The sequence below is a fragment of the Urocampus carinirostris genome, chromosome 1, assembly GCF_059441175.1.
Source record: "Urocampus carinirostris isolate Australia breed hairy pipefish chromosome 1, RoL_Ucar_1.0, whole genome shotgun sequence".
NCBI classification, from domain to species: domain Eukaryota; kingdom Metazoa; phylum Chordata; class Actinopteri; order Syngnathiformes; family Syngnathidae; genus Urocampus; species Urocampus carinirostris.
In genome coordinates this window covers 64,318,384-64,388,326 of record NC_142349.1, presented here as the reverse complement: position 1 = coordinate 64,388,326, position 69,943 = coordinate 64,318,384, and the positions used below count along the sequence as shown (strand labels likewise).

General features: G+C 39.6%; 4 protein-coding genes and 1 non-coding gene across 5 annotated transcripts in view; 4 read left to right on the top strand and 1 right to left on the bottom strand.

The window, feature by feature from the left end:
* Positions 1-1,894: 1,894 nt before the first annotated feature.
* Positions 1,895-1,965, bottom strand: trnag-gcc (transfer RNA glycine (anticodon GCC)). Its single transcript has one exon. It is a non-coding gene; the product is annotated as a tRNA-Gly (tRNA).
* A 2,472-nt stretch (positions 1,966-4,437) lies between these two features.
* Positions 4,438-8,386, top strand: rbp2b (retinol binding protein 2b, cellular). Its single transcript, XM_088348418.1, has 4 exons — positions 4,438-4,715; positions 4,801-4,979; positions 8,137-8,238; positions 8,314-8,386. Exons 1-4 carry the CDS (start codon positions 4,643-4,645, stop codon positions 8,362-8,364), a joined length of 405 nt encoding a protein of 134 aa, XP_088204544.1. The 5' UTR covers positions 4,438-4,642; the 3' UTR covers positions 8,365-8,386.
* Positions 8,387-10,398: 2,012 nt separating this feature from the next.
* copb2 (COPI coat complex subunit beta 2) lies at positions 10,399-23,179 on the top strand. The gene is made up of 22 exons (XM_088348372.1): positions 10,399-10,549; positions 10,912-11,049; positions 11,140-11,226; positions 11,924-12,050; positions 13,589-13,737; positions 13,865-14,011; positions 14,488-14,587; positions 14,675-14,817; positions 15,604-15,803; positions 15,878-15,988; positions 16,098-16,186; positions 16,266-16,372; positions 16,476-16,619; positions 18,598-18,728; positions 18,835-19,042; positions 19,157-19,267; positions 20,704-20,918; positions 21,878-22,016; positions 22,115-22,252; positions 22,323-22,400; positions 22,477-22,617; positions 22,691-23,179. Exons 1-22 carry the CDS (start codon positions 10,547-10,549, stop codon positions 22,784-22,786), a joined length of 2,802 nt encoding a protein of 933 aa, XP_088204498.1. The 5' UTR covers positions 10,399-10,546; the 3' UTR covers positions 22,787-23,179.
* A 2,168-nt stretch (positions 23,180-25,347) lies between these two features.
* Positions 25,348-45,328, top strand: LOC148376544 (segment polarity protein dishevelled homolog DVL-3-like). The gene is made up of 15 exons (XM_088348469.1): positions 25,348-25,819; positions 29,119-29,188; positions 32,244-32,356; positions 33,814-33,926; positions 34,029-34,164; positions 34,338-34,428; positions 34,524-34,593; positions 34,718-34,857; positions 35,995-36,071; positions 36,169-36,236; positions 36,615-36,764; positions 39,453-39,584; positions 39,669-39,836; positions 40,730-40,918; positions 42,968-45,328. Exons 1-15 carry the CDS (start codon positions 25,659-25,661, stop codon positions 43,324-43,326), a joined length of 2,037 nt encoding a protein of 678 aa, XP_088204595.1. The 5' UTR covers positions 25,348-25,658; the 3' UTR covers positions 43,327-45,328.
* A 5,831-nt stretch (positions 45,329-51,159) lies between these two features.
* LOC148376543 (AP-2 complex subunit mu-A) overlaps positions 51,160-69,943 on the top strand; it is a 19,917-nt gene continuing 1,133 nt past the window's right edge. Inside the window, exons 1-12 of the mRNA XM_088348359.1 lie at positions 51,160-51,450; positions 53,817-53,936; positions 57,576-57,841; positions 59,358-59,440; positions 59,719-59,724; positions 59,853-59,988; positions 62,071-62,215; positions 62,399-62,416; positions 64,928-65,047; positions 67,520-67,655; positions 68,120-68,217; positions 68,285-68,396. Coding sequence (XP_088204485.1) covers positions 53,863-53,936; positions 57,576-57,841; positions 59,358-59,440; positions 59,719-59,724; positions 59,853-59,988; positions 62,071-62,215; positions 62,399-62,416; positions 64,928-65,047; positions 67,520-67,655; positions 68,120-68,217; positions 68,285-68,396 — 1,194 coding nt within the window. The 5' untranslated portion in view covers positions 51,160-51,450; positions 53,817-53,862. The remainder of the gene's footprint in view (positions 51,451-53,816; positions 53,937-57,575; positions 57,842-59,357; positions 59,441-59,718; positions 59,725-59,852; positions 59,989-62,070; positions 62,216-62,398; positions 62,417-64,927; positions 65,048-67,519; positions 67,656-68,119; positions 68,218-68,284; positions 68,397-69,943) is intronic.

Sequence of the window (69,943 nt, the reverse complement as noted above, 5' to 3'; positions counted from 1 at the left end):
ATGTCTTGGAACTACACTTGAGGAGAGTAATATGTTTATAATATTTAGAACTGAGGGTCCAAGGACCCCAAAAAGACCTTTAATCAGCAAACCCAGAAGCGGGTCAAACAGGCAAGTACTCGGTTTGGCCGTATTCACCACCTGTTTAAGATTGTCGAGTGACAGATCACTAAATCGGGAGAAATTCCCTGGACAGCCACAATGTCGCACATCTATATGTAACCGCGGTGTACCTGTCCCACCAAAGATCCACATTCACGCTGGACTGGATGATCAGGTTTTTATTGCAGTTTCTGCAAATAAAATGAGTCACAACATTAACTTCTCTGCTGGCTTTGATCTCTTTGATCTCGTTGGCAGCTCTCTCTGTAGACTGCCCAACAAAGCATATCAAAGAGCTTTCTTTTCAATTTACATAAAATACATTTCAGAATATCACAATACATTTTTACATCCATTTTAACAAGATACTTTTAACAAGATATGGTTTTTTAACGTTTACAATGAATTCAACATATTTTTCTTTAGTCTGATTTTTAACCAACATCATCCTTTTTATATGAGAAAATAGAAATGAAAACAATAATGAGTATAAAAACGGATACAATTTACCTGCAGATGAAATGAGTCACAATATTAGCTTCTCTGCTGGCTTTGATCTTTTTGATCTCTATAAGGGGAATTCACATTTTAGCACAACAGAAACAAAACGAAAATAAATCCAAACAGCTTGACAATATCAACCACATTACTGTGCATGTTGAGAGATCTGTCAGCTGTGGTTATAATGTTTAAAATTAACTTCTTTTGTGGAGCACCAAAAGATATGTCTTACCGTTGGCAGCTCTTTCTGTAGACTGGCAACAAACCCCGCCTCCCGGTCACATGTCAGAAGCCAAAACCAAACCCTGCACCATACTAGCAGGTGGCAGTGTTGGACTGATCATTGCAGGACACTTACCAATAACTATACACATATTTCAGCAGGAATTTCAATAAAACAAAAGTTATTATTACACCCGTTACATATAGATGTCAGCCCTTTAATATGTGATGTATTAACAGTGTCTTTTCAAATTTCTTCCCGTATGCTTTGAATCTTCTTATGAAGAAGACCATAAAGTCATGGGCTGAATGAGTAGAACTATCTGGGATAATCTGTTGCCTCGTTAGCGATGCTACAGTGTCAAAAAGGAATTTGGGGTTAATCTTTTCTGCCGCAATCACCTTCGAAAAATAGGCTGATTTTGCAGAGGCAAGGGCTGATTTACACTTTAACAAGTTGTCACACCAGGTTTAACGGAAAACCTCAAGCTTGGTAGCGCGCCATTTTCTTTAAGATTTCCTGCATTCTTGTTTAAGCGATTTAGTCGGGGATGAACAAAGTATCTATCTATCTATCTATCTATCTATTTAGTTTCATCAGTAAATCAAGGCGTGCGTCTTTTAAGTCGTGATTTAAGCCATATAGGAGCTACTGAATCTAGGACACTAGATTAAACTCATTTATGAGTGAGTCAATAGAGCCTTAATATAGAGGAAACGACTCAACTACTCCTGAAAGAGGATTAGAGAGCTCAAAAGCTATGCGAGTGCAAATATTGCGTCCGCTAAATCTTTCAGTTCTTTTAATACAACATTTAGCCAGCACCTCAAATGTAACAAAATGATGATTAGAAATAACGGTAGTACACTGTATCACGTCACGTTTGAGGTTGAAACTCCTCGATTCAGAACCAAGTCTAGAAAATAATATGTTAATTCCCTGTTTTTAAGCACTAAATTTGAGCACTTTTGTTGTATGTTGCAGGCACACTTTAGGACATGTAATAAGGTGCTTTGATGAAGAATAATAAAACAATACGAATGGTATCGTGCAAACGAAAAGGATATGTGCATTGGCCGGGAATCGAACCCGGGCCTCCCGCGTGGCAGGCGAGAATTCTACCACTGAACCACCAATGCTTCGTATAGATAATATCGTACAAAATAGATTAAAAAACTTTAAAACGTAAAACACGGGACTTATACTGTACTTGTATGAAACGAAGTTATTGCGATCTGCCATCAAACACATTGCGTGTAAAGAGCACGTATGACTGGTAGGACAATAGAGTGCTTCGAGGTCCTAAGATTTACCCACAATGCATTGCTGGCGGCCGTTTTGGAAGTCCACAAAGCTTTTCACTTCATTGTTATTGTTCAGCGAACCAGTTAGATTCTACATTGTAATGCCGAATACGTGCGTTATTGTTGGCTGTTTTAGCCGAGGGGAAAAGGGTGGGACGGGCTTCTTTAGACTTCCGAAGTGTTTTTACAATCAGGGGATTGAAGCTCAGGAGAAAAGTGAACGGCGAAGACGAATGTGGCTGGCAGCTATCAACCGGTCGAATTTGCCAAAGCTTGACTGTGTTCGTGTTTGTTCTGACCACTTTCTGACAGGTAAATTGAATTATTTATGATGTAGAAATAAATTTTAAAAAGGTTATGGGACATGTGTACTTCATGTACATCTGTCGACACCATTCAAGTATGGCTAGGTTAAATACTGTAGGTGTGTGCACAGACACATCCCGAACCCAACCAGACACAAATCTGTCGTAGGCTTCCATACTTTTGTAATTTTAAAAATCCTTCAGTTCACAAAAGGGACTTGGGTGGAAAATAAGATAGTTAACAAGTTCGATGTAAGTCACACATGGCAACAAATCGGGATCAGACTTCCAGTCCTTGTTTTTAATTTTGTAGGGATCCAATTTTCCAATAAAATGCAACTTCGCAGCGTACCGCTCGCGTGCTTGCTTGTCTAAACTCTCCACGTAGTTTTCCATAGTGTTGATGGACAAAATCCGTACACAAACGAAGCTAGTTGAGTAAATAAATAGACAAACTGAGTAAATATTTGCTCCTCTCGCTATCACCGCTTGTAATCGACAGACTTCCAAGATGGCGGCACGAAGCCGTGTTACTATTTTTAGCACAAAGCGCGGAGCCCTCTATAGACTTCAGGCTTCCCAGGAAATCACTATCTGTTTTGTGCGCATGCGTGCACAAGCGTACTGGGCATTAGTGCAACGTTTCACCGCGTAGGAAGGAAGTGCAGAACACCGGTCAAGAACACCGTTGATATCCCCTGCTTTAGTAGTATTGTTTTTTACATTCTATGTTATAGAAAACAATTTAAAATCTTATAAACTAATTGAAGGATGTTTGTGTTGTTGATTTACTGTATTTTTGATGATCATACTGCCTTTTAATGAAATGCCTACAATAGGAACGTTTCTCTTTCTATTTTTTTTTTTACAATAGTCATTCATGGGGAAGGTGTAGCGTCCTGATTAGAAATCATCCATTCTTTCTTCAGGCAATGCTCAGGGGACACCCTGAACTTGTTGCCAACCAGTCGCTGGGCACATAGAGACATACGGCCAAACACATGCTCACTCATACCTAGAGAACTGCCAATTAACCTGACATGCATGTTTTGAGGATGTGTAAAGCACCAGAGTGCCCATAGGGGAGAATATGCAAACTCCACACAGGGACGCCTGTAGCTGGAATTGAACCCTGGAATGTGGGAAGAGTTCCGGGAGGGGAGATCATGCAAACTCCTCACAGGAGGCGACAAGTTAGAATTGAACCCCGGACCTTTACACCATGTTAGTGCTGATGCACTAACCACTAAGCTGCAGTGGAACCTGAGCCAGTTTCAGTCAAGGTTAAATTCATGTTTATTTAGTTCTGTGTAAACATACCGTGGCGTGACTGCTATCAGAATAACAGATCAATGAAGGACGTTTTTGTAATCAAGCAATCATTGCAGGATGTTCACTGATTGTTGGTAAATAAAGGTTTCAAATATTAGGTCGGGCTAGTTTCATCCCATATTTTTCTTTAAGGGGGCCTGTGCATTGTTTAGCCCCTCCTAGTTAGCTCAGGAGGTAGAGCGCTTGTCTTGGGGTCAAGAGATCACAGGTTCGAATCCCGGCTCCTCCGTGTTACATGTCAAAGTGTCCTTGGGTAAGACACTGAACCCCTAATACCCCCAATAAGTAGGTTAGCGTCTTACATGGCTGCAATACAAGGCTGCTATTGGGAAATGTGAAGAACACTGTTAAGCGCTTTGGGAAGTCATTGACTTGAAAAGCGCATTTCATTTTCAAACATGCAATTTCAAAAAACATGCTGTGAGATTGAGAATTTTGCGTATATTTGGTACGGTACGGTTTGTTCACTTTGTATTATTCCTTGAGATTTTTACCACTCGTTCTCGGTTGCACTACACAATGGAGTGACACTAAGTGGTCAAATAATAAACACTGTCCCTTTAAGAACAATCCAAAGTGGTGGGACAGACATAGAAACATGGAATTTGATCTCTGATTAGACTGAGAGAAAGATCAAAACCTCCACATATAAATGTTTGTCCACCTTCACAAAGCACCGTATTGACATTGCAAACACCAACGGATTTAGCCCTGCCCCTCTAAAACAAGTGCCTTTCCCAATTCCACGATAACTAAAAGGGACTTTTCCATAGTTCAGCGTTTTTAGCAGCACCACCGTGCTCCACTGATATCATATTAGAGATACCACCTTCATCCTCTCATTCATAAGCCTACCAAAGACAACATCTGCCACCATGCCTGTGGACTTCAATGGGAAATGGATCTTGGAGGTCAATGAGAAATTTGATGATTATATGAAAGCGCTGGGTAAGATCTAGTTACCCTTATTGAGGGGTCACATGGTATCCAAAGACCGCTCGAGACAAATATCCTGAGAGTTCTTTCTTCGTAGACATCGATTTTGCCACCCGTAAAATTGCCGTCTGTCTTGCTCAGACCAAGATGATTGTTCAAGATGGAGACGTGTTTCAATTTAAAACAGTGAGCACCTTCAGAACCTACGAGGTGGCCTTCACTGTGGGAGTGGAGATTGATGAGTTCACCAAAGGACTCGACAACAGACATGTGAAGGTGAGTGAGTGCACATTTTTGAAATCGAACTATGTGGGGATAGGACGAGGCGATCGATAGAATCAGACTCGGGACCGATGTTGTGGATTTTAGAGAAAGAAAGAAAGAAAGAAAGAAAGAAAGAAAGAAAGAACAATAGAGAGACGGACAGACAATGTGTGTTAGAGAGAAATATAGGGTAGAATAACAGGAGCAAGAGAGAAAGAAAGAGATAGAGACTGAGGGGAAGGGAAATGAGAATGAGGGGAGAGAACTTTAGAGAAAATCTGCTCGTGTATCCAGTATCTGGTATCGATCCCGTCTGTCCCGTCCTGTCTGGTATCTTGCTCGTGTATCCAGTATTCAGTATCGATCCCCTCTGTCCCGTCCTGTCCGGTATATTGCTTGTGTATCCAGTATCAATCCCGTCAGTCCCGTTCTGTCCGGTATCCTGAATCGGGTATCGATCCCATATGTCCAGTATCTTGCTCGTGTATCCTGCATCCTGTACTGACCCCGTCTGTCCCGTCCTTTCCGGTATCTTGCTCGTGAATCCTGTATCAGGTATCAATTCATCAATCCTATCTGTCCAGTCCTGTCCGGTATCCTGCTCGTGTATCCTGCATCCTGTATTGATCCCGTCTGTCCCGTCCTTTCCAATATCTTGCTCGTGCATCCTAGAATAGAAGAAGAATAGAATAGAATTTACATTTATTGTCATTCTTTGTAACCATGCACACAGAACGAACAGGTTGACACCGAAGGCAGGCAGGAATCAAAACAGGAAAGGTCTTTGGTACTGGAATCTGGCAAAACACACAGGGAGACACAAGTACGGTCTGACACCCTCCTCTGGCCGCTGACAGCTTAAGAGGAGAGTGCCAGCCAATCAGAAAGCGTGCTCCTGCGCGCGAAACAATTGCCACAGGTGTCTTCATTTTGGCAGATTGAATCCAAGATTGAATACAAGAAGGTAAGAGAGAGAGAGAGAGGGACGAGAGAGAAAGGGGTCGGGAACGTTTTTTTTTCCTTATTTTGCTAGATAGAAAAAAAATGGTTAACAAATAATAAAATGTGTCTTAAAATATCAACTTTTCTGCCAAAGGTTTCATATCAGTACTATTTTATTACAAATATTTTCCCTTATTTTACTAGGAAAACAAGATGAAGTGATCAAATAAAATGCTTAAAATAAGAGAGTTTGTCATTTTAAGTATTTAGTAAATCTATTTATTTATGATTATTGTAAAAATCGTCTTAAAATAATAAAAAAAATATTTACAACCTGACAAATAAGAGCATGTTGCTTGTTCTAAGGTTTATTGTCTTATTTTATTACAGAATCAAGACAAAATATCTTAAAATTTAAACAAAACTCACTCAAAATGATATTTTTCTCCCAATGGGTTAAAAATTTCTTTCTGCAGTCAAATCATGTTTATTTGTATCACCATTTATCAGTGTGTTTTGTGCGACAAAAATTTTAGCAATGTATTCAATACATCTCAAAAAATAAAATCTTACATCGCGACAGAGCATTTTTCTGATTTTTAGTCTTTTTTTAACAACATTTTATCTTTTATCTCTTTTTTTTCAATTAAAAAAACGCGATCATGCTTAAAATTAGGAGGAGGACCCAGATGCGTGACGTGACTGAAAATGGGGCAGTCATGCACGTTAACCCAAACGCCAGTGATTCGGCGATCGTTGGGCGGAAGACGTAAGGCAGCAGTCTGGCGTGGAAGGACAGGAAGCCAGAGACAGACGATCGATACCGAGCAGATATCGGACAGATGGGGTCGATACCGGACAGGACGGGACAGACAGGATTGATATCAGGCACTGGAGACTGGAGTCCGATAACAAGCAGGACGAGATGGACGGAAACGCTACCAGACACTGGAGATCGATATCAAACAGAACAAAATAGCCGGGAACGAAACTGGAGATCGATATTAAACAGGACAAAACAGACGGGAACGATACTGGACAGGAATCACAAGCAGGAAACCGGACACAGTCAAAACCCATGTCTTGCGGGTGCAGAGGTTTGTTGATGGACTGACAAAGGGTGAGTGAGAGCAATGAGCTTAAATAGGAGGGAAGACAATCAGTCAACGAGCCGCAGCTGGCGACAAACGGGCGGGGACAATTGGGCGCCATGGGCAACCGTGACAGTTATATGGAAAAAAATGGTTGAAGATTGTTCTCATTTTGAGAATTACCTTCTTTCAAAATGAGGAAAAAATACTTTAAATAAGTAAGATTATCTACCTAATCTAGATAAAACTAATTTGTACGCCTTTTAATTGACCAGAAAACAAGATAAACTATCTTTGTCAGGACCCAATTGCGTAACGTTTCTCACAAGTTTTATTAAAGGAAAGATGAAGGGCTGCGCCCACAATCCGGTGTTCGCTAGGCGTGTCAAGCAAGTCACTCTCGTAATCGGATTGTGATCCGAACAGGGAAGTGGATCTTCCGTAGCAAGCGATGGCGGTGTCAAGGACGGAAAAACAGGTCGATAGCAGAGACAGAAGAGCAAAAACGTGGTCGGGGTCAGAAACGGGTCGTGAGCTGGGACGGGAGAGTAGACGTGGTCGGGATCAAAAACGGGTCGTAAGTCGCGACGGGAGAGCAGACGTGATCAGGATCAAAACGGGTCGTAGCTGGAGACAGACGGGAGCAAAAACAGGACAGGTGGGAGTCAGGGTCGAAAAAGGCCTGCCTAGTATACACTGAGGTTCGCAGGCGGACTGCCAACAGGGGATTGACAGGACTGAGTTCAAATAGTGTCAGGGAACCAATCAGATCGCGTGGAAGTTGGTGCCAAATGAGCAGGCACAGCTGAGTCACATCAGTAATTATGACAATCTTAAAATAGGAAACTTATACTTAAACTTAGGAAGGCTTTCTCCCAATGGCGTAACAATTTCATCTTTTGCAGTTGACTTTAGAATATTTGTGCTGTGTTTACAGTATTGTCTTTATATGTCATCTTAAATTTGATTAACACAGCAATTCCTTTGTCTTTTTCTTGTTTTCCTCTCAAAATGAGTAATTACACGGATTTGTGCTTATCCTATTATAGCCAGAGCAGCGGAGTAGATATGTCATCCATAATGTAGCTATATTTTTAGAAAATAAAATGATACAATTGTGATTGTGTTGACGACAGAGTTTGGTGACTTGGGAAGGGGATAAACTTGTTTGCACCCAGAAAGGTGAGAAACCCAATCGCGGATGGAAGCACTGGATAGAAGGGGATAAGATGTATCTGGTGGGTTGTATCAACGTATTCTTATACAGTGCATCAGTATTCAACATTGTTGCAATAAATCCTCTTTCTACACAGGAGCTGACGTGTCAAGATGTAGTTTGTCTACAAGTGTTCAAGAGAAAATAATAAAATACCTTTTTTTATCGTTTATTGTGTCGTTGTGGTTGTTGTGTATACATTTATTTTGCAATACAGATGCTTTACTATTATAAACAAACACACTGTCACGGTTGCCAGGGCGCCCAATGGGCCCCGCCCATGTGGCGCCAGCTGCTGCTCGTTAACACATTGGCTTTCTGTCTACTTCTAATATACAAATATATATATATATATATATATATATATATATATATATATATACTGGACTGTCTCAGAAAATTAGAATATTGTGATAAAGTTCTTTATTTTCTGTAATGCAATTAAAAAAACAAAAATGTCATACATTCTGGATTCATTACACATCAACTGAACTATTTCAAGCCTTTTATTATTTTAATATTGCTGAATTTGGCTTACAGCTTAAGAAAACTCAAAAATCCTATCTCAAAATATTAGAATATCATGAAAAACTATACAAGTAGGCTATTCAACTAATCACCTGAATCATCTAATTAACTCGAAACACCTTGCGAGGGTTTCCTGAGCCTTAAAAACACTCAGCTTGGTTCAGTAAACTAAATCACTGCTGATCTGACTGCTGTCCAGAGGACCATCATTGATACCCTCCATCAGGAGGGTAAGACACAAAAAGAAATTTTCAAAGAGCAGGCTGTTCACAGAGTGCAGTTTCAAAGCATATCCACAAAAAGTCTGTTGGAAGGGAAAAATGTGGCCGCAAACGCTGCACAAATGGGCTACAATAGCCGTATTCCCATGGTCAAGCCACTTCTGAACTCAAGACAACGGAAGAAGCGTCTGACTTGGGCTATGGAGAAGAAGCACTGGACAGTTGCAGAGTGGTCCAAAGTCCTCTTTTCAGACGAAAGCAAGTTTTGCATTTCATTTGGAAGTCAAGGCGCCAGAGTCTGGAGAAAGGCTGGAGAAGAGCAAAATCCAAGTTGCTTGAAATCCAGTGTGAAGTTCCCACAGTCAGCAATGGTTTGGGGAGCCATGTCAGCTGCTGGTGTTGGTCCACTGTGTTTCATCAAGTCCAGAGTAAATGCAACTGTGTACCAAGACATTTTAGAGCACTACATGCTTCCATCTGCTGAAAAGCTCTATGGAGATGAGTATTTCATTTTCCAGCATGATCTGGCACCTGCCCACAGTGCCAAAACCACCAGTAACTGGTGCACTGACCATGGCATCACTGTCCTTGATTGGCCTGCTAATCCCCCTGACCTGAACCCCATCGAGAATTTGTGGGGTATAGTTAAGAAGAAGATGAAAGACACCTGACCTACAAATGCAAATGAGCTGAAGGCCGCTATCGAAGCATCCTGGGCATCAATAACACCTCAGCAATGCCACAGGGTGATTGCCTCCATGCCACGCCGGATTGATGCAGTAATCCGTGCAAAAGGATTCCCAACCAAGTACTGAGTGCATCAATGGACATTTTCAAATGTTTGATTTAGTTTTGCTGTTATAAAATTATTTTTTACTTGGTCTGAGGAAGTATTCTAATATTTTGAGATACGATTTTTGAGTTTTCTTAAGCTGTAAGCCAAATTCAGCAATATTCAAATAATGAAAGGCTTGAAATAGTTCAGTTGATGTGTAATGAATCCAGAATGTATGACATTTTTGTTTTTTTAATTGCATTACAGAAAATAAAGAACTTTATCACAATATTCTAATTTTCTGAGACAGTCCAGTATATATATATATATATAAATTCGTGATTTGTTTAACATGTTTTTAAATTGCAATTTTGGTTTACGTGATAGAACGACGGAAGAAAAGAAAAACATCTTAAATATAAGTTAGTTTTCTTCATGTTTTTCTTCTTAATCCTAGAAGTTATATCCGGAATATAACAGCGCTAGTTTTTTTTTTTTTTTTTTTTTTTGTTTTTTTCTGCTGTAATAAACTCGAGGGTTGTTTTTGTCAGGAAAAAAAAGCCTGAATTATTCTAAGATAAGTTGTGGCACTTGTGTCTGTGATTAATCAATAATAAACGCTATTTTAGTTTTATTTTAGTTTTTTTTTTCCTGACAGCCATTCGCCACGTCTTCGCTCCCAACTCTCGCGACAATTGACTTCCCGGAAGTTCCACGTCAGTGTCCATCGCTGCCTACTCAAATCGCCGCACTTGGATAACGCTACACCATTTACTGAACTTGTGTTTGATAAAACGCTAACAAACATGGTGAGTATGAATTAAAGAACAGTGTCTAATTTGGTTTATAGGGCTATAATGTTGCTATAAACTGAGAATAAACCACCTAGGCATTATAGTTAGCAGCTAGCGGCTAGTTAGCTTGTGTGCAGAATGTCGTCAGGCATCAAATTCTGGCTGTTCAATTCAAAATTGTTGTCAAAAAAAGTGGACATAAAAGTCATTTGTATGAGTGCCTCAATTCACTGTATGATATTATTAGCGTTTTAAATGCTAAAGAGATAGTTGCGATTATCATCTCACTACCATCTCACGTTAATTTAAAATGCCTGTCAACGGTATCACGTTGCAATTGTGTGCAGAAAAACAATAATTTTTCTTCAATCTTTCAGCCGCTCAGGCTTGACATTAAACGGAGGCTGACAGCCAGGTCCGATCGTGTTAAGAGTGTGGACCTTCATCCAACCGAGCCCTGGATGCTCGCTAGTCTGTACAATGGCAGCGTCTGTGTGTGGAACCACGAAACTCAGGTAAAACATGCACGATTGATCTTTAACTTTGTCCATTTTACGATCAGACCATCAGCTTAACTTTATACTGCGATTTTTTTTTTCAATCAGACTCTGGTGAAGACTTTCGAAGTGTGTGACCTTCCTGTAAGAGCATCCAAATTTGTGGCCAGGAAGAACTGGGTCATCACAGGAGCAGTGAGTATTGTAGCTCATAAAAACATAAATCTATCTATCTAAAGTAAAATCACATTTTTATTATCTAGAGAAGCACAGTTTAACTCCAAAACAAGAGGTGTAACAGGTTTATTCACCAAACATTCAATAATTGGATCATTACATTTAAACCGAGGAGATAAATACAAAACTGAGGTACCTTTTACCTTTTCGAGGAGAAAAGGCAAGAAAAGTCCCAAGCAAAGATAAGGACTCTGGTTATTCTCTCTCAAAAACACTTGTCCTCCTTTTTATGCAGATTAGACATTCTGAATTCATGTAGCGTCAACTTTTAAGGGGCGGGTTGAGCAATGGGGTTGATGGTTATATAAATAAACATGACTTGACGATGCAAATTGAGCAAAGTAAAAATGTTTTTTTGTAATTCTGCAGTTAAGTGCATCTTTTTTGCAAATGTGTGGCTATCTGTCGTGTGGTTTTGTTCAATCTGTGCACTGGTCACTCAATTTATGGAACAGCCTTCTGAAGAAACACACTTAACAGCAAATATTGAGATAATTAATTCCACACAAAATATAAAGGTAAACACAATTGTAGCATATTTCCTATAACTTTCTTAGTGGGTTGATATCGGGTCGGCCTGGTCAGTATTTTTCGAATATTCTTCCGTCATACTTCATCAGATTCAGTGTTTAAGTAGTTTTTGTTGTTTTTGTAGGATGACATGCAGATCCGCGTGTTCAACTACAACACCTTGGAGCGTGTTCACATGTTTGAGGCCCACTCGGACTACATCCGTTGCATTGCTGTCCACCCCACCCAACCTTATATCCTAACCAGCAGTGGTATGCTAACACGAACTACACCAACAATCATGAAATGGGCTCAATATCACAACCAATTCACTCTCAAATACTGTTATATTCTGTGCGTGTGCAGGGGAAAAAAGAGAATAGTAGTCTATTGAGTTCCCTCTGTAGTTTATATTAAATGTCATACTTGTTGAAATTCAATGTTAATGGCGATAGACCAGCTTTGTTTCCGTCATCTTATGCATACGATACAGGAGACTGACCTGTCCCCTGACAGTTCTCAATTATGATAAGATAGATAGATAGATAGATAGATAGATAGATAGATACTTTATTCATCCCCGTAGGGAAATTCACACTTCCAGCAGTCTACCCCGTTGTTTATTAACAGATGAACATGATGCCCTAGGGGTGCTTGTAGCGGAGTGGATGACGTCACGCCAGTCCAAAATTTCGACATCCTTGCGGCAGATGGAAAACTTTTCTTTGTGAAAATCCAGGGATACACCACCTCGTGTTAGCAAGTCCGCCTCCTCTCCGATTCTCCCCGGTTTTCGTGTCTCTGTTTAGCGGCGATGAAACCGGATTGCTCCGGGTGGCTACACGTTAGCGTCCGGAATGCTAAACGTGAGCCACGTTTCCGCAAAACACAGCAACTGCGCTCCCTGTGCGCTTCGATGTTTTCCACCAGCACTCGATGATCTTATTTGGTCGTGAGTTCGCATTTACCATGATTACGGATGGTACCGAAGACTTATAACGCCGCTAGCCGCTTCGCTAGCTCCGGCTTTTCTTCCACGATAGGCCCCTTCATCACGCCGGCACGAGAATTTTTCAGGGCAAGGAGTTGAAATTCCTTGAATACACGCATTTCTTGTGCGTTAAAACCCATGTCCATAGGATAGAAGTAATCCATAGTGTAGTTGTCAAAACGGGAAGAAAAAACACCGAAGATAGGAGCAGACAATAAAACAATAGGGCAGCTGCTGGAAAAGGCAGCCGCTCGTGGCAGCGCCGCTTTGATGATAAGGGTTCTCTGTTCAAATATTTTAGTTATTTAGAATATTTTAGCCATTTCTCAGCTCATGTTGTTTCAAACAATCCTTTGTTGCATTAGAATTATTTGCTAACGTATATATATTGGGTCACAAATTGTTCTTTTTATTGAACAAATAGCTTGGTATACAGTATTGATGTACAGCCAAACAACAAATAGATTGTGCAACCAAAACCAAGTCATGTGCAATGCGACTTACCATAGAATATACCCACACCAGTTCAAAACCAATGAAAAAGTTAATGTTTTAGTCTGCACTGTTTCATAAAATGTAAATGGTCTGTATTTATATAGCGCTTTTCAAGTCAATGAAGACCTCCCAAAGTGCTTTACAATGTGCTTTACACTTTTCCCTTTTACACACTAACCGATAGCAGCATCAGCCATGCAGGCAACTACCTGAGGCACAGTATCCTGCCCAAGGACACTTCAACATATAACACGGAGGAGTTAGGAATCGAACTGATGCCGCGCCATCAGTGCACAACTTTTAAACAGTCTTCATTTCTTTCAGACGATATGTTGATCAAGCTATGGGACTGGGACAAGAAATGGTCCTGCAGCCAAGTGTTCGAGGGCCACACTCACTATGTCATGCAGATTGTCATCAATCCCAAGGACAATAATCAGTTCGCCAGTGCCTCCCTTGACCGGACTATCAAGGTAATACATTTTTCACCAACCACAACATTGGATACATTTGTAAGATCTTATCAATAAACAAATGTTCACGTTATACCATTAAAACGCTACAGTTTTAGAGTTAGTCATTTCCTTGCATTGTTTTCAGGTTTGGCAGCTGGGCTCGGCATCTCCCAACTTCACTTTGGAAGGCCATGAAAAAGGAGTGAATTGTATTGACTATTACAGTGGTGGAGACAAGCCGTATCTGATATCAGGTGCTGATGACCGTCAGGTCAAAATCTGGGACTACCAGGTACAGTATATTGTTAGGTTATCCTTTTTGTCTCTGAATTAGTGTTAAGTTATATGGCCCAAATCCAGATTTGTGTCTGTCAGTCCAAATGTTAGATTTTACACAATGAAACACCCCCAACCCATTTTCATATACAACAGTTGTATTGATTCATATACACCCTTGGCAAAATGCTTAGACAAGAATAACTTATTTTAAAAACAGTTTTAATGCCAAGTTAGTCAAGTCATGTTTATTTGTATGGCCCTTTAACACGAGGAGTCTCAAAGGAAGTTAGCACCAGTTATTAAGCACCAGCTTTACCTAATTTAAAAAACACTTAAATTCATACCCTAAGTTTCATGATTTACCAAATTGACCATTTTTTAAAAAGGATGATTTAATCAAACAAATTTAATATAATTCCCGGCCCTACTCCCAACTAAGAAGTATAGTTCACAGATTTGTCAGTAAAATGTGCCTTTGCATTTTTTCAGAACAAGACCTGTGTTCAAACTCTGGAGGGCCACGCCCAAAACGTATCATGTGTCAGCTTCCACCCAGAGCTGCCCATAATAATCACCGGGTCAGAGGATGGTAAGCCGTAATACATCCTTTCAACTGTTGTCAAGCTCTGCCTCTTCTTACCTGAGCTTTGTTTGTATGACATTCCTCACATTGAAGGCACGGTACGTATCTGGCACTCGAGCACGTACCGCCTGGAGAGCACCCTCAACTATGGCATGGAACGAGTGTGGTGTGTATGTGGACTCAGGGGTTCCAACAATGTTGCTCTGGGCTATGATGAAGGCAGTATCATTATCAAAGTGAGTACAAGATTGCTGGAATATTTAAGCTGTCTAATAATTAGGGATGCATCAAAATGAAAATTTGAAAAAAGTGATACAGAGAAATGAAACTATCTAGAGATCTAAAAAGCGAATGACAGAAAGTCCATTCTACTTTGAGTAAAGTGGCAGGTTATGAAAAAAAATAGTTTTAGTATGCTACACTGTACATCTCTCCCTCCTGACTACTAAGTACCTGTTTTGGGGGGCATTTTAGCTATTGAGGGAGGGCAGCCCCAAGCAATGAGTCACACTTGCATATTTTCCATGTTATTCTTTTACTAATGGTAAATGAAATTCCTGCACATGGCGTAGCGCTTCAGGGATAAACGGGTTGAATTTCACACCTAGTACATTTCTACAAATTAAAACTGCTTTACTACAGATAGTTATTGCTGTAGCGTTAACATGTATACATTGGCCAAAGTCCGGCTAGTGGCTGACAAAACGTGGAATCAGAGGGACGCACCAACTTCTGAGAAAAACTTGGCAAAGCATCCATTTTGGTGGTTTCACTAATCTTCCTTTATGTGAGCAAAATGAAGAACAAGCAGCTGTGTCATACAGACTTTCCGCCAAATGGATCACTTTAGACATTACGTCATCCGAATATCGTTCTTCTCGTAGTCTAATTTTGGATTTAATTTTTCTTTCTGGCTAAAAAACAAAAATTGACTTTCGGTTCTTCAGGCAGAAAAACTCAGTGCATCCCTAATTTTAATTTGCTCAAGCTCAACAGTTGTTTATATTTTTTTACTTCTGCAGGTGGGGCGTGAAGAGCCAGCAATGTCAATGGACACTAGTGGGAAGATTATCTGGGCAAGGCACAGTGAAATCCAGCAGGCCAATTTGAAGGCAATGGGTGATGCTGAGATTAAAGATGGGGAGAGGCTCCCACTTGCGGTTAAAGATATGGGAAGTTGTGAGATCTACCCTCAAACAATTCAGCATAACCCAAACGGGAGGTAAGCCATAGATTCACCAACAATTTTGTTGTCTCATTGAGGAACCTGCTCTCATTTTGTGTTGTCCTTTGTAGGTTTGTTGTGGTGTGTGGCGATGGCGAGTACATTATATACACGGCCATGGCTCTGAGGAATAAAAGCTTCGGCTCAGCACAGGAGTTTGTTTGGGCGCATGACTCATCGGAGTAAGTGTCGATTTGCAAGTCTGAAAAGCTTTACTGTGAAATGTTTTCTTCCAATGTCTTACCTATTTTTAGATGCATATGTGGTAACCTGCCATTCCAATTCTAACAGATACGCCATTAGAGAAAGCAGCAGTGTTGTGAAAATATTTAAGAATTTCAAGGAAAAGAAATCCTTTAAGCCTGATTTTGGAGCTGAGGGTAATTGCAATGCTGCTTTAAAACAGAATTTAATGTTCAATTATATTTAATAGTAATTTTCTTTTTATTGATATTGTAGGTATCTATGGTGGTTTCTTGCTTGGGGTGAGGTCAGTGAATGGTTTGGCTTTTTATGATTGGGAGAACACTGAGTTGATCCGTCGCATTGAGATCCAACCTAAGCATGTAAGTCCTGGGAAAACGTCTTTAGATTCGTTTGGTTAAGAAGCAACTACCCTTCTAATACTGAGTTGTACTTTTGCATCAATTATGTCCATTTCTCCTGAAGATCTTCTGGTCTGACTCTGGTGAGTTGGTCTGCATTGCTACTGAAGAGTCTTTCTTCATCCTACGCTACATGGCTGATAAAGTAGCTGCCTCACAGGAGAACAATGAAGGAGTGACAGAGGATGGAATTGAGGATGCTTTTGAGGTTTGTGTTACTTTAATTTTTTTATCAGAAATTTAAAGTCCAGTAGACCCCATGATACGAAATCTGTTCAAAGGTGGGGATCACAAAGTCACATTGCTGTAATGTAGAAAATGCAAACCTATGGTTAAATAGCTAATGTGTATTGAACCCCCGGCACTTTAATTAAAAACATTAAAATAACAAGATAGTATATAGCAGTGTTTTTCAACTTTTTTTGAGCCAGGGCATGTTTTTTACTTTGGAAAAATTTTGCAGCACACCACTAACCAAAAATGTTATAAAATGACACTGAACAGTTTGTTTAATTACAATTTAATTTATAATACCCCCAGTTTTTACAGCACAGACACTTGACAATGACATATTTGCAGAAAATGATTCATAAATGTTTTATAAAATTTTAAGAATTGACATTCGATAATTTCTCACGGCACACCTGACAATCTCTCACGCTACACTAGTGTTTCGCAGCACAGTGGTTGAAAATCACTGGTATATAGTTAGAATACTTATGTGTAAAATATGTACATGTGTGGAAAAAAAATAACAATGAAACTGATTTTAAAAGTTCAACTTGTGCGGATGGTCATGTCCTTAGAAGATTTACTTGCTTTAATCGCCTACTTATTTTTAATAGTTTTTCCGATAATCGATTGGTTCCAGCCGTGCAACTTAGCGAAGGTAGCGTATATTTGGATAATGGCAAGCTTCGTTTCCATGGTAATCAAATTTTTGCTTCTCCCTTTTAGCATCATTTCTAGTCTTGGGACCAATAGCTAATAAACGCAGTGCAAAAATTGCAGTATCGCATCAATGATTTTCAAAGTCTTCACGAAGCACATGAGATTATGAACTGAGTGAAGAGAAAGCCATTGTGGGAGAAAATGCTTCAGCCAATAGCACATCGTTACTTCCATGATGCTGTGATCCAAACTGATAGCAGACCAGCATCTTGGGGACACAACACCACAAAGTTTTACTTTTGTAAGTGTTGGGCCAGGCACGATAATTGGTTGTTGACGATGTATTGTGGGGAAAATGCCGTAAGAAGGGCCTGCAAACACACCTTATTTCACACCATTAATTGAGGACTGGACAGCTGGACAACAAACTGGACTGGACTGCCAACACAGAAGCTCTTTGTAGGTAAGGGCAAAGCCGACTTTACTTCCTCAGTAGGCTGGCCTCTTTCAAAATCTGCTAAAAGCTCCTGAAAATATTCTATGAGACAGTTGTGGCAAGCGCCCTCTTCTTTGCGACAGCGTGTTGGGGAGGCAGCGTCAAGAAGAAGGGGATGCCTCTCGTCTCAATAAACTGGCTAGGAAAGCGAGCTCTGTTGTGGGCAAAGAGCTGGACAGTCTAACAACAGTAACTGAGAGACGGGCACTGGAAAAGCTGGGGTCAATCATGGACAATCCATCGCATCCACTATACAGCATTATCTCCAGACAGAAGAGCAGTTTCAGCGACAGACTACTGTCACTGTCTTGTACTACGGACAGACTGAAGAGATCTTTTCTTCCTCATGCCATGAGGCTCTTTAACTCTACCCGGCAGAGTAAAAGTCCACAGTAAACCACACCACCTACATTGCATATTACTGAATCTTATTGCAATATGTATTCTGTGTAGCACTATTTAGTTATTCTATATAACACGCTACAGTGGGCATTTGCACGTCACACTGGGTATTTGTATATTGTATTCTTTTTGCTTTATTATTGTATTGTTCTCAGCTCAGGGATGCTGCTGGAAATGTGAATTTCCCTTCGAGGATGAATAAAGTATCTATCTATCTAAAATGACCTAAGGTTGGGACACCGTGTCCAGGGGGTTTCCAGTATAGTATACCTTGTGCTTTTTTTGGATAATACATTCCATTGAAAATAAATGCCAAAATGCCAAAACATCTGAGTGAGATAATTCTATAATTTACGGATTACATTAATAAGTCTGTTTTCTCCCCCACTTGTATCAGGTCCAGGGTGAGATTCAAGAAATTGTCAAAACTGGACTTTGGGTTGGTGACTGTTTCATCTATACCAGCTCAGTCAACAGACTCAATTATTTCGTAGGAGGAGAGATTGTCACTATTGCTCACCTGGACAGGTCTGATATCATGACTGCATTCATTTCATGATCTCGTTCTTGTATTACATAATAGTATCTTAGTACACCAAAATGCTCAATCTTATAAAACCTCCCCTCATTTCAGAACAATGTATTTGTTGGGGTACATACCCAAAGATGATCGCCTTTACTTGGGAGACAAAGAACTCAACATTGTGAGTTATTCCCTTCTGGTTTCGGTTTTGGAGTATCAAACTGCTGTCATGAGGAGGGACTTTGAGATGGCAGACAAGGTGCTACCTACAATTCCAAAAGAACAACGGACCAGAGTGGCCCACTTCCTGGAAAAACAGGTCAGAACTGCACTGACTGTTATTAGCGATGCTGTTAACCACCAATTAGTCCTATTGAAGGCTTCATCTTTGCTTATTACCATGTTCAAGTTTTTTTTCTTTCTTACATCACAGGGTTTCAAGCAGCAGGCGTTGGCTGTGTCCACTGACCCTGAGCACAGGTTTGAGTTGGCCTTGCAGCTCGGGGAGTTGAAGATAGCCTATCAGCTAGCTGTAGAGGCAGAGGTAACGTGATAGTGTTACCACTTTTAGGAATGAAATGCTGCGCTGAAATTCCATTCCATTTTTTCAGCAATCGTTTCATCTCAGATAGGGTTGCTTCTAATTTGTTTAAATCTGCAAAAAAGTGTATATAGCGTGTTTTCATTTTAAAATAATATTTTACTTACTGAAAACATTCTTATGCTTATACTCCAGCAAGCTCTTTAGATCTCAGCGTCAAAAAGGTTGGGAACCCCTGAATGACTAAATATTTTATAATTAGTTTATCCGCCATTGGACATTAACTTTAGATTCTCTTTTAAATTAAAACATTTTCTGTGTTCTTGACGTTTCATGAATTAATATATGAATTTAACTGTTTAAATCAGGGTCCTGCAGGCACCAAATAGTGCCCTAAGAACCCTTGAATAGCTCGCAGACCTGTTCTGAAAATAGCCCATCATCGATTGGTCATTTTGAAAATTGAAATTTGATTTCTAACTGCTATGATAAATCATTGACAAGATCAGTGTCATTAAGGGTGATGTCCGTAACTTCAAAATATTTTACTTGCTGGCGCTGTCTTCTGGCTGAAATAATTGCAGCTCCTTTTGTTGCACGTGCAAGTCTTTGAAATTTTTAGATCCGCTAGAATAAACTTGGTTTTATCTTTTTTTAGGTTTGGGTTGGCGTTTGGACTGTATTTGATGCGGTCCGTTTCATACTTTCACCATTTTAATCCTGGAATAAAATAAAACTGCAACCTTGTGTGTGATTTCACTCAACCCACCCTCCCTTCAGTATAATGTGTTTCGTGGCCGAACACCAATTATAAAACTAAGATCAAAGAGGATAGGTGCGGTGGCAAAACCAATATAAAGGCTCTTTGAACTCAGTTGGGCATTGTTAACACATACTTCATAGAGAAAATGTTTCCTTTTAAACGTTTTGAAGACACTTCAAACTACGCACCCCACCTTTAACCACATGATCTATTCTTCCCAAAAGCTTTTACATATGTATATCGTTTATGTGTATCACCCATATGGAAGGAAGATGTTAACTTGGTTGACGGAGTCTATTTCAACCCTACTTTTAATAATTACAACCTGCTATAACATAATAATAATAATAATATAATAATAATAATGATAACATGGTAACAACACGACGAGTTATTTGAAATCCATACCAAACTGGTAGCCTTTCATTCTAATCGATAACAAAAAGTATCTCTCTGCTTAAAAAATTACTAGACTGTTTATTGACGGTATTGGCATCCAAATTAAATAATTACAGTTTTGACCCTTTTATTTTTTTGTTTTAATTCCATAACACCCGATGCTTCTCTTTCTGGTTTACTTTTTATTTAGTAACATCAGAATTTGAATGTTGAGGATCCTTGCATCTTTTGTTCCATCGCATCTAAATTGATCTGCGTGTTACTTTGTTTCCAACAGTCGGAGCAGAAGTGGAAACAGTTGGCAGAGCTTGCTATCAGCAAGTGTCAATTTGGTCTAGCCCAGGAGTGTCTTCATCATGCACAGGATTACGGAGGCCTCCTCCTCCTCGCCACCGCCTCGGGGAACGCCAATATGGTGGGCAAGCTGGCCGAGGGCGCAGAAAGGGATGGCAAGAACAATGTGGCCTTCATGACCTACTTCCTGCAGGGGAAGTAAGTGCTTCATCTGACTGCACATTTCTGTTCTCAATCTTTTTTGTGTCATGTAACCCCTGCACAAAATAATACAGGCCCTTAAGCAGAGCAAGTCTTATTTTTGGTTGAGTATTTTATCTACCCTGGTCATATCCCTCGAGAGGGGTGACCACGGGTGAGTATTTTAACTTACAGTAATCAATTCTTTAGTTAATATGTTACAATGATAATAACAATAGCTAATATTGTTTTTGGATGATTGTTATTAATAGTAAAGCATGTTGAAATTGTTTTGACCTAATATATTAAGCTTCTAATTTGGTATTTTCATTATTTTGTCAAAAAACTTTTTAAGTAAAACAATTTGTACACTGAAAAAAATCTGTTAGAAAATGGAAAGGAAATGTGGTAACATACACTAAATGATCATGTGTATACATAAGTAAAACCTACTTATTTTGTTGTTTGAAATATTTGTTCTCATTTTTAATTATAAATTATATTTGTTTTCAGAATAAATAATTATACAATTCACATATCAAATAATCTTGCTAGTTTTAAGTAATAATTTTTGTATTAAACCCAAAACAAAAATATATTCAAATATATTTGTATCTCATTATGAGGAAAGTTATCTGCCAAAAAAAACATTGTTTTTATTCTCTGGTATAGATATATAATGAATATGAACAATATGTTTCTCTTTAGAGGTCAAAGTAAATATTTGTTCCAAAGATAATAAAAATAATCTTGCTAGTTTTAAGTAATAATTTTTGTATTAAACCCAAAACAAAAATATATTCAAATATATTTGTATCTCATTATGAGAAAAGTTATCTGCCCCCAAAAAAACATTGTTTTTATTCTCTGGTATAGATATATAATGAATATGAACAATGTTTCTCTTTAGAGGTCAACGTAAATATTTGTTTCAAAGAACAAATGGTTGACAGCAATTTTTTTTTTTCTCCTCACAGACTGGATCAGTGTTTGGAACTTTTGATCCGAACCAACCGCCTACCTGAAGCTGCTTTCCTGGCTCGCACATACCTACCCAGCCAGGTATCCCGCGTGGTCAAACTGTGGAGGGAAAACTTAGCCAAGATCAACCAGAAGGTGAACGGAGTTGAAGATTTGACAACTTATTTTAGTGGTGATTAATTGTCATTAGGTCATATTTAACTAATATCTGAGATCATTATTTCTACCGCTAGGCCGCTGAATCCTTAGCAGATCCGACAGAATACGAGAACTTGTTCCCCGGTCTGAAGGAAGCATTTGCAGCCGAGGAGTACCTCAGAGAGAGTTGCTCTGGCGCTTCTCGTCCTGCCACGGACTATCCCTTGGTTACTGTGAGTGTATACAATAAGTAACAAATTTAAAACTTGGGTCTTTTTAGTAAAGTATCATGTTTGATGTCAGCTAAACGAAGACAGGAACATTTTAGAAGAAGCTCAAGGGTACGAGCCCAAAGAAGGCCTCCAACTTTCTGCTGTTGAGGTTTGTAGGCTGGCTCAAATCACTAGGACTCATTTTGATATTCTGTTTTGATCAATAAATATTTCTCAATGTGCAGAAAGAGGTGAGTGAAGAGAGTCCTTTAGCATCAGCCCCTGTGGTTGCAGCGGAATCTCCAGTCATGCTTTTGGAGCCTGAAATCGTCAAGCCTCAGATTCAGGAAGAAATGCCAGAGTTATCGCAGTCTGAAAAGGATAAGGTAGAATGTCTTATTTCTATGTAGTATTTTATTTGCTGTGAGAGGGGCTTCCTAAAAACGATTATCTGTACAGGTTCTGGAAGAGCTCGAAATTGACCTTGACAATTTGGAGGTCGACGACATAGACACCAGTGACGTCAACTTAGACGATGACTTTCTCGAGGACTAAAACCTTCCTTCAATTTTGCTGGCGACGATCTTGGAAATTATTTAAAAAGAGACCAAACACTTCCCTTTTTTGTACTTAAATATATTGTATTTTCAGCCCACACATTAAGATGACCATTATCCCAATACTGTTTTACCCACAGAGGATTGCTAGACATAATATCTGCTGGTATTTGAGACTCAATTCTGTAGACCATGTCTTGTCTGTTGGAGATCATTTCTGTCTATAACATTGACCTTTATGTTGTTTATTTTCGCCTCTTTTATGATGAAAATGTTTGTGTTTTCAGTCCAATAAACTGCAATTCCTGTACATAACACCCTTTCACTTAATTCTTATAGCCATAAAGGCAATGCTGAGTGTATGGCTAGTGAATAAAGTACTTCAACTAGATACATGATGTACAAGTTGCATTTTGTATAAAAAGAAAACACGAGCATGAAATTACATTTTTCAAAGTCCATTTAAAAAACTTGATTCAAGGGATATGCAAAAGAAAATGTTCCTATTCACATTAATATATAATCATACGTTTGTTCAAGTACCAGCTACAACAATCATAAGTCTTAACATGTTTTAATAATTTCATGTTGGTAATGGTGCTGATACCACCCTTTTTTGTATTTTTTAGGGAACTGAAATAAAGTACTGGCGGCTTTCTACAAGGCATTTAATAATCAGGATCCTAAAATTAAAGGGATGTTAATTGCCAGTTAATAAATGCAATAATAATGGAAGATGTTTTGGGGATTTAATGTTATTCCTTAAAAAAATTATGCAGAAGAGATTTTTTTTTTCACTAATTGCATCAATATATGGTATCGTTATCGATACTACTTAAACTTTGGATATTGGTCTGAAAAAATATCCCTAATCGAATGATAATTTTAAGCAGTTTCTATTTTGTGTTTGGTTACATAAACACAGCCTGTTGCTAACTTCACTAAAGAGAATAAACGTTTTGTTTGTTTGTTTTTTATTTCAAAAACAAGAATTTATTGGTATGTTAGATCAGTAATTTTAGGGGGTTGAAAAAAATGCCTTTTTGAGTACTATTTACAAAACTGTCATATAAATGTCAAAATCTATACTTTCCATTGTGATCTCTGAGAGAAAAAAAATGCTAATGTAAAAAAATTTGCTAATCTTGCAATAAAACTGTAAATGCATTGCATTATGCATACAGAATCACGGTGTTGAATACTAGAAGCACGGCAGCAGACAGGAGAATAGAGTCATCAACATAGCTCAAAAATCATCAGCTGACCTCTGTCCAGTCTGAAAGGTTTTTGTGCATTGCCAGCCTGCGCTACCACAGCAGCAGACTACAACATTATTAAGGAATTCAGGGCACCTGTATGATGCGGCAGGGGTAAACCAGTGAAAAACCGTCGGGCCCTGCTGTTGATCAGAAGAGTGTGTTGTGTGACCCTGACCCGAGTGACATGGCCGCTTTCTTGTGTCCCGTTTCATCTGGAGGGACGAAAACATGACCAACTTGGGTGCCATGGTCCTTAACTCGTTTGGGCATTTGCGTTGGCCATGGTCCAAAAATTTAGTGTGCTTTTTTTTTTTTTTTTTTTTGCTACTTTTTCCCCTTTCTATTTTTTTGTTTTTTGTATGTGTTTGTCTTGCTGTCAGTCACCCCTCTCGAGGGATATGACCAGGGTAGATAGATATGCTTACTTTATTATTTCATTATTTTATGCTGTTTCTGATGTGATTGCATTATTTTCCATTGCATTGTTTTTCAGATGCACTTATCAATATTCTACATGAACTACCTTCTAAAATTGCCGAACCATCCTAATAGATAGATAGATACTTTATTCATCCCCGCAGGGAAATTCACATTTCCAGCAGCATCCCTGCGCTGAGAACAATACAATAATAAATCAAAAAGAATACAATATACAAATACCCAATGTGACGTGCTAATACCCACTGTAGCGTGTTATATAGAGTATCTAAATAGTGCTACACAGAATACATGTTGCAATAAAATTCAGTAATATGCAATGTAGGGGGTGTGGTTTAATGTGGGTCTTTACTCTGCCGGGGGGAGTTAAAGAGCCTCATGGCATGAGGAAGAAAAAATCTCTTCAGTCTGTCCGTGGTACAAGACAGTGACAGCAGTCTGTCGCTGAAGCTGCTCTTCTGTCTAGCTATAATGCTGTGTAGTGGATGTGATGAATTGTCCATGATTGAAAGCAGCTTTTTCAGTGCCCGTCTCTCAGCTACTGTTGTCATATTCGTTTTATCCACTTTTACATTTTTTTTACACGCTTATTCTGGAGTGTCACATCGAATCTTGTGGTAAACAGTAGCCCTTTGAGACGTTTTGTGATTAAGGGCTATACAAATAAAAATGACATGACATGACATGACAGTACATTGCGACCTTATTACTGACAGTCTTCAATTTTATCTATTCTATTCTGTTTTTCTCCACGCCTGTAGGTGGCGCACATTACAGCAACTTCGAGTGATTTAGTGTAGACAGTTTCGTGTGCAACCAAACTGCCGAGAGTGCCGAGCTTGGTAGACGGAGATAGCATAAGAGGGAGTTTTTTCACAGCTTTTTTTGTTGTATCGTCGTTATTTTTAGTATTTCCGCCTTCCGTGAAGGAAACTACACGACGGAAACTGCGTAAAATGCAAGAACCCTTCTCGGTGGAATAAAGACCATTTTGGAGACGCTGTCTTAGTCGAACCAGCCTAACCGGACTGTTCGGACTCCGTTAAGCCGGGGAGGGACCACGGCGAAACCGACGCTAGCGCCACGGGGAGTCGCGGGGCCCTGAAAGGGAGCCTGCCGGGGCCCTCGGCTTAATGCCCCCAGTCTGTTCCGTCGGCTCAGCCGCACTCCGTGATGGGGGAGACAAAAATTATCTACCACCTCGACGACCAGGAGACTCCCTATTTAGTGAAACTGTCCGTACCGGCGGACAGAGTCACTTTGGCAGACTTCAAAAATGTCCTGAAAAAGCCCAATTATAAGTTCTTCTTCAAGTCTATGGACGACGATTTCGGGTAACTTTTGTCATACATGCTTTTGAATGTCATTCTGTGAAATATAATGTCGTTTTTAGTGCGAGGCTCGCTAACGGAGAAACCAGCTGGCTTGTCATAGCTTCACCTGTGTACGTCCGCCGCTCGCTTAGCTTTCCTTTGTTAGCTGCTAGCACGTCCATACCGTTTGTTTACATTGCTGACGAGGCTAGCATACGCGGCTGGTAGCTTGTAGGACCCCACATCGTGTATAACCGTCACGACTTCTTAAATAACCCACTAAATGTCTCAATTACATTTCATACGCATTTAAAATGCTTAGAGTTGGTTAAAACCAAATCAGCACCCGCTATGACATCACCTGTGTCAGCATTCAGGAAGCATGTATGGAAATCTAATGCTAACAGGCTAACTAGCTAGTCCAGCAGGCCCCTATTGAAAGCTTTTTTTCACATTTATACGTTATTTAGCACCACTGCACCAAATTATCAATGTGCTAGTACGCTCTTAGTCCCCATGCCTTACAGTACACTTAAAATGATATAAACCAGCTATCATGATCATGTTTTCCTGATGCTTTCCACTACTTTTCTATAATTAGGATCCCGTCATAACATTAAACAGTAGCTCAGGAGGTAGAGCGCTCGTCTTGGGATCAAGGGATCCGGGCTCGTTACATGTCGAAGTGTCCTTGGGTAAGACACTGAACCCCTAATACCCCAATAAGCAGGTTAGCGCCTTACATGGCTGCAAGGCCGCTATTGGGAAATTTGGAGCACATTGTAAAGCGCTTTGGGAAGTCATTGACTTGAAAAGCGCTATATAAATGCAGATCATTTCATAAACAGAGGTCACCAAGTAGCCCCTAAGAACACCTGAGTAGCCCGCGGACTGGTTCTGAAAATAGCTAACCAGAGATTGTGATATTTTAGGAAATTTTACTTCTAACTGGCTTGAGAAATAATTTACTTGATCAGCGTCTCTGAATACATGACAATTTATTCCTAAATATTATTAATAAATAGCACGTTTTTAAATATATATTTATTACTCAGTGCCCCAATACCAGACAGTTGTTATAAGAACCATTGTAATCGTACTGCTAATAATTGAAAACCTTGTCATCACATATTAATAACAAAGTAACAACACAGTAAATGCATAAGTGTTAATTTAAGAAATGCACATCGAACTAGTAGCCCTTTACGCTTATCAGTAACAAAAAATTAGCTCTCTGCTTCAAATAGGTTGGTGGCCCTCTATAAAACTCATTTATGCTAAAAAAAATTACATTGGTGAATAATTGTACCTTTAACGCTTAGTATGTAGATAAACAACTAGAATTGTTGTTTTTATGTTCTCCACATGCGTACTGACTTTACTAAAAAAAAAAAAAAAAATTAAATCTGGAAAATTTGTCAGGAACAAGAAAAGAATATCTCAGAATAGAAAAGAATTATCTAGTCGAAGTGTCCTTGGGCAAGACACCGAATCCCTAACGCCCTTGATAGCAGGTAGTTACCTTGCATGGCTGACGCTGCAATCGGTGAGTTAGTGTGTAAAAGGGGAAAGTGTGAAGCACATTGTAAAGTGCTCTGGGAGGTGTTCGTTGACTTGAAAAGCGGAATAGAAATGCAGAATATTTACATCATTGATTACTAGGTAATTTACTGTGACGGGATTAGGCACAGCGCTCCGTGAGAAACATGGAATTAAGAAAAACTTCAAAGAAAAAAAGGATAAAAGAATACTAGGATAGATGGGCATTTTTTACAATGTAGTGCTTGTAGACTGCCCTATTTTTATGGGCATTGGAAATAATAGCAACAGTGTGCAAAAGTAAGAACAATAAATAAAATGTAAATACAATTCTTTTAATACATAGGAAAGATTTCTTTTTTTTTTTTTTTACAGTTTTAAGAGGTGGTGTACGGGGTGAGAGGAGTCCTTAATCACGCTGTTGGCTCTGCTGCGTAAGCATGAGCGGGCAGGTTTTTCAGCCTTTCCCTACTAAGTAACGTTCCTTAACAGTGCAGCTTGAAGAAAGAAAATACCAGTCTGTCACCCACTCCTGTGTGACTTTTTGATACATTTGTAGAAAAACTATGGGACACAAGTAAAATGACATGCAATTGTCCATCAATTACTCAATTTTCATATTCGATTATTTATAAGGAATACCGTTGATGATGCCAATCGTAGTTCAAGTGCTAGTAGTACACATTTTACAACTAGTAACAAGTAGAAGTGATTTTAAATAATAGTAGTAGAACTAGTAGTATTTCTGAGAATGAAGAACCTAAAAATGAACAGACCTTCAAATTTATACCATGCAGTTCGAACAAAGCTCATAAGCATCCTCTGGGTCAGCATCTGGTGGTCACACACAGCCAGCGAGTGCAAACAGGCTAGTGTCAAAGTGCTAACTTGTAGTTTGAGCTAGTTTGTCCTCCAGGCCCCTGCAGTTGTTGTCCATTAGTGGGAGGAATGCAGAGTTGGACTAAGGAATGTTCCGTTCATTACTCTGGCAGATTTATGGCCATGTCCGTTTGTGTTAAATCTCGAAAAAAAAGTGTACATGTAAGCGTTCCCCTAAACACAATCTATTTTAAGCACTTCAGCCATTTTTTAAGTTGTTTTGGGTCAACTTCAAACAAGGGTGCGTCTGAATATTGGACACGTTAGCAAAGAACCGTAACTCGTGGCGGTGAAGGTAAAGGGATTCTCAGTAAACACACTTATGAGTCAAACCGTTACCACAATAAGAAAAAGGATGCCACTAGGCAGAAAAGTTCTTGGTGGCAGACCTGCCATATCCTGTTTGGACCAGAATATTATTACATGCAATTTTGTTATTTGTTGTGGATGAGCAACTAATCCCATGCAGATGTTGTGTGGAGCAACTAAATGAATGTCAAAGATTAAAGTTTTGGTATTACCAGGATAAATCTGCGCCGGTATTTTCAAGAGACGAATTGCATTAGTACATGACTGGCCTTGTGTAGTCCACAATGTGTACTCGATAATGTACTGCTGTTTTTGTCAAACGTTAGTTCTGAGTACTGCTATGGATCCCTTTTTAATTAATTCCTTTAAAACATTATTTTATTTAAATGTTTAAGCGCAGTTGTGCTTTAATTTTTATAGATCTTTTAGGTGGTGCACGTTGTTAATATTTAAACAACCACTGATGTAATGAGCTTGAGTTGGATCATTAGCGTCTGTCTCTGTTCCCTTGACCACCTTCAGATTTTATTACATTGAGAGTGCTATTGGCTTTGTAAAAAGTTGACTCAAACCCCGTTTTCTTCACTCTGCAGGGTGGTAAAAGAGGAAATATCCGACGACAATGCAAAACTGCCCTGCTTTAATGGACGTGTGGTGTCTTGGGTAAGATCAAATGCAACCATTGGATGTTATATTTTACGTTTTTACTTTTTTTCCCCTCCAAGATCTGAATAACTGCAGTCATTTGGTTCAATAACAATCATTTCACAGTGTATGCTTAAAAGAAGTTTCCAAACTTTGATTGTGAGGACGTAAATAAAGGCCATTAACTTGTTTCACAACGAAATAATCTTTAGTTGGATGGATGAAAAGAGCCAAATAAATCTCTGCCGAAGCCAGACATTGATATCAGATGATGGTAGAGTCCCAGTGTGATTTATATACATATGTGAAAGAAGCGGTTGCCATCAGAATGTTTTTATTATGCTCTGTATTTAATGTACATGGGAGTCTGTATTAAGTAAATTCATGTCATCATGGGAAACATGAATTGAAAAAACGTTTTTACTGAGCTTGATTTTTAAAACCTTTCCTCCTCGATATCGGGATTATGATATAACATGTCATTTTTTTCTATGCTCACTGCCACAACTAGCAATGATAATAGTGTTCAATAATGAATTGTAAAAATGCTTCTAGAAATTGTATAAACGACAGCTTAAATAATAGCTTTTAAGTTAAGTAGCCTTCCAGGTGTTCACTAGTAAAACTTCACACAAATCTAACACATACGTGAAATAAGTCTGACACAAACAAATCTGACTTCTTCACTTTATCTTCTCATCTCAGGTCAAGTCAAGTGTTGTTTATTTGTATTGCCCTTAATCACAAAGAGTCTCAAATGGCTGAACAGACCACAGATTATTGCAAACCACAGGACTATTATTACACCATCCCCTGATCTAAAACCTAAAATCTCCTGTTAAACTTAATGTAAACATGTTAAATGCACGCATGGGATTCATGCAGTTGCAACATAAATATCCAACATGTATTTTTAAACATAAAACAATGTGACAACAATGAAACAGGATTTGTTGAGGGTGGCGGTGTTGGGGTTGGTTTTAGTATTCCCAAGTTGTTTAATGGACAGTTAAACAATATTCTGACAGCACCTATTACAGTTGCCTTAAGTGGTCATTCTAAACCCAAAAGTGTAATATTATGGAGAAGTCCTTCCCAATTTACAAAAGTCTTGTGTGACATAAAACACAAGTGTTATTAAGTCAGAATATATGTATTGAACTTTAATCTGTAAAACTTCAGTAGCATTCCACTCTGAAGCTTCTTCAGCAGAGATAAAATATAACATCCTGCCTCTTGGTTTGTACTCCGTGAAGGTGATAAAGTGTTTCAGTCATTGGCTTGTTGAGTAGCATTCCAGAATCTGGTTGCTCGGGGACACTGAACACGTTGGTTTGTGTGTGTCCTAGTGTTCTCTTGTGTTTTTTCACAGAGTTCCTGTCTTAACTTTTGAACTCTGTATCCACCCACCTCATGTTGCCAGGATTCATTATCCAAGTCCAAAAGCATTTTCGTTGCTATTTCATCCTCGTTGACTGTCCTTACGAAGGAAGCGTTTATGAGATCAGAGCCTTGTTTAAGTGCAGCGTTTGACTGGGAAACTTGGTGAAGGCTGGTCAGCAGCAACATCCACATCCAAGTCTCTGGATAGCATCTTGCGGTTGTACTACAAACCAGCTAAATGAATTCCATTTGTTGGCCCACAAGCATAATCTGTCTCCAGGGCCCTGTGAATCTTCCTGGTAATATCATTATCGCATAATGAACCTAGCAGCAGAGATGGTTGCTGTGGCTGGTGTCTTGTGTTTCCATGGGCCTCATTTATTCATTTTTGTTGTTGCTAATTTCAAGCAAATCCAAAGGCAAGCGCCTCAGTGAAAAACATGGATGAGCTGTTGCGCAATGTGTAAGGTTTTGCAAATAGTTTCAAGAGTCTGACCATAGTGCACAAGTTTTGCTGTGAATCACCAGTTTACTCATTTACTGCCAAATAAAAATGAAATCCAACTTGTAAATGAAAATTAAAAAAAAAATGGCAAATTGCCATCACTGGTAGCAAATGATTTTTTATTCATTAATTGCCCCAACATCCGCTCAAAGAGCTTCAATATTCCTGTCCATTTCCTTTTTCCATTTAACTTTGTAATTAAGTCATTTGTTTCGATGTTTGGTGATGAACAATCAATCATATGAAATTGATACCAAAACGTAAAAACAAGCAGTTTTTAAATGTCAAAGGCTTCAAATATTGGTTAGTTAGTAGGATTTATTTTTATAGATTTGTGTAAAACTTTTATATTAGTGCATTCCACGTTCATTTTCATTAGTGTTTTACAAAATTTAAAAAAAAGTTACAAATACCATGTGTTTGGTAGAATCTTGTTGTGGTTGTTGTTGAAGTTGTTGTGACTTCTTATCTTGTTCCTTATTGGACAACTGTAATTGTGTTACGATGGCCAGCTTCAGTGGTATCACACCCTTTTGTGTCCAGTGGTCTTTATTTATCTTAGTAAGCATGCACTTCCACGAAATGAGTCACTGGAAGCTCCTGAGCCTCGTTTCTCCTGTCTTGATGACAAAAGAGGCATCTGTTTGTAATGACATGACCTCATTTCCTCCCTTCTCGGCTTGGAAATTGGATTACAAACAAGTGAAATCACATGACAAAATACCTTGTAGAATAGACTGACAGCGTCTCACTTGCAGGTTACATATTATTGGGAGCTCTCAGATGTTCATTGAAGCTACTCTACAAATAGGTCTGCTAAATGTCCAATATTTTGTTTCAATGAGTTGATTGATAGCCCCCTGAGGACCAAGGGGGCTTGGCCTGCGATCACCACTGCACAGCAGCAGGGCAACAACACCCTCTGGCCTGTTATATTTCACTAGAAGCTGATGTTGCCTATCCAATTATTTCTAATAGCCTGTGATTTTTCTAAAGGAATTTTAAAAATTACATCCCTTTTAACGCATCCTAATCAGGCTACCCAATAGCGAACAATGCTGTCCAATATAGTTAAAATTACATTGAGTTGGGGCTCAGTTTTTGTCTGACCAGCCTTGTGACTTTTGGTGTGGGATGTTGAATAAGTAACTCCATAAATTGAATAACCTCCCTACTTTTAAATAGCTGGTTTCAGGAGATGGCGCCCAAACGGATGCAGGTTCAGTTGCAGACTTGGAGGTGGCACCCCCTTTGGAGAGGACAGGAGGCATTGGAGACTCTCGCCCGCCTTCTTACCAGTAAGTACATTAGGCGGATAGTGCTCGTTTGTCATGTTGGTCTAGTGGACGATAAAAGATTTTGCGAATTGAATTTGGACTATGTAAAGAGAAAACAGTTTAGGTGAAAAAAGTGAAAAGAAATAAAATATTTTGCCTGTTTGGGAGAAAATATTTTTTTAGATAATTTTTAAGCGGACATGGGATAAAAGATCATGATGCTTAACAAAGTGATGACTTCACTATTACGTGATTGATGAGTCCAACTTTCGATCAAGCATGCCTCTGAGTTTAAGTGATTACATTGGAACAAGTATTTTTAAAATGTTTAGAGAAGTAGTATCAGTAGTAAAATATTTTTTTGCAATTTATTACTATTTAAAAAATATGTAAAATTAAAAAATATAGGAATACTGATATTTTTGCACACTTTGAATAGTATTTTCTTCTTTTGTTATTTTAAAATGTATTTTTTAATAATAATAATAATAATAATAAAATACAAATAAACAATTCAATCAATTTGTTCATTCATTAATTCATTTATTCATTCATTTCAGGCAGTTATATTCTTTGTGTACACATTTAAATATAACTGAAATCACAACAGAATGCCTGAAGGGGAGTTGGATAAAGACAACTTATTAAATCCCACCTCTTTCCTCTCGTGTATAAAACTTAAAGAAATGTAAAATAAATTCCTGCCACTTTTGTTGAACTAATATTCCCAGCAGGTGCGAAACAAGTTTTTAGATAGATAGATAGATAGATAGATAGATACTTTGTTCATCCCCGAAGGGAAATTCACATTTCCAGCAGCATCCCTGAGCTGAGAACAAACAATCGAGAACAATCGAAAAGCTCACAGGCAACTCATATACAGCAAACAATTGTTTTTGTAACAGAAGAAAATATTTATAACTTTGTTACTACGGGTACTAGACCAATAATATTACATTGTTCAATATAATGTATATCGTACCATACACTAGCGAATCAACAACGTTATTTCCCATTAAAATGAGAATGTCTTTTTCTAGATTTTTTTTTCATCATTACTGACAGTTTGCAGCACTTGTTGAGTGTTTTTCAAGATCATATTCTGTTTTTTAAAGCTTACCTTTTGATAGCACAATTGGACTTGGGGCAGAAAAGCTGCCCTTCTAGTTTCTAAAACTCGTGCTCAGCTACAGCTGAGAATGTAAAATCTTAAAACATAAAAATGGGAGGCAATTATGTCGTGTTGCTTCAGTGAGCGACTACGGCAAGAGAATGTTATTCTGGCCAACACTGCTAGCACAAAAATGATAAAGGCTTAACATCTGGCTGAAACCAGCCTGAAATCAAATGGAAAAAAATGTGAAAAGAATTTGCAGTCATTTGGGGTTTAGGGATTATATGAGCAAACACTATATCCTTGCAATCGATGTCTTTCCTTTGTCTGAATCGTTTCCTGTGTTCACCGCTTCAATCTTTAGTGGGAAAGCAGCAAGCGGTCGAGAAAGTTTGGACAACGACACAGAGGCAGGCTCCACTTTGCTGTCGCAAAGAAGAGAAAAGGAAAAGCCAAGACGAAAGCACAGTGACCACGGTCAGAAAACTGTGTTAAATATTTTCACAGTGGTTAAAATTCCAATTTTGAAAATGGTGTGCTATATTCCCACTTGACTCCTGATGCTTTGCTGTCCCCCAGGTGGTAGGCAGAACGGGTTCTCACCACGACCGGCGGGGCGCGGAGGCGCAGGGTACGACAGCTGCTCCTCTTTCATGAGCAGCGAGCTGGAATCCACTTCCTGCTTTGATTCCGAAGATGATGACGCTACCAGCAGGTTCGATTTCCCCATGTTACAGTTCAGAAAAACTCTGGAATTATAGTAAAAAAAAATCATATATTAATAGTAATTCTCTCAAATGGAATTCTAATCATGAGGTGAATTGATTATTTATTTATTGTGACGGAAGTTATACGTGGATTTACTATATTTACTAAATTATTTCCCAGGTTTAGCAGCTCCACTGAACAGAGTTCGTCTCGTTTAATGAGGCGACACAGACGCCGCAGACGGAAACCCAAAGCCTCCAATCTGGACAGGGTGAGCTCACATAAGTCAAGCACTATTTCCTTATTGAGTTAAGAAAATGGTTTGGCTCGTCTTACCCTCATCCTCTCCCTCCATTTATTGTCCAGTCGTCATCATTCAGCAGCATCACCGACTCCACAATGTCGCTCAACATTATTACAGTTACTCTCAACATGGGTAAGTTTCCAGAGTTCAAGAGAGCAACAACAGGCACTAAGGATTTTTTGAAAGTGCTTTGATAAGGGTGCATAGAGCACTCAAAAGTAGTCATTGCATTCAATACTATGATGTAATTTCTCAGAGAAATACAACTTCTTGGGCATCAGTATTGTGGGCCAAAGTAACGAGAGAGGAGATGGAGGAATTTACATTGGCTCTATAATGAAGGGAGGAGCTGTGGCCGCTGATGGACGCATCGAGCCTGGTGACATGCTGTTACAGGTGTGTGGTTTTGTCGGTTGCTTGCAATGTGTGGAAAAGGTGCCCAGGGAATGTAAAAATGTTTTGGTTTGCGTACCTTGGACTTGAGGAATGTATGGGTGGGCCGATGTCTGTTATTGTGGATGATAAAATATGATAGCATTCAGCTTCTAAACAAAGAGGCCATCAGGTTCTTTCTGCGGAGACTTTCCTAATGCATAGTATTAATTCTTAGATTCGTAATCCCTGCCAGTATTGATGTCATATTCCATGTAATATTACTGTTTGTGTAAGCTTTCCAGTGGCATTTTTTCTTAAGATGCCTCACTCCATGTAAAATTTATTTTCAGCTAGTGCTTCATTTTCTGTAGAGCCAATACCAGTTTAAATCATTAGTGATAAAGAAGGCTGATAACAAATATTTAAAGCTGATATTTGATTACACCAGTTTAAAAAAATCCAGCACAATTTTTTTAACAGTGCAAAAAAAAAACAAAAAAAACTGACGTTTATTTAAATACCAGAAAAGATTTGTGTTAATTTATCAGGTTTTTTTCATTTTACCCAAAAAACATACAGAACTTAGTCTATCTCTATTGTGGACTCAGGCAGTTGGTTGATATACATAATTACTGCAACAGCCACTGGCAGTTAGATGTCTTCCAGTTGGCCTTCCAAGATTTAGATGATATATAGCCAGTCCCAATGATGCCACTGAAGTTCCAAAGACTGTGACACTTTTATGATAGTTTTGGAATTAATTAGCAATGTGCCAGTTTGTGTCGTCATAATCGGAATGGAAAATATTTTCTTTGTGGGAGAATAGTACGATGCATTGCTCTGTGGTTTTTGTTATTTATTTTAATGTATTCCAGTAGAGTTGAATTTTCCTTGGTCAAAATGTCTGGCGGCCTTGTCTAAATATTATGGTAGTAAATTAATGTAACTGGAGTGTATACTGTGGGGAGTCTGGCACATGGTTGGGGGGGCCATTACGACAGCAACTGAACATATCTGGAATCAACAGGTTTAATGGTGATAATTCTTTTTTTTCTGCACAAATACAAATATGCATTGTTAGGGAGTTTTATAAACGAGGATTAAGCAAAATCACTCTCAAAATCTCACTCATTGTCTTTATTTTTGGGTTGCACACAGGTGAACGACATCAACTTTGAGAATATGAGCAATGATGATGCAGTACGAGTGCTTAGGGACATCGTGCACAAGCCTGGGTAAAAGAAACTCAACAACATAAATATGAGTGCAGGTCAAGAAAAATGTTAGTATTACACTTAATGTGCACACTGTTATGTCTGTTTTTATTACCAGCCCTATTACTTTAACTGTGGCTAAGTGCTGGGACCCAAACCCACGCAGCTGCTTTGCTTTGCCGAGAAGTAAGTGCCGCTTTTGTTTTCTTTTTCCCTGTCACTGAAGCAGTGTTTTTCAACTTTTATTCAGCCAAAGCACATATTTTGCTTAACGAAAATTCCATAGCACACCAAACAGAAATGTCCTGCAATATTTAGGTACCGAAATAGTCATATGTGGTAGTAGTTAAAGGGGGTATTTGATTGGATTTCTGTATGTCACTAGATGAATAGAATACATTTTGTAAATAAAAATAGTTTAGACCAGTTTATTGGTATTGGATAAGTTATTACTTCCTTCTAACGGTTTCTCTCAGTCGATTGGACATGCGGCCCATTACATAGCCTTCTTTTGGATATGTTTGCTTTGGCTTAAGGCGAACAAACCTTACATTCATCCGACAGGTGAGCCGATTCGACCCATTGACCCTGCGGCATGGGTGTCACACACTGCAGCAATGACTGGGGTGTATCCTGCCTACGGCATGAGCCCTTCCATGAGCACTGTCACTTCCACCAGCTCCTCCATCAGCAGCTCCATTCCAGAAACTGAACGTAAGTCTGGTCACTATCAGTGTTTGGCGCTTTACTGAAAAATGGTTTTAAGATACAGTTACTAGTTACTACAATGAAAAAGGAACTTGGTTATTCCCAATATTACTCACACAAAAAAGTAGTGTGTTACTCTGATAGTAACTAGGTATAATTTACAGAACCGCAAACTGTGATATACTTACATAGAAGCAAACCCCCAAAACTGCTTTGAATAGCCACGATAAAATGAATAGAAGAAAATTATGTACATCAACGAGCGGCAGAAGTAAACCCTTTAAAATGTATTGGCTTCCAAAATCTTGATAGCTTGCAAGCGAAACAATTAACCAAGGCACTTCATGTGCATTTCAAACCACTTGACAATCTCCTACTCCATTTATAGGCCATTTACAATACATTTTCTTTATTTATCCGGGCATGGTGTATTCCAAAAATAATATACAACAAAAAAAAATCTGCACACATTCAACGTAAATGATGTGCTTGCGTTTACCCCATTGATTCCTTGTTGGTTTGTTGTTCATGTATAATCCATGCTCCCCTCCCTACATGGTGCCTACCAAGCTACTGCACATTTAAACTGGCCCCCCTGTTTGGAGTATTTTATTTTTTAGTTGTAAATTTGGCTGAGATATAGGGTATAAAGAAAGGAGAATATCACCATAAGGAGAAATTTCCCCTCACCGGGTTCTGTAATTTGCATCAAAACAATGGCGTGTTGACAGTAATGTTATTATAAATTATAATACACCTAAATAATGAAACTAATCCGAGAGATAAATGATGTTGAATAGACTGTCGGTTTGCATTTCGTGTGTGCATCATCCTTTTTAAGTTGGAGAGATCTCAAAGCACTGTTTTTTTTTTCTTTTTTTTCAACATCTGTATCTCATACAGCTTGAATAGCTCTCTCCTCCACACCCTGACTTATAAAGCCACATCACTATCAGTATCCCCCTCAGAGGTGTTAGTAAATCTTGGAGAGGATTGCCCACTTACTGCATTCCAACAACTAGTCTGTGCTCCAGATTTTACTGTTCTCAGGGCTGCGTTGAACCCCGCAGCTAGCTTCCATCTGCTCAATAACCCTACTCAAAAGTCATCCATATGTCAAAACTTTCATCTTCCCCATAATCTTTAGGAGGAAGGAGTATTCTATCATTCGTTCTTTGAAATGAATCCTATTTGTCTTCTGACAGTTGGGGTACCAGCTGTGTTTGTGTTGAACTTTTTTTTGGTTCCTGCAAGTTCTGAAACGGATCAGTTTTAGGATGGAATATGTATAATGTTTTGCTTGAACTGCCATTTCAAACACTTAAAGAATGAAAGATGTTGAGCCAAAAGATTTATTGTTTTCTTCAGAAGGCATCAGTCCCCAAAGAGAAATAAATAAATCACATACACAAGCATTAAACAGGACACAATATGGAATCTCATAGTATGCAACAACTGCATAAATTATACTATTTTTGTTGGAAACATTTAAAAATTATAGTTGATTTATTGATTAATTGAAAAAAATGCATCAAATAATGTGGCATGGTTTTAATTTTTCACAGAAGGCCGTTAAGCTTCAGAAGCTCAAAACACAATTTGGACTTTGTTGCCTAATACTCACTTTTACCAACAGGCATTTGGGATGGAAAGATTATACTGTTTAACTAATGGAAATAAAGGAATTAGTGAATAAAGTGGGAGCTTACACTGCCTATGGAGCGCAAAATCTAAAACACAACGTGCTTAATCATCCTTGCATGCAAAAAAGTAGATTAAGAGAATGGTTATTCCTGTATTTAGGCTTTACGGAGGACATTCAGTTCCCTGTATTCAAGATATTATTTAACAACTTGGAGGTTTTATCAAGAGTTAGCTCCAAGTAAAACAGAAATAGTTTACTTAATCGAGTTTCTCTGTCCAGATTCAGCAAGGAGTCACATGAGTCCGCATTATTTTTATTTGTAAAGCAAAAAAGCAGTTGTATTTTAAATTTGAAAAAACAATTATGTAAATACTTTAAGTCGAATTGTGGCCTAAACTAACAAATGTTTACCCAGCGGTACTGGTACATATAACAATTAGGATTCAAGCTGATAGAATTGTCACGTTTCATCGAATTTGTCAACAAGAAATAATGAGAGTAAACAAGGTTTTGGTTGATGAGAATCTCAGATCGTGGGCTCACACACTACAGTTTGTTTTAATAGCAAGGGGAGCCTTATATCTGATTGGATTATTCTTTCGTTTTAAAACGACGCAAATTACAAAATCTTCTAAATTGTGATATAAAAAGTAGGGAAACTGTATTTTTCAAATTTGGTCGTATGGAACAACAGTTCTGAACACTTAATTGTGGAATCTGAGCACGTTTGTCACAAGTTATGAGTAAAAAATAGATGTGTGTTGTCCGAACATTTTGCACAGGATGTAGTTTTAATGCAACTATCTTTACAATGATTAAATAGTGATTTTATTTCTAGGCCATAATCACCAAGCCTTATAACTAGTTAGATCAAGCTTGCCCATATTTTGCTTTTATTGCCAACCAACCGAACCAAAAGTAGCCTAGTGTATCTGCGCTCAGTTTTGAGCTTACTTGGAAGTAAGAAGTCTGATTTTGTTCAATGGCAACATTATGTGTGAACACTCCTCAAGATGTTACCCTAAACATTTCTTCTCATGTCCTCCTAGGATTCGACGACTTCCACCTTTCCATTCACACCGACATGGCAACAGTCGCTAAGGCCATGGCTTGTCCCGAGTCAGGCCTGGAAGTGCGAGACAGGATGTGGTTGAAGATCACCATCGCCAACGCCTTTATAGGTATTGTTTGAAATTCAATTGTTTATTTTTGGAAGTACTGCCAGGTCTTTGTGTTTATACTGTTTTGCCCTTTGTCGTTGTGAGGCTCCGATGTGGTGGACTGGCTCTTCCATCATGTGGAAGGTTTCACAGATCGCCGAGAAGCACGTAAATACGCCAGCAATTTGCTCAAGGCTGGTTACATTCGACACACTGTCAACAAGATCACCTTCTCCGAGCAGTGCTATTATGTCTTTGGAGACCTCTGCGGCAGTAAGTGAAAATTAACTGCGGCAAAATGATTTAAGTGTTTTAGGTTAATCCTTTCCATAACCACACATTTGAGCAAATTCCTGTGAAGTAGGAATCATGTACTATAGCAGGGGTCGGGAACTTATGGCTCCTTTTGTGAGTACATCTGGCTCAGAAATAAAATGGAACCCACGAAAATATTCACGACATTGTTGTATGCGAACTGAAATTTTATCACCTGCAAAGCAGGGACACAAACGGTTCGGTCCAGTATATCTAAGGCACAATTTCAACTACAGTTTACTGTCAAGGTGTCACACAGACCCCTTTTGGCCCCACATTGGTAAAGAATCCTTTACATGGAAGCTCATTAAACTGTCTATGTTCACTGTTGAGACACAGAACGAACGTAAGCCCCCCTCCTTTGCTTCTAAGCGGACTTTGTAATCCGAATGAAAGCAGCAATGAAGCCCAATCTTGGAGTGAAAGCAAACAAGCATGGTTGGTCATTTGTTGATTTTGGTTAGCTTCATGAATAAACTCATCCTTGAATGTCAAAACTTAAACGTGGAAACGTCTATTTGCGTATTGACATCGCTTGTAACCCTGGATCAGATTGTATGCGAGCGTTTGTTTATACGGCTTTATTCTTTTGTCATTAGACATGTAAACGATTCATTATGAAATAGAAAGCAGTTCTCAGATTGATTTGAGCGTACTGGTGTACTTAAAGTGACACAGAAATTCTGTACTGTCCAACAAAAAATCTGAAAAGCAAGTAGAAAAAAAAATCTGCAATGCACGAGGACGTGAAAGCAGTATGGTAAGGGGATACTGTATCGGAAAATCTGAATTGTCTCATTAAATAGTGAATTTAGTACAATTACTTACACATTTGCCTCTTTCCAAAACAGATATGACCCACCTGTCACTCCAAGACCATGACGGTTCCAGCGGGGGTGCCTCGGATCAGGACACCCTTCCCCCTCTGCCTCACCCCGGGGCTGCTCCCTGGCCCATGCCACTTCCCTACCAGTTCCCAATCCCTCACCCTTATGACATGCCGCAGCCCCATGCCGGCAGTGCTGGAAGCCAACACAGCGGTGAGTGCGAGATGAAATGCATGTACTGTGAATGAAACAAAAAGATTTTTTGGGGTTACAAATTTCCTTATCTGTGGGGACAAATTTGTCGGTGTATCTACAAAGCTCTGTCTGAATTTAATAGAACAGCAATTGGCATCAAGGAAATTTTTTAGAGGGGTTCATCACTTGACTGAGACACATTTTGTGTTAATGAGGACCCTGGTTTTACATAAAATTTACATAAATTGCTTTGGATCTGCATTAAACGTTTTTTTAGTTTTTAGTTGATTTTCAGTATAACTATTAATACGGGCAATTTGGAAACCTTTTTAGCTAGAGTTTGATTATTCACGGTTTACAAACGCCCAACACAGCATAAATTGGAGCTTCTATAACACCAGTGAGAGATCTTATTTTTTAATATAGGCCATGTTTACATTTAATCCACTCAAAGGCTGCAAAGAACATAGCCAGACTGTGTCAGGAGTAAACACATTTCCTTTAACCAACATCTCTGAAAAACCTGCCATCCACCAACTTGGAGGAGTGGAAAGTCAGACATTGTGGTTGCAACAGTTTGCTCAAATAACAGCAGCATTTACTGGCTCGCTGTCTGCCCGCACATCACACATCCCGTCTTGCTGTTATCCTAGAACTTCTGTTGAATGTACGAGACCAGTGGTTCTCATACATTAACATAAACAAGACTTTTCGGGAGAAGTTTCAAATCAGTATTTTATTATAAGATAATGTTTAATATTTTTACCCTATAGTAAACCAAGATGTAAAAAAAGCAGTACATTGTTTTACCAGATTCCGTACTGGCCAGGAATGTATGCACCTTGATATATAAAATCATTATTTTTTTCTGGGAAAATACAACGAATTAGTCAAAATTAGAATTTGAAAGAAAAAAGGCAAATATATTTGATTATTATTTTCCATAACAAAGTAAATCGCTGACTTTGGGCCAAAATAATTCACCTCCAAAATAATCACTCTTCTTGTTTTAGACAGTCAATAATTTTAAATGAATAAATAAATTCATAAACAAATACACTACAAATTGGGCAGAAACTTTTTTTTCTGGCTTATTTTGGATTAAAAAAATTGAGATTTATGCAGTTGTTTTTGAACGATGGCCCAATATTTTGGGTTTGAAGCAAAATTGGCACATTTATTTTCAAATTGACTCCAATTTCAAAGCTTTTTGGGGGAGCAGTGGGGAGGGGTGTCAAGCTAAGTAGTGAATTGTCTAATACAATATTTATGTTATGTGCTCCCGAAATATTGGCATAATTGAACCCATCCATTATCTGCACCGCTTATCTTCAGTTGGGTCGCGGGGGTGCTGGAGCCCATCCCAGCCATCTTCGGGCAGTGGGCAAGGGACACCCTCAACTGGTTGCCAGCCAGTCGCAGGGCACACAGAGAAAGACAACTCACTCGCTTCACACCTAGAGACAATTTGGCCCGGCCGATGAGCCTGACATGCATGTTTTTGGAGTGTGGGAGGAAACCGGAGTGCCCAGAGGAAATTCATGCAAGCACGGGGAGAACATGCAAACGCCGCACAGGAAGGCTGTTAGTTGGATTTGAACCCATGGCTTATTGAACTGTGCCGCGCTGTGACGTCTGATTATGACAAATATTATAAATAAGAATAATGCTAGAGCCTGTGCCCGATCTCTATACGAATATACAATTTAAAATTGTCTCCCTCCCACAGTGTTTAATATCCCTTTGATCGTCATTTTTATCCTAAATAATAGTTTCAAAACAAGGTCCAAGCAAAGTTCTTTTGTAAAAATGTCACAAAATACTTCAAACAAGGATACCAACATATTTACCTACGGGGCAGGCTGCCCCGAGAGAGGGGGAGAATTAAATAATGTATTTATTTCTTTCAGAAAAAAATAATAAAATATGAAATAATCGTAACCTTTTCCATGTCTAATCTTGTTGCATATACTATTTCACTACGTCATCACACACAATAAAGACAATTAAATTCAATAATGATTAAAGTGTGACTACTAGTAACCGTGCGTTTACCTCTGTCTACAGAGAGCAGCGGCTCAAATTGCAGCAAAAACGAGGGCCGCAAATCCGGCGGCAGTGGGAGCGAAGCCGAGATCCGAAGCCACAGAGCTCCGAGCGAGCGCTCGGTGGCGCCCCCTAGTGAGCGAAGTGTCCGCAGCTCCGTCAGTCACCGCAGCGGCCACTCCCACCATTTGGCCTACGGGCAAGGCCTGATCTACGGCCCCCCAGGCCTGCCCCCTCAGCCGCCTCATCTGCCTACGTCCGCCCCTGGTGCCCCCCCGGGTAGGGAGCTAGCTTCGGCCCCTCCGGAGCTTACCGGGTCACGCCAGTCCCTTCGAATGTCAGTGGGCAACGCCGGAGAGTTCTTTGTCGACGTCATGTGACTCAATTGCCGGGGGGAGCAAAGGAAAGCGTAGCAGAATCTAACCGGAAGGGGGTGGTGGGTTGAAAGTGGCATTGGATTTCTAAACTCATGGACGAAACCAGGTCTGTTGTGTGTGCCGTGAGAACGAAAATGCTCCGCCTCTTTTGTGCTTGTCTTACTACCGTATTTTCCGCAGCATAAGGTGCACCGGATTTCATGGCGCACCCACCAAAAATAGTCTTATCGTATATGTTTCATACTTAAAACGCATAGGATTAGAAGGCAAAGACGCATCGGACTATAAGGCGCATGAAATTGAGACTACACCATTAGCTACCTTGTTATTTGTGTATAAGCGTTGGGCTCCTTTACAGTTATAATATTCAGGGTGTTTCAAAAACTTTGATATCCATTGAAAAAAAATAAATCATTGTTATAATAAATACATGCATTTCACAAGCAGATAATTTGTCTATAAAAAGAAAAAAAATCTGGACATGTTACATCATATATACTTCAGCATGTTTGGCAGGAGCTGGATGACTGACGCATACTCAGGAGGTGTGCATATTGAACATTTGTGAAATTGTTTAAATTATCCACACGCTTTTGAATTTTTCATTCAAATATGGAAGAATTCATCTTATAGTATTGAACCTGAATGATTTTTCGTTTCATTTGCCTTAATCATGTACGTTCTGTGATATTTACATCTCAAAGGATAGCAATTTTTTTGAAACACCCTGTACATTAGTCCATTGATTGATGTGTGAATAAGCGTCACTGACCAATATTGCCGAACAATGGGAATCAAACCCAGGTCGCAGAGGTAGGAGCGCCAACACTTTACCACTAGAACACCAGTGGTACAGAGGACATGCGAAAAGGCATTAGACTTTATGATCACGCTTTTATTTTTACTCCATGTGTCAGAAACACTGATTTGCCTAGTGCATTTTGGGTTTCATTCTGATAAGTTAAACAGTCTCTCCACTTCCTAACCTGTTGAGGTTTGATATGTATAGGTACGTAAAAGAGCTTGTATAGTATTTTGCTGAAATACTTTTTCTTCCATTCTCTAATATTTGTTGGTGAAGAAGTGGAGAGACTGTTTAACCTATCAGAATGCAGACCAAAATGCACTATGCAAAGCTTTGTGATAATGAGATATGGTCTAATGCCCTTTTGTATGTCGTCTGTTCCTCTGTCGGTGCTTTTCACATCCACTACCCTCGTTGCAATACAATTTTAGTCAGCGATGTTTGTCGGTGGATCAATCATTGCACAAATACGATGGTATACTGTAAAACCTTTTTTTGGTAACGCACACTTTTAATTACCGTATGCATTTCCAATCCTATCAACTATTCTGCTGTGTATAAGACGCACGCTCAAATTTCTGGTTATTAGGTGGGCCCTGTAGTCTGGAAAATACGGTAGTTGTGGCCATACTTTCTTCAGTGAAGAAACACTCCCACCCACCCTCGTTTTGACGGAACCAAAGCGCCTGTAAGTCGAGAAGAGTCAGTGCCAAGGACGGAGACCAAGGGGAGGGAAATGGCTGAAACAGACAGACTGAGAGGTTGATGACTCGGCACTTTTCGACTTGGATGTTTTTCATTTGTTTTTAATCTGCTGTTCCCCCCCTGCCTGTCTTCCTTAACATTCTTTGTCCTCCTGCCCCCACACGTCTCCATCGGAGGGAAGGATCAGACTAACAAAAACAGGACGCAAGTCCGACGGAACACTAACGGTTCAAACTTAAATGTTTGCTCTTCTTACGAGAGAGAAGAGATTGCTTACTGTCAAAGTTTTTACCATTTATGTAGTTGATCACGAGCAAGTTTTCATTTTTAACGCGAAACATGAGCCCAAGTTGAGGTCATCTGTACACTACATCGCTTAACCCGAGCATTATTAGTTTGTTTCGTCGCAACGTATAATGAAACAAAATCTTGCCATGTTTTTCACACTACTCAATGAAATGCCTTTTTATTTATAAATATAGTTTTATGACCTAATTTTACGACTCTTGTGTTTTGATTATGTCTGTGGCACAGAACAGGTTGTAAAAGATTGGTCCATACCGCACTAGAAAACACAATCTTTTCATCTTGTAACACTTACCCAGTGGGGAAGCATAAGGAGAGGCCTAGACAATCCTGTCCCAAGCCACTTCATCGAGCTCCTAAGGAAATTCTGAGGATAACTGAGAGACATCGCTGTGTCCTGGGTCTTTCAATGACCCTCATGTTGGCAGTGCATGTCCAAAACACAGCAGGGAGGCATGCAAATCAAATGCCTGAGCCACCTCAATTCCAAATCCAACATGAAGGAGTGGGTGATGTAACGCATTTCACTATTACATACAAAATGTACTTTGGGCCTTTTCAAGGCCTCCTATAAACATATTTTTTTTAAATTTTAAGATCAACTTTAAAGTACATGTGTTTCTTACTAATTGTTGTTTAACATGTTATGAATAAACTCTTTGGAATAGGAGTAACAATATGCGAAATACAGGACTGTCCCTGAAAATTGGTATAAAGTTCTCTATTTTCTGTGAGGCAATAAAAAGACATACATTCAAGTCAGACCCTCAGACCCGTTGGTGGTCACCGGCGGTGAGGGATGCCGTCAAGCTGAAGAAGGAGTCTTATCGGGCCTTCCTGGCCTGTGGGACTCTGGAAGCAGCTGGCAGGTATCGGCTGGCCAAGCGGAATGCGGCTTTGGCGGTTGCCGAGGCAAAAACTCGGGCATGGGAGGAGTTTGGCGAGGCCATGGAAGCCGACTTCCGAACGGCTTCGAGGAAATTCTGGTCCACCATCCGACGTCTTAGGGGGAGGAAGCGGTGTGCCATCGACACTGTGTATAGTGCCGATGGGGCGCTGCTGACCTCGACCCGGGACGTTGTGAATCGGTGGGCGGAGTACTTCGAAGACCTCCTCAATTCCACCGGCACGTCTTCCTCTGGGGAAGCAGAGCCTGAGGACTCTGGGTTGGGCTCTCGTATCACTGGGGTTGAAGTCACCGAGGTTGTCAAAAAACTCCTCGGTGGCAGGGCCCCGGGGGTCGATGAGATCCGCCCAGACTTCATTAAGGCTCTGGATGTTGTGGGCGTGTCATGGTTGACGCGCCTCTGCAACATCGCGTGGACATCGGGGACAGTGCCTCTGGACTGGCAGACTGGGGTGGTGGTTCCCGTCTTTAAGAAGGGGGACCGGAGAGTGTGTTCCAACTACAGGGGAATCACACTTCTCAGCCTCCCTGGTAAGGTCTATTCAGGGGTACTGGAGAGGAGGGTCCGCCAGGAAGTCGAATCTCGGATTCAGGAGGAACAGTGTGGTTTTCGTCCTGGCCGTGGAACACTGGACCAGCTCTATACACTCTTCAGGGTCTTTGAGGGTGCATGGGAATTTGCCTGTCCGGTCTACATGTGTTTTGTGGACTTGGAGAAGGCATTCGACCGTGTTCCTCGGGAGGCCCTGTGGGGGGTGCTTCGGGAGTATGGGGTACCGCACAGTCTTATCCGGGCTGTGCGGTCCCTGTATGCCCGGTGCCAGAGTCTGGTCCGCATTGCCGGCAATAAGTCGGATTCGTTCCCGGTGAGGGTTGGGCTCCGCCAGGGCTGCCCTTTGTCACCGATTCTGTTCATAACTTTTATGGACAGAATTTCTAGGCGCAGCCTTGGCGGGGATGGAGTCCGGTTTGGGGGCCTCAGCATTGCGTCACTGCTTTTTGCAGATGACGTGGTGCTGTTGGCTTCCTCAGCCCGTGATCTTCAGCTCTCGCTGGAGCGATTCGCAACCGAGTGTGAAGCGGCCGGGATGGGGATCAGCACCTCCAAGTCCGAGGCCATGGTTCTCAGTCGGAAAAGGGTGGTATGCTCCCTCCGTGTCGGGGAGGAGGTCTTGCCCCAAGTGGAGGAGTTCAAGTATCTTGGGGTCTTGTTCACGAGTGAGGGTAGGATGGAACGGGAGATCGACAGACGGGTCGGTGCAGCGTCTGCCGTCATTCGGACCCTGTACCGGTCTGTCGTGGTGAAGAGGGAGCTGAGCCGAAAGGCAAAGCTCTCGATCTACCAGTCCATCTACGTTCCTACCCTCACCTATGGTCATGAACTTTGGGTCATGACCGAAAGAACTCGATCCCGGATACAAGCGGCCGAAATGAGTTTCCTCCGCAGGGTGGCTGGGTTCTCCCTTAGAGATAGGGTGAGAAGCTCAGTCATCCGGGAGGGACTCGGAGTAGAGCCACTGCTCCTCCGCGTTGAGAGGAGCCAGTTGAGGTGGCTCGGGCATCTAATAAGGATGCCTCCTGGACGCCTCCCTCGGGAGGTGTTCCGGGCATGTCCCACCGGCAGGAGGCCCCGGGGGCGGCCCAGGACACGTTGGAGAGACTATGTCTCTCGGCTGGCTTGGGAACGCCTCGGGGTCCCGTCGGATGAGCTGGAAGAAGTGGCTGGGGATAGGGACGTCTGGGCTTCCCTTTTAACGCTGCTGCCCCCGCGACCCGACCTCGGATAAGCGGAAGACAATGGATGGATGGATGGATGGACATTCAAGTCAACATATAACAAAAAGTCTCAAAGGTTTGCACAGAGCACCATTACAACATCCCCTGATCTGAAACTTACATGAGGGCATGGGAAAAACGATCTTTTTATTGCTTACTTTTATACATTTTCATGATGTGCTAATATTTTGAGATGGGCTGTTTGAGTCTTCGCTATAAACAGCAATATTTCAACAAAGAATTGGCATTTTTCAGTGTATTTGTAATGAATCCAGGATAAATGACAATTTACAGAAAAAATAGAACTTGATCTCAATATTCCTAATATCTGAGACAGTCCAGTATATCGAAATGTGAGAATATATCGTAAAAAATACAAATACAGTAATGAAATTGCCTTATTGACAGTTTGTTTTATTTATTTTAAATAATCTTAATAATAGAAATAATCTTAAATAATTAAAAGAAGTGTCATCTGCCGTATCGGGTATTTAATTTAAGTAATCCCATTTTACGAGAAATTAGTGAAAAGAAAAAAAGTAATAAAACAATCCACAAACAGTAAGATTTTATGTTGATTGGTGGGCAGCACAGTGGATGAGAGGTTAGCGCATTTGCGGCACAGTTCTGAGGTCATGGGATCGAATCTAGCTACCAGCCTCCCTGTGCAGAGTTTGCATGTTCTCCCTGTGCATGCATGGGTTTCCTCCGGACACTCCGATTTCCTCCCACATTCCAATAACGTGCATGTCAGGTTAATTGGACAGTCAAAATCGTTCGTAGGTGGGAATGGGCGATTGGTTGTGTGTCTCTGTGTGCCCTGCGACTGGTTGGCAAGCAGTTGAGGGTTTCCCTTGCTCACTGCCGAAGACAGCTGAGATGGGCTCCAGTGCCCCCCCGTGACCCTACTGAGGATAAGAGATGCAGATAATGGATGGATGGTTGGTTGGATCCCTTAACCACAGGGGTCGTATGAGCACCATTTCCTATGGTGGGTCTTAGGAAAGTACAGCCTGGTAGCACCCACCCCTCTCCAGGGCAACATAAGTTTCCACTCAGTGATATTTACTCGAAAAATGTCTAGGCAATTGACTTTTTTTCCAATTATTGAATGAATGAAACTTTATTTCGAACATGATAAAACCAAAAACTAGTAAATTCACCTAGCCCATAATTAGGATCTCCTTCGGGTTTTTAAAATTTTAAAATAAGAATGTATTTATTGGTATTACCTGTAGACTCTTCGTGATTAAGGGCTGTACAAATAAAAGTGACTTGACTTAAAGTTAAAAAGAGGAATGGAATCTGGGACCGTGATTATTTTTTGAAAATGGTGGGGGGTTTTTTTAGGATGCTGGAACTTTGAATATTTGTAACGTTGGAATATCGACAGTATCCTTTTATAGAATAGAATGGAATATACCTTTATTGTCATTGTTACAAAATGGGTTAACATGTTGTGACAACAAAATTGGGCATGACACTCCAGTTTCACACATTCACAGTGAGGTAAGAAGCCAAGAAGATAAAGGAACAGAGAAGATAAGGTTATAAAACCAGGAGGATAAGGCTATAGTTATAATTTACATGATATTTACACAAGAAATGTCGGCATGTAGGATGTTACATACAGTTGGTATCGTAAAACAGTTGGTATCGATTGGTATTTTAAGGAGCTGTACGAAATTCAAAAGTGTGTCTCTCTCTGCTGCCATCTCCTGGCTTGTGTCATCATTGAATTATTAAGGAAAGGGGTCTTTAAAAATGCTATAATTTTTGGGGATGCTTGAGCGACCCTAAAAAGGAGCTGGTTACACCCATGGCTAAAAGTAAGAAAAAAGCTGATAGGCGCAGTGGAAGATAAAGCATAAGGGCTCTTTGAACTCAGTTGGACATTGTTAACACATACTTTATAGAGGAAAATATTTTTAGCCATTCGGGACACTTACCAATTTGCCTCTTCTTTGGATTCTGGAAAACAGTTTTCACAAGACGTCCTAAATCGGGGGCGATTTTAGGTTTGGAGCTTTGGGGGTGCAGAGCACCCAGAGTGTCTGGGTTGTTATTATTATTTTTATTCATTTCACCCGAAGCCCCAATGTGTAATACTTGACTACTAGATGGTACTCTTTTGTCTGTTACGAGTAAGGGCCAGTGATACACGGCAGAGCAGGCAGGAGACCGGAAGAACATGGCGCCGATCTAAGAAGGGATTCCATGCGGAATATTTTCCCAATCTATGTTTCTTTTTTTATATATAAATTACCATAGGTATGATAGTTCATGTATTTTTGCCTGGTATTCATCTCATCTCATTAGATGCACCGCTTATCCTCAGTAGGGTCGCGGTGGTGCTGGAGCCTATCCCAGCAATCATCGGGCAGTGGGCAAGGGAGACCCTGAACTGGTTGCCAGCCAATCGCAGGGCACACAGGGACAGACAACTCGCTCGCTCATTAACACCTAGGGACAATTTGGACCGGCCAATCCACCTGAAATGCATGTCTTTGGAATGTGGGAGGAAACCGGAGTGCCCGGAGGAAACCCACGCAAGCACGGGTAGAACATACAAACTCCGCACAGTAAGTCCGGTAGCTGGATTTGAACCCACACAGGAGGTTCCCAAGACCTTAGAACTGTGCCACACACGCGCTAACCACTGCGCCGCCGTGCTGCCCGCCTGGTATTCATATTAATGTTGTTTTTCTTTTACTGGACGGAGGTTTTTTGTACCTCTACGAGGCACTAAATATTACACACTGTCTCTTTACAGTGATTTAGGATAATTCAACACTGTTCAGGAGTGTTACTTCACATTTGTGAACATCACATCACAATTTGAGGTTAGCAGAAACACTATTACTTTGCCTTGCCAAGTTTTTAGTCATTTATTTTTAGTACAGTACACACACACACACACACATATATAGAATTAGTACCAATATTTGTTGATGATAACAAATTCATGGTATTGGGTAGTAAAATAGTTGTTTAAAATAACCACCGTATAACATACTCTCACTGTAATACACTGCAGCCTCCACAGACTCCGCCGTTATGCCGCAAGTGACTGGTTGAGCGAAAGAAGAGTGGGGAGGGTGCTAGGAATAAAATGGACTAAACCATTTAATGCGGTGGAGTATTTCCAATGCTGCATTGTTCACATTTTAGTTTTGTTTTACTTTAAAATAAATATCTAACGTCTTTCATCATATTCAAGCCTATACTGTCCCTTGATAAGAAAAAGAGAGTTTTGAAAATGCTATAATTTTTGTGGGATTGCTTGGGTTGAATTTGAGGGCGCTCGAACACCCCCAAACACGGGTTGGTTACGCCTATGATGTGAATCTTAAGATTTGTAGCCAAATGCGAATTTATTACATAATTTTTTAAAAAAGAAGTTGTTTTAAGGATATATTAGGCAAGCCCTGTTCGCTTTTATCTTGGTCAGGCCTGGGTGCGGTTGTACTGGTGGCAGCAGCCGCGCCTTTTCCTGCCTGGGCCGAACGGCTGTGCGGGTCAGCTGACATATCAGAAGCTCCACAGGGAAGGACTCCAATTGCGGCTGCCCAGAAGCGGAGGCCGAGCGGGGGGAGGACCTACTGGTGGCGTCCGTGAATAAACGAGGGTAAGTTCGCCGTCGTCGAGAAAATGAATGCGCCTGACGAATCAATGACACTCGTTAAGAAAGCTTCTTGTAAGACGGCCATCATTTCCCGGGTCGCGCTAACGTTAGCCACGTTAGCTAGCGCTCCCGCTAGCTGCCGACAAGCTCGCAGGGTAAACGACGGTTTAAAGGAACTGCAGAGGGTTTTACCTTTCAAAATAAAATAATTTATAATTTATTGTTTTAATCATTAATTTAGCCACGTATTCATGTATAACCTTCAATTTTTGCCTTTTAAATAATTTCTAAACTATTACTTTTTCTGTGATGTACAGTCATGTTTAAATACCTGATTCATCGTTTTGCTTTTATTTCCTTAGAACAGGAAAAGGTTGCTCCCTACGTGGCGAGTTTGACTGCAGTCGTAGGCTAAATTAGCTAGCTTAAAGGCACACATTCTCTAGCTTTTCTTATCCATCACTTTGTTTTATAATGAAGGTCAGGCTTATATTTGAGGATTAACTGAATACATATTTCAAATATCCGGGCTGTAGTTCCTTGGTTGGTTTGGAAACGATGCCTGACGTGAAACATTAATAAAGGTAAGGAAATGGGCCGCCTAGCAGACATCTTGACTTGGGGCCGATGTAGGGACCACCGAAGTCGCCTTAGTCACTGCAGTCGAAGATTCCATAAGTCACGACGCTGCTCAACAACAAAAATGGAATGTTCCTAAAATTTGAGTTCGTATCGTGTTCATTTGTTGGATGCCCGCCTTTTAGTAGAACGTCACTTGTCCTGCACGATTTCCATTAATGTCCTTCATCTCGGTTTTTGCAAAATTTTGATTCCTGTTTTTTGGTGAAACCACACAGCCTGGTGTTTATTGATATCATTTTTTGATGGAATGCATTGGAACATTGTGCAAATGCACTTTTATTTTGTGCATAGTTTGTGGTGTCTATGATTGTATACCAAGATTTCCACCTCTAGTTACAGTATCTAATCACAATCTGGTAGGTGTCAACGTGCTCCACGGTGCTAATCTGGTGTTAATCCCACCAACGAAATAAACAAGGTGTCACTGAGGTGAGACAAATTGTCATTGTGTGGAGCTAAACATGGTTTACTGGCTTTGATTGACTTTCTCCATGTGTGTGCTGCGCACATTAGGGATAGCATCTACAGATACATTGGTAATTGAATTGTAGGTCTATTTTTAATACGTCAAGAAATTAGGTAACATTTGTTGCATTACGGTTCATTGATCCCTTAACCATCATGATCATAGGGGCACTGTTGAAGACTCAACTCTGGGCAGCTTTTTCTGTTGCGGACAGTTCCCGATTTGAGTTTGGGTTGGAGCAAAGTTGGCACCAGTGCATTCCTTGACGTCGTTAGCCTATTTCCCTTTCTGTCTTTTCTTTCTGCCCCCTTCAACTGTCCTGAAGAATGATCTTGGCCAGTATTCGATTTACCTTGTGACGTGACCATACCAACACTATTAGTGTTGGTATGCGGACAGTTGACAACAGTTCTTTGTAGGATCAAATGTGCCCTCTGATGGTGTTGCACACTGTTTCTTTTGAGAGATGGGCTATGTTTCTGATGCCTAGACGTTTCCTGTAGCATTGCATCGCCATGGTCTTGATTTTCTTTTCCAGTTGGTGTCCATGTCTCTCAAGCGGAGAGGAAGATGGAAGAAACCAGCCCTGGCATGTGTCTGATCTTTGATTTCACTGCTGTTCTTCTCCATACATATTTTTAGGGGCCTTTTGTTTTTAACCCCGAAAAATCTTATCCTATGCTTGTAACATCCTTTTTAAAATGTTCAATTAATTGAGTATTTTGCACAAAATATGCCAATACATTAGATGATGAAAAAAAATCCTTTGAGTTGGTAGATCCGAGTTTTTTCTTTTTCTTTTTTTTTTTACCCAATTTCGGGTTTGCCTGTTTTTATTTTTCCAATTCTAAACCAAAAATGTTTTGCACTTGTAAGCAGGAATAGTATTTTAAATCAACTAGGATTATTTAGGGAAAAAAGGTTGAATTAATGATGTAGTGTCTAAAAAAAAAAACAATAGCTTTGAGTGTGCTGTATTTACAATAATTACAATGACAGTATTTCTAATAGCGTTTTTTTTTCTCCCCCGTCTAACTTTTTTTTTCCACACCAGTACAATAAATAGGGTAAATTAGTAGTATGGAGCACTATTGGACAAGGACTGATGTGCATATGTGTGTGTATGGGTCTGGGGACAAATGTCCCTCTGTAATGATGGTCACTAAGATGAGCTTTCACTTCTTCGCCTTCTCTTCTGTTTCCGCCCTCCCCCTTCCTTCCTCTCTCCATTTCCTATGTGTGCCTTTTTGTGTCTCTGCAGGCAGTTTGTTTTCATCATGGCTTGTCGTGTCTGAGAAGCAGCCACAATGATCGGAGGATTGTTCATCTACAACCACAAGGGCGAGGTCCTTATCTCTCGGGTATACCGAGATGATATAGGGTGAGTTTGCTGCTTGCGAGTTGTTTGAAAGCATCCCAATTTAATGTTCTATTGTCCAGGTGGTTTTCTTTGCTCGCAACCGGCATATAATTTTGACAAAAAAAGTCATGATCATTTTGCTCCAAATTTTTGTCCATGGTGGACCCAAATTGTCAGCATTCAAAATGAATAAATAAAAGTCAAAATACGTGTATGTAATTTTTTTGAAATTAAATACAAATAAATACAGTCGACCCCTGGGATACGTTAATCTATTCTGAGGTGTGTGTCAGAATATTAATGGCTGTATAGCTGGGGATAGAAACCTATACTGAATAGTTAATGCATTCTAAACCCCTGATAATCCAGATAAGAACATTAAAATAACAAAATAATACAAAGTAGGTACAACTTTTGTGATATACATGTTTATAATTAAATGACTTTATAAATAAATATCCACATAAAGGAAAAATGAAGTTTAATTTACCTTTGCTGTCACGTGAATAAAGATTGTATAGTGGAATTGGTGTGTGCAGGCTGGGACAGGAGGAGAAGGCTGATAAAAATACAATTTTTTTTTAAACTTAATGGAATTTTCATGTCCTTTAAAAATGTTTTAATCGCCTCTTTATTTTTAATAATGGCCCCAATTGATGATTGGTTGTGATTATCTTCCTTAGCGAGAGTAATAATGCATGTGCCCTCTTCTTATTTCTTATCGCTAGCTTGGTTTCCATGGGTATCATGTTTTTGCTTCGCCGTTTACCGTCGCTGCAAGTCTTTGGACCCGTAGTTTAACAAAAGATTATGAACTGAATGAAGAGAGCGAAATGAAGAATTGCAGGATGGAGTTTAGCCAATAGTGCATCAACATCTTTGTGAAGCTGTGACGAAAAAACTAATGGCAGACTAGGATCTTATGACGTAGACCTTTAGCAAATGGGTACCTTGAAGACATATAGGGAATGTGACTTGCAGAGTTGTTTGCAAAAACACTTGAGAAAGTTTTAATTTAGTTTTTGGGTACAGAAAAAATGTGTTGATGTCATGGTGGCGAAAATGCTGTAAAGAGGGGCCGAAAAATCATCTCTGTTCACTTTGTAACGTTATAAGGTTGTGATGCCATAACCTGAGGGTCTACAGTAAATAAACAAAAATAAAGATAAACAATATAAATGTATACATGCTTAAAAACATATTCAAAATATTCAAATGTGGGAATAATTAAATATCAGTTTATTGATAAAAGCACACATTTATGGCATAATATAGACACGCCTTTAGCATGGCACGTTATTCAAATGAGGGCGCAGTCCAATGTGTGCCTGCCAATCATTATGTAGCTGATCCATGCACTTAGTTTGTCACCTAAGACCGCCACTAATTTGAAAACGTTCATGTTGACAACACGCCAGCACCGTCAAATTAATACATTTGAAAGCAGTGTTTTTAGTGATATTTATTCACATTGATGTATTTTCTATTTTCATATTTTGTCTTTCACATTCGTTGATTTAACATTTATATATTTTCTATTTCTTTTTTTTTTAATAACTTCATTTCACTCGTAACTATTTCCAATTTTTTATTATTTTTAATTTTGGCAGTTTTGGTCCTTCACATTTGTGTACATCTCATACAAAAATGTGTCATTGGCATTTTTGCTCCTCCTCATCCTCTTTTCCTCTTTACACCATTCCCTTCCATCTGTCCATATCGGCCCTTGTAGGAATAGGTAAGAAAGCACATAACAAACAAGCATGCCATTTCCATATCCCACCCCACATCTTTCCCCTCAACCTGCATGCCAGTGGAATTCACCGTAAACATTCCTTAGGCATGAGTCACCTGCAATGAAACAAATCAAACAACCAGACTGATGGAAAGGAGCCAAGGAACACACACAAAAAAGCTCTAGCGGTGCATTTAGCATGGAGTCTACGCATGAGAAACAGTGGATTGTTTCAGCCTGCCTTTTTGCTCATAGTAGAATGGACAATTAAGATCTAGATCTCTTGGTGTCAATGAAGTAGTCCATCAAAAGTCTACATATCAAATGTCAAGTCCTAGGTCGGATGGGATGCACAAAATTCAGCACTTAATCTTTCATCTGAAAATGGCCGAAAGGTGTAGTTTCGTTTTTTTACAAAATAAAAAAAACAAAAAGACTTCAGAAGAAATGTTGTGATGATGTCAAATCAAAAGTGAGGCGTACCGTGTACCTTATCCTTTTTTTTAGCAGGTCAGTGAAAATTTTTTTTTTTTTTTTTTTTACATTTTTGGTTTAGGCTATACTTTTTCATGTTAGTGTGTCCTTAAATATATCTTTTCATTGTAAAATTAGATATTGTTTTACTTGACATGTTCAATTTCTTAACACTTAAAAAAAAAACAGCAATACCCCAAAGCCCCTTCTGAAACAAGGGTACTTTTTTTTTTAAAGTACTTCATTCATTTTTAGTAATTTAAAACATACTTTTAATAACCATGAAGATGGGTTTTTATGTGTTTAATTTAGGGTATTCTTTTCTATTTTTAAAGAAAAAAAGTTAAAAATCCAATAAAAAGACTCTAAAAATCTCACTTTTCACGTTTTATTTTTGTAAAGTGAGACGGAATACTTGAATCAAAATAAAATCATCATCCAATGAGTAAAGTTAGGACAAAAAGGCTTAAATGTTTTTTCCAACTTCACTAACTTTTTTCACTCATGGATGTTTGTAATTAAAAAAATACTTTTTAAGTGAAATGATCTGCAGTCTGCAGTAATTTATTTGAACCTTTATCGAATAATAAGTCGAAATATATTTAAAAGACCTAATTCCTTTATTGTATTTGACTTTTTTTTTTTTTTTACTAAGGTGCGGGAAAAAATCACGATATTAAAATATCTTCTCCTTTGTATTTTTTAATGCAGTGTGCATAAACTACTATAAAACATTCAAAAAGGGCTGCACAATTAACCAAAATCGTATTAAAAATCCGATTGTGTAATCGCAAGTCACTGCGGTTTGAGCCTTTTGTGAGCAGACAGCAACCATAACATAGCTCCCCTATAGAGGGCGGTGGATTTTTTTTTTTTTTAAGGTTAAAGCATGTTAATAGAATAGAATAGAATAGAATATACCTTTATTGTCATTGTTACAAAATGGGTTAACATATTGTGACAACAAAATTGAACATGATCAACTCTTGTGTTGTCTCATTTTAATGACCCTTTTTGTACTTTTTTATACAACTTACATGGAAATGTAAGTTTCTACTGTTCAACTGATCAATTTAGGAAAAGTCATAACATTCAAAGTTTTAATAAAATGTCATAAAAAGGGATTTTCTGGGTTATCACAGTTGCAGGTCATTTTGATCCAAGGACAACACGAGTGTTAAGTACTCCGGAAAAAAACAAAAAACTACCACAGAAAATACACTTTACCTGTAAAATCGAAAATACCATCAATATTGGAAAAATGGTTTGAAAAATCGCAATTAGGGTTATTTCTAAAACCCTAAATTGTGTAGGTGGCTATTATTTACAAATATTTTGCAAACCTAAATCTGATTTCAGTCCTTTTTATACATTTGTATCTTCCTTTTGGTGTTGTTTTCCGTCCCTCTCTCAGATCTTTAACCCGACTTTCCTTCTTCTCCGCGTCTTAGGCGTAATGCGGTGGACGCGTTCCGCGTGAATGTGATCCATGCCCGTCAGCAAGTGCGGTCGCCGGTGACAAACATCGCCCGCACCAGCTTCTTCCACGTGAAGCGCTCCAACATTTGGCTGGCAGCCGTCACTAAGCAGAACGTCAACGCCGCCATGGTCTTCGAGTTCCTCTACAAGATGTGCGACGTCATGACCGCGTACTTTGGCAAGATCAGCGAGGAAAACATCAAGAACAACTTTGTGCTCATTTATGAGCTGCTCGACGGTAAGAAAAGAATAGAATAGTCTTTGTTATTGATAACTGCATAGTCTACATTGTTTACAAAAAGCTTAGATGTGGCACTTCAAGATAGACATTGGAGGTCAACCAATTTTCGGGCTGGCCGACTATCAGCACTGTTATTTGGCAGTTTGACAGATATTGGCATTTTTATTTATTCACGGGCCGTTTAAATACATTTAAAACTGGGTTATTTAGGCTAAGATGCAGCCAAGCCTCGCTCTCTCCTGCTTCTCTCTTTGGACGCTACCCAACCTGCACCTTCTGATTGGATAAGCAACCGATGGCCTTGCCCCTGAAACAGGAACACTAACGTTAAAGTGGCAGCTCTACTAACTCGTTCAGACATGCTTGTTATTGTGAATACAAAGCACTGATAATATTGAGATTTTAAAATGTTTGTGGTAGAAAACAGTATTTGTGATTAAGAAATGGCGTAGAAAGTGTAGTGTAGTTGTTTTTGTGTTGCACGTTCAGGTGGAGACTGATATATTGCCTCCCATCATACCATTTGTTGGTCAATCAAGCGTGTGTGTTTGTGATTCAGAGGGAAAAAATAAGCACGCTAAAGTGGAAGGCTGAGGGATTAGTGTTTCGTGTACTGTTACCCAATGCTAAATCTACTCCACCCTGGTCATCCTGAAAGGGGGATTACCACTTTTGAGGTTTTTTTATTTTCTTCGTGCTGAGGTTTTGAGGTTTTGCTTGTCCGCATGTTGGTTTAACATCAGGGTATGGTGTCATTGTAACCTGGGTAATCCTTTGAGACATTTTGTGATTAAAATATACAAATAAATGTGACTTGACTCGAATTGGTGAAAGATTAGTCTTGTTAGTCGTGTTGAAATTCAAAATTATTTGCTGTAAAAGGTTTCGGGGATCTATTGAAGTTTTATTTTATTTTATAACTAATACTCTTTCTTTTTGCAATATCAAAATTTCTTATGCCATTTTTTTGAAGCTTCTACCGGAAAATAATATCGGCTCCAAATATGTCATCCGTCTTCTCTTAATGCTAATAAACTGTATCTGTACCGACCCTGAAAAAGCTATATAGGTTTATCCTTAATAGTCTGGTCGGGTGTTCCGTGACAACTAGGGTCGTGAGGGCACCATTTCCTGTGGTGTGTCTTGGGCAAGTACAGACTGGTGGTGCCCATCCCTCTCGAGTCCAACAAATGTTTCCACCCAGTCTCAACATATAATAAAAGACAGATCAAAGAGGTGGTAGCCGGGGTGAAAGGAGTCCTTGATAATGGTAACTGTGGTAAAGAGAGCTTGCAACGTCTTCCAGACTCGGTAGAGCGCTACCGATGATTTTCTAGGCTGTGTTGATGTTGCTCCATTAAGTTTGCTCGTCTGCTGCCATGCTTCCAGCATGGAGAAAATAACCTGAATTAGATGCACTTTGTCCTGTTTTTTTTTTTTGGGTGTGTGTGTGTGTCTGTCTGTGTTCCATCCTATCTTTACGGGTTTGTTCATTCTGTGTTTGCTCTCGCAGAGATTCTGGACTTTGGTTACCCTCAGAACTCGGAAACTGGGGCCCTGAAGACCTTCATCACTCAGCAGGGCATCAAGGGACAGGTCAGTGTCCCCCTGTGAACTTTTCTAACGATACTTCAGTCCGTAAGTTGGTTTTGGATCAAAGTTCATTTGAGGTCCAACAACAAATTGATTTAATGACTAGTTTTTCAGTTCTTACGTACTTTCTGACACAGGTCATAATGTTTTTGATCACAAGCTGATTTGGATGTATTATCAATTGCTGTTTTGTTCTGTGTAAACTGTGTTTTTAATTACTTTCTTTTTCCTTTTTACACATTCATCCTGCATCTGGTTTGGATTATTGCTTCCTGTTTCAGCATCAGGTAATAACAAACACCTTTTACACACTCTTTCGCACTCGTCACCTCACCAGCTGTAGCGCACGAGCACCTGCTCTCGTTTCCATTCGTCTTTTGTTGTTTTCTGATGAGTTTTATGCCGCCGCCTCCAGACAAAGGAGGAGCAGTCGCAGATCACCAGTCAGGTGACGGGCCAGATCGGCTGGCGTCGCGAAGGCATCAAATATCGCCGCAATGAACTCTTCCTGGATGTTCTCGAGAGCGTCAACTTGCTGATGTCGCCGCAAGGTTTGCTCAATTTCGATTATCTTCACCTAAGATTGATATTAAGTAATCAAATGGTAATTTGTGAAACTGGAGCAGCAGTACAAGATAAATTGGTTGTGTCAAAGAGCAGTGATCTCATCATAATCAAAGTATTTTGAAAATAAAACCGGCACATGACATCTTCAAATGTTCCTATTAGCTTAGCAATGGCAACTATTATTATTTTTTTGTTGGGAAAACAAATGGGTGGCAATATTGATTTATGTGAGTCTTAACCATTAAAATGACCAAGAACTCCTGTATGAAATTAAAATACGCTGACAAACTAGCCACCAGAGGATACTAGGAACTCACAAATCGCCTTTTTAAAGCCCCAGTGTGTAATATTTGACCACTGAATGGCACTGTTGTCTAATACGAACAAAAACCAGTGCCAAGAGCACAGTGTAACAACAAAAGACGCCAGACAAATATGGCGTTGACTACTAAGTACAGGGTTCAAATGAGTGCTTAAAATCCTTGAGAATGCTTTAATGTTGTGTTTTCAAGGTCAGGAAAATGCTCGAGTTTTGTATTAAGTGCTTGAAATTATTGCCATTGCCATATTTCTTGGCAATCTGACTGTAGACCATGCAATAAAGAAGGGGGGTGGGAGTCATGAAAATTATGTTGACATGCCTGCTCTGGTGGCTTGTCAATATGGCGTCATGTGAAGCATAACGCCCCCTACTGGCTGCACCCATGAAGACATCTTTATTTAGAAAACTTTTTGCTCGGCTCCCAAATGGCTCCTCTGATTTTTTTTTTTTAAATTACATAATATTGATAATAATTATTTAGTAAGTAGTATTTTCATGTTTTGCAGGGGATCCCCCAAAAACACATGAAATATAAGTTAAAATATTCACAGATCTACAAAACTTGTAAAGTACAAAACTATTTTAACTTTTACACACTGAACAGAGTTAGTCGAACAACAACAGAAAATCTCTAATATTGCAAAACAGTATAATATTAATTTGAAGTATAAACCTTTCAGTGCTATAAATAAATGATAAAATGCACAAAAAACACAATTCTATTTTAACCGATTAAGACACAGATCCTCTTAAACCATGCAAAAAGTATAAGTTAAAATTACTAAAATAAAAAGCAAAAGATACGCAGTGTCTAAGATTGAAAGATTGAATGCACTCTGATTCGGAACAATCAATATCATTAATATGAGTCCAAATTTGTTTTTGTCTTTTTAACATGCAGTACTTCTATTTCTTCTTTTGTCTCCTGTATTGAACTGAATACCCAACACCCATGGTACCCTTACTGTGTTTTTAAAACAAGTGTGACATAGCCAAGCTGTGCGTGCATTGTTGATGCAAAATGTCAGAATTCATGTCAGTTTATAGCAGCCCATTGAGAAAATGGTAAATAATACATGGGAACAGCTCAAAATAACACAAACTATGTTCTAGCACCTAGATCACAACTTTATTTTAGTAATCAAAGCCAACAATAAGACGATCTTTTGATCAACGCCTAAATTTCTTCCTTTGAAGGCACTGGAAAAAATAGAAAATTGGCCTTGAAAGTGCTTACAAAATGCTTGTAAAAGGTGTACAAATTGTGAACATACAAGAAGAATGATAACGTGGTATTATCGTTTATCATTGTCCATCTACCTATCTACCTTGGTCATATCCCTCAAAAGGGGTGACCGTCAGCAAGACAAACGCATACAATAGCAAAGAAAATAAAAAAGGGAAAAACATTTTTGGACCATAGCCAACCGAAATGCCTAAACACCCAAACAAGCTCGGCACCGAAGTTGGTCATGCTTTCATCCCTCCAGATGAAACGGGACACAAGAAAGCGGCCATGTCACTCGGGTCAGGGTGACACAACACACTCTTCTGTTCAACAGCAGGGCCCGACAGCTTTCCCTGGTTTACCCCTGCCGCATCATACGGGTGCCCTGCCCATCTCTTAGAACGCATCCAAACATCCCCCTATCCTTTCACAACACCTCTCCACTCATTCCTATTTATCATTGTCAGATGTACTTTTCATGCCCCTTAAGCTAATCTGTCGTATTTATTTGTTTAGGTCAGGTCTTGAGCGCCCATGTTTCGGGTCGCGTAGTGATGAAGAGCTACCTGAGCGGAATGCCCGAGTGCAAATTCGGCATGAACGACAAGATCGTCATTGATAAGCAGGGAAAAGGAGGTGCATCTGATGACGCCGGCAAGAGGTGAGCCTTTCAAGGAATTCACGTTTGGCCTCACTTGCTTTGCCACAAAGAAAAAAATAGAAGTGCTCTGTGCCTGTCTGCTTGTGTTGTCTTGTTAAACAAGACAAAATGTTCTTTTTTCTTTTTGGGGGCGCATCTTTTCTTCCTGTCCCTGTCTTTCTTTCTTTATGTGCTGTTCCTCAGTGATTTAGGGGGAGGAAGGTACTGTATTAACATAAGTCCTCACTAGTTTTTACACGTGTACAATTTAGTGGGTTCCTGACGTATTTGGACAGTCACAGGAATTACTTGGGACATCATATAGAAAATGGAAACACTGTTGAAGCAGAATTCAGGTTCACTACAAAAACTAGATTCTTACCCCAATTTTAAGTTGCCTTTTTTCTAGATATTAAGCTTTTCAAATTTTTTTTGTACAAGAAGTAAACGAACCCTGGGTAAAGTTTTTTTCTAGCAAATCAGGGGTTTCTAACGTGGTGCCCGCGGAGACCTAAGGACAGCAGAGGTGCCCGCGGACCATCTCCGAAAATAACTCAACAGTGCGTGTGGTCATTGTGATTTTCCTGGTACAAAAATGATTTTTAGTGTTTGGCTGGGTCTTTTTAACACTATTTTTAATAATTAACCCGGTAATAATACAATTTATTTTAGAAATGTATATCAAACTGGGAGCTCTTTGCGCTAATTAGTTACAAAAAATAGCTTTCGGATTGCCCATCCCAGCCATCTCGGGGCAGGGGACACCCTGAACTGGTTGCCAGCCAATCGCAGGGCACACAGGGACAGACAATTCATTCGCTCATTCACACCTAGGGACAATTTGGACCGGCCAATTCACCTGAAATGCATGTTTTTGGAACGTGGGAGGAAACAGGAGTGCCCGGAGGAAACCCACGCAAGCACGGGGAGAGCATACAAACTCCGCACGGGAGCTGGATTTGAACCCACGCAGGAGGTTCCCATGACATGAACTGTGCCGCACAAGCGCTAACCACTGCGCCGCCGTGCTGCCCCATTTTGGGGTTACAATAAAATAAAATTATAACATTTAACTCAGGGAAAAATTATTTCAAAAGAAGCATACTCTTCTACCCATGGGTTGACGTTCTTTTTTTCATAGTTTAATGATTGTTTTAAATCAATTTTGAGATCCTTTTAAATAAAACCTTTTTCTTTTTGGGGGAGAGGGAAATTATTGTACTGGTCTTGACCCAATTTGAGTCATTTAGACTTAGCAATGTTCTTGGATTTTCTACGCATGGGTATACCAGCATGTCATTTTTATTAGGACTACTTTTATGAAACTATTTTATACATCTAATGTATATTATATAGTTATATGCAGTTGTATTTGGCGGTACATTATGTAACACTTTTGCAATGTGAGGCTTACCAATCGGCTTCCTCATTGTGATGATTAAAATTCAGTAAATGGTCGAGCCATTTTTAATCAAAAAGTGTGGAAAAAGAAGTCACTGTCCAAATACTTTTGGGCCTTCCTTTTTAGGGCTGCAACTACGATTATTTTAATAATCGAGGAACTGGTCTATTATTCTTACGAGTAATCGATAAATCGGATTGTTAAAAACACATTTTTAATTTCATCCTATATTTCTAATATTGAAGTTTTGGACAGATAGTTAAAATAGTGCACAACTTGACAGAATATTCTATAACACAAAAGCAAAAAAAAAAACAAGTGTTTGACAAATAACTTAACAATAAACAGAAATACATAAAAATGTATGCTATACACCTGTAAATGTGTACGATTTTTCTTACCATCCTATCCATAGATTATATTACATTTAGACTTATCACTTAAAACAAAAATGAAAACTATCAGCCAAAAACCATGAAAAACCTAAAAAAAACAAACTCTAAACTGTTGTCAACAAATTTGTTTTTTTTTTTTGGTTAAATCTTTGAATATGATCAACATTCACAATGTGCAAATATAATACAATATTCTTAAAAGCTGCCCCTTGTGTTTAGATAAACATGTCATCATTATTCGTTTTCTTTTTACTTTATACATTTTATTATTTGTTTTAAAAAAAAAAATCTCCGTATTTCTGCAGCACTTTGTGCTACCTTGTTACATTTGTAGCGTTTCACTTTCATGCTAATTTTCCAATGCGATGTTTGAAAACGATTGGAAAAAAAGTAAGGTACTTTTATACAACCGTCTCAAGGCGCCCTCTGCCGGACTAAAGTGGTAGTATAACTTTACAACTTCGCAATGACATCCGATGCACCCATTTGCATTGATTAACGTGCTTAGCGGCTCATAAATTGTGCAACACGACGAATCGATGAGGTTGTTGCCAACGCTTTAATAATCGTTTTCAATTGATTTTTTCGATTCGTTGTTGCAGCCCTACTTCCTTTGCATCTCATACATGCACCTCATTTTATCACGACCATTCAAACAACCCCCATCTCTGTTGCCTTGTGTGTGTTTTTTTCCCCCCTTGTTTCAACATTTGTTTTCGAGCCCCTCCAGTAACCTCCCTGCCCGACTTTTAACATCTCACACAAACGCCTAACAGGGTCTGTGGTTCAACATTATTAACCTCTTACTGTTGTTGGTGTCTTGAAGCTGGCAAGTGTTTCTGCGTGTGACTTGATAGCAGCCAGTGTAGCGTGTAGCTAACTTTTTCCCCCAAATGTGCACAATATATGTTAACGTGGTTGTGCTATTTACATCAGCGGGAAGCAGTCCATCGCCATCGATGACTGTACCTTCCACCAGTGCGTGCGCCTCAGCAAGTTTGACTCGGAGCGCAGCATCAGCTTCATCCCGCCCGATGGAGAGTACGAGCTCATGAGGTCAGTTGGGACCCTGAAAAATGGTAAATGGACAGCATTTCTAAAGCCCATTTGACCAGTCACTGAGAACGTCCCAAAGTGCTTTACGATGTACCACACGCTTACCCATTCAGACACTCGCACACACTGATGGTGCACACGCTGATGGTTTTCCTCTACACTGCTTCGCTGCATGTATTCAACATATGGGCCCCCACGTATGCCGAATATCGTTTTTTTCACGACTATAAGTCACACATAAAAGTCTCAGATTTTCTTAAGATTGTGCGGCGCTTCCTGTGTTTCATGTCCGGGCGTAGATAAGGCTGCTAAATGGTGAAATGTGGGCGTTACCGCTAATGGGTGAGCATACCTGTCAAGCTCCAGGGCTCCATGCCCTTACAAAACACAAAAAAATCTTACACCATATATTTTTTTTCAAACGTGTTTATTTTAACATGTTGTATTGTACATGCGTTTCGTTATATCATGTATTGTTAATTAACATTTTGTTGTGAGATCCTGAGTTGCTCGACGTGAATGAGGTTTATTATAAAAAAAAAATTTCAAAAATTAAGTAGCTTGGACGTTAACCTTAGAAGGAAAAAATACATGCAAATATAATTAAGTAGAGTTTTCTTATTCAAATTATAAATTCATTTTCTGCATTAAATTGTTGTTGGTAATATACTGATTAAAGGGATAACCACAAACCTGTCTTTTTTCATTTTCTCATTTTATACTTCATTTTTTTCTTAACTTCTTTATACAATATCATAATTCGTAATGTAATGCATCAAAGCAAGTGAGCCGTTTGAGAGCCGGCGCTTTTTAATGAGTTGAGCCGAAAAAGCCGGTTCTCTAAAAAGAGACGGATTTCTTTCACTACATAATAATAATAATAATAATTTCCTTGTATTGTCATTCTGTGTAACAATGTACACAGAACGAAATGTCGATTGCATCTGACCCGATGCAGCCGCAGCCAAGAGAGGGCGCCGCCGACCACTTTTTAAGTCTTAGGAATGACTCGGCCGGGGCGCGAACCCGAACCTCCCAGTCTCAAAGCGGGCGCCTTACCATCTAGGCTACTGAGCTGGTACCGCTCGCCTCATTTTCAATGAAAAAAACGATACCGAGATAGAGGCTTCTGTGGCGAACTCGTTTGACTTGATTGATTTGCCGTTTCGTGATAGTCTTTGTATCCTGGATGGTACCCATAATTGACAAATTTGCGTTTTTTCCGTACAGATTTTCCCGTACGTCGTACACTTCTTAAAATGCATCATAAATGTACTTTGTACGGCAAAACCATACAGGTATGGGTGAGGTGCGGACGTGTGTATATAAATCTAGGATCATTCTGCAGAGCTTCCTGGTTATTTTATGAATGGGCTGACTGAGGTTGTGATCATGACTTAAAGCCAGGAGATAGTGGCCGAGAATAAGAAAGTTTCAAATTCTGTACAGCACGATAAGTGGTTCAGAAAATTGAAAAATATAATATTTAATAAGCTAATATGAAAAATGTGTGTTTGTTTCTCACTAAAAAATTCAATTTATTCCCTCTACTTACGAATTCAATTCGTTCTGGGAGTAGCTTTGTAACCTGAAATCTTTGTAAGTAGAGATGCACTTTGAATGTAAATGCTCTAATCCGTTCCAAGCTTGTTTGTACAATATGTTTTTAGTAAATCATAAAAGAGCATCAGAACATGAAACAAATACATGGCGATCTACCCAGACCAGGAATCACAAAAATGTGATTCTTAATAGAGCTCCATATCAAGGTTGCGGTAGAAATTGGATTATTCCTGTGGTCTTGGCTGTGGAGTACTGAAGTTGAAGAATCAATGTGTACTTTATGCACATACCCATGGATTTAGGATACCCTAAAGTGGAGAACGTCTTAGTTTTTTTTTTTTTTGCTTATCTGCTGAACCCTCTTGTCATTCATCTGAATTGTGTTGGTGTAATAATAGTCTGGAGTCTTTACAGCCCTTTGAAAGTTTTTGTGATTAAGGGGTATACAAATAAACAAGACTTATAACTTGAATTTCGATTTTTGGGTGAAATCTGATGTTTCTGTGAGATGGTTCACATTTCCAACTAAATGCGACTTGTGTCTCCTGTGTAAATGCCACAATTGCCATACACGTGCAGAAGAGGCCATGTGACGTCACACGCAATGCGTCCATTGTTTGCAGAAGTACTCATGGATGCTAACATCCTAGCATATCGCAACATGAAAGTTATTGTGCTATCGGAGGCTAAACTGTTGTCTCAATACTTAAAATAAACCACAACCAAACTCCGTTTTGCTATCACTGTATTTTTGTATGCTTGTCTGTGTTGTTGTAAGGCCCGGGTGCCCTCTGTTTTGGCATGCAGAGACAACGCTTCTAGAAATTTATTTATACGTCACTACACTGAATGAGTGTATACAACTTTTATGTTTATAAACATAGTTGACGTTGGTTCATCCTCTGGCAGGTATCGCACCACGAAGGACATCATCCTGCCTTTCCGCGTCATCCCTCTGGTGCGCGAGGTTGGCCGCACTAAGCTGGAGGTGAAGGTGGTCATCAAATCCAATTTCAAACCCTCGCTTTTGGCCCAGAAAATCGAGGTGAGAATCCTCAAGAGTTGTTGAGAAGGGGGCTGGCTTCTTTGACATTTATGGATCACGGCTGGCAGAACCTCTAAAGTAGGGGTGTTTGACATTTTTAAGCTGGGATTTCTAATAGTTATGTCATTACTATGTTATTAACAATATAATTATTGGAAGTAGGCTTAGTCAGTCAACAACTAAATTATCTTTCTTTGTCCACCCTCTCTACTTTTCTCTCCCTCTCTTTCTTTTATTTCTTTCTAATCTTCTAGTCCGGCCCCCGAGAGAATGTTTGTTCTATCGTGTGGACCTTGAGTTAAAATGAGTTTGAAGCCCCTGACATAACCTAAAAACATCATAGGTTACCTGGGGGCGGGTCTACTGTAGTTACCAAAAATAACTGCAAAATGTGTGTTTTTTTGCTGTAAACGTCTTTATTATGATTGAAATAAGCATTTTAAACAAGTTTTTTTTGCCTTCAGGTCCGCATCCCGACGCCCCTCAACACCAGTGGCGTGCAGGTGATCTGCATGAAGGGAAAAGCAAAATACAAAGCCAGCGAGAACGCCATCGTCTGGAAGTATGTCTCGGCCATCATCGTAGTCTTTTCTCTTCTCTTGAATTCAATGTTTCTTTTTCCTGCTTAGGATCAAGCGCATGGCAGGGATGAAGGAGTCTCAGATCAGCGCTGAGATCGAGCTGCTGCCTACCAACGACAAGAAGAAATGGGCTCGGCCCCCCATCTCCATGAACTTTGAGGTTTGTGCCTTAGTGGGATTTAGTTTCAGCGGCTTCAGGAGACATCACCATGTCAATCTAGCAGGGGGAGGGTTAGACTACGGCCCACCAAACAAAAATACTAATAATAGGCAGGGATCAGAATTTTCCGCGGATCCGCGGATTTCCGCTGTTTTTGAACCCCAAAGGTCATTCCCGTAAATCGTCTAAATTCGATGAGAAAATATTTTGGGGGGGTGAGGTATGATACGTGACTGTTTCATCACCCCAAGTTAGCAGTTAGAGATCGCGAGAAAAATCGGCAAAAAGAAGCGCAGCGCATTAGATCTATAACACACAACGTGGATTAGCTAACAAATAGATCGACTCCTACCATTGGTCGATAGGTTCGCTGATAACCAATCAGCAGAGCTTTTGTTCAGAGCATTGGCTTTCTCAAACATGGTGCTCCTTCCGGTCTTTTCAAACGGTGAAATGAGTGTTTGAAAAAGTAAATATGAAAATACTAAGAAAAGAAGACGAGGCTTTTGTCTCCGAGATTGATAAAGGAATCAAGAATAAATTGAAGTGGTCATGGCTGGAGAAGACTGTCACAGTAAACGTTAAAATCAGCGCAAAGATCGAGGAAGTTACAGAAACTTTGAGCCAGTTCATCGCAAAGTGTGATGTTCCAGGGAAAGCAAAGTGTCTATACTGTGTCGATCTGATCAATTATGGTACGCGAGGTTGTGTGGCACTGATCGATCATGCTAAAATGAACAAGATCAAAGCAAAAATAGCTTGCCGGCGATCAAATTATGCACTCGGATCCGCATTTAAAATCGGCAGCCACCGGTTCTACATTATTGGCCGTTTCAAATCCTTCCACTTCAAATACTAGCAGCAGTCAACCACTGGTTCCCCTGTGTGACAGAAAATCCCAATCTGAGGTATTTATAAATCTATTTATTTATGAAATGATTTTATCTTTTGTGTTTATACAATATTTAGAACAGGATAAACAAAATTTAAAATTTGTTATAAACATGATTAAAATAGATTATTTTGTATCATCATGATCATGTTCAATATTACGAATGCTTTTAATGTCAATATATTATTATTTTTTTAATTTATATATATATATATATATATATATATATATATATATATAAATAAATACATGGTTTCTGTTTTGTTGGATTTAATTCATTCTAGTGCAATTTTCACATAGCAAATAAGATATATGCTGTTGACTTCAGGGGGGCTTCGCCCCCCTGAGCCCCCCACCAGGCTCCGCCCTGGACCCTGGCTATTTCAGCTGAAAATGAAAATCTCCATTCTGATCCCTGGATAAATAGAATCGAAATTTCGATCAACTGAATTTGGTAATTTCCTGGGATGTGCCTGCTTGATATTAAAATTGGTTTGATGATCTGAAACCTTAGTGAGTAATATATTTGCAAAAAAAACACAGAAATCAGGCAGAGGGGGAAAAAAAATTCTCGGCACTGTGAAATATTGTGGAGGTCCACATTTTACCCACGGGCCATGAGTTTGACACATGTGGTTTGATCCAATAGAAAAAC

Bases quoted from the DNA above. Each gene is read 5' to 3' on its own strand.
- rbp2b (XM_088348418.1), top strand. From the start codon at position 4,643: ATGCCTGTGGACTTCAATGGGAAATGGATCTTGGAGGTCAATGAGAAA. The intron at 4,716-4,800 runs GTAAGATCTAGT...CTTTCTTCGTAG, and splicing joins TGATTATATGAAAGCGCTGG to ACATCGATTTTGCCACCCGT. The intron at 4,980-8,136 runs GTGAGTGAGTGC...TGTTGACGACAG, and splicing joins TCGACAACAGACATGTGAAG to AGTTTGGTGACTTGGGAAGG.
- copb2 (XM_088348372.1), top strand. The intron at 12,051-13,588 runs GTATGCTAACAC...CATTTCTTTCAG, and splicing joins TTATATCCTAACCAGCAGTG to ACGATATGTTGATCAAGCTA. The intron at 15,804-15,877 runs GTAAGCCATAGA...TGTCCTTTGTAG, and splicing joins CAGCATAACCCAAACGGGAG to GTTTGTTGTGGTGTGTGGCG.
- LOC148376544 (XM_088348469.1), top strand. From the start codon at position 25,659: ATGGGGGAGACAAAAATTATCTACCACCTCGACGACCAGGAGACTCCC. The intron at 36,072-36,168 runs GTAAAAGAAACT...TTTTATTACCAG, and splicing joins GACATCGTGCACAAGCCTGG to CCCTATTACTTTAACTGTGG. The intron at 40,919-42,967 runs GTGAGTGCGAGA...CTCTGTCTACAG, and splicing joins TGCTGGAAGCCAACACAGCG to AGAGCAGCGGCTCAAATTGC.